Source organism: Phocoena sinus, chromosome 3 (assembly GCF_008692025.1).
Source record: "Phocoena sinus isolate mPhoSin1 chromosome 3, mPhoSin1.pri, whole genome shotgun sequence".
NCBI lineage: Eukaryota > Metazoa > Chordata > Mammalia > Artiodactyla > Phocoenidae > Phocoena > Phocoena sinus.
Window position 1 is genome coordinate 104,561,176 of NC_045765.1, and position 72,089 is coordinate 104,633,264.

A 72,089-nucleotide genomic window follows, 5' to 3' on the forward strand; every position below is an offset into this window, starting at 1 on the left:
TTACTGTCCTTCAGAAGATCAGGGTCTTTGGGTTAAGGCAGACTGAAATTAAAGTGAAGGTGACTGTATTTGAGTTGTCATTTTTCTCTTTTGCTGAATATGTAACAATTATCCTGGAAAACTTCAGGAATAACAAAGGAAAAGGTAAAAGTAAGAAAGGTAAAGTGAGAGAGACACTTTCTTTTTATTTGTTTACCTCTCATCTCTAGTTAATTATTTAGATAAGGTAGGAAGAATTAGTTAAATTTCCTCTCCAGAGAAATACAGCTGAATCTTAGGATTTTAATCAAGTCAGAAGCCCTCCTTTAAATAACCAAGAGAGACACCCAAGAAATTATGCAGCTTCTTTAGTTCACATAATAACCTACTTACTCCTACTCCTCCCATTCTATGTGGATCAGTAAAGAAACAATTGTTACATTTACTATATTATATATAATGAAGCCAATACAGTTGAGGGAATATTTCCTTGCTCAATATGAGTTTTCTGTAATATTCCTGAAAATTATCTATTTTTGTGAGAGTGGCTTACATTTAATGCAATAGGTTTAAAAAATCCACAATCCTATCATTCACAATGGCAGAAACTTCCCCCGGAAATTAGACCAGTGAGAATCTTTTTCCCATATTGACTCTGGGACCATGAACCCTTTTCTCCTTCTGCTAATTTCAAGATGAATTAGGTCCATCTTGTTATTTCAGGCTTATATATTTTCCCAAATATGCCATATTTTATATTAAATGAGGATATGCTTGTGATCCACGTATCTGTGCTCTGTGGTAATGCCTACTTATTTCTTCTCTGTTAAGAAGTCATAATGAGACAGCTGACCCAGCTCTTTGCTAAGATACCTAGAATTGAGAGGAAAGAACCCTTCACAGACATAAGATTTGTCTCTCATTGGTAGAACTAACTTCTCCATGCCTTCTCTTGTCCGAGGCTTATGAGCAGAAAAGCCTTGGTCTGTGTGGTGTATTGTCATTGAAAATTAGAGGGTGCTGCTCTCTGAAGGTGACGGAGTGATCACAGACATTTCAGTTACATCCATTCAGTTCAGGGAACAAAGAAACACCATGGAAAAACTTACATAATTATGTTTTTAAATGTCAAGAGTTGTATTAAATGCATGGGAAAAGATTCAATCTTCCTTTCTTTATTTAAAGGACTCTGTCAAAGCAACTGTATTGTTTAATGTGTTCTGAGATTGTATATCCTGAGGCTACTTTGGTTCCAGGAGGTTAATTTTATTTTTATAGATCCTTTTTCAGTTCACGGTGACTCAAAGTGACTCCCCAGTTGCATTCCTGAGACCTTTTCTTTGTCTTTATTTTCATGTATAAGTCTGCTTTGCATAAATGGTGTAACATTGTATCCAAAATAAATTATACTTTGCTTTAAATTTATTATACAGAAACACCCTTATCTTAAATCTAATAAGGTAGACAAAGGCATGAAGGTATATATTCTTCCTACCATTGTCCTGGTAATTTAATTCCTTTCCAAATATAACAGTAGACTTACTTAAAATGCTTACATGAACTTTTTCTATAAAATAAAGATATTCAATACAATTTCTGTCAAAAGTTCTTATCTCAAATAAATATATTTTTAGCAGGGAGATATTTAAACATTGGTAAGTCAATAATAGCAATGATATCATCTTGCATTATAATCTTGAAACAAACTTTCTAGTTATAATACTCAGTTACTCAATGAAATATAATACACATAAGCTAAATAAATCTGTGATCAAGGCACCTTGAATGTTTGGGCATTCTCTGGGCCTGTCAGTCAGTCTATGATGAGCTGTGAGGAAAAAAAGGGCTTAAGATTGACATTTACATTTCTATTCTCACTGGGTCAGAACCCCTTCCCCATGAAACCATTTAAAATGAAATAATATTTACTTTTCCTAAACTCAGTTGCACTCAGTTGAATGATTCTGTAGCACCTGAGTTAGAGGGAGGTCACAAATGTGTTCACTCAGTTGACAGTAAAAGTTATTAAACAATAAAATTGAACAGTAAAGGTGATAGTGTTCATTCATCTTTTCTCAAAGTAGTCTTTGAAGTAGTAATCCCTTGTTGATCACATCATTTGCAAATATTTTCTCCCATTCTGCAGGTTGTCTTTCCGTTTATGGTTTCCTTTGCTGTGAAAAGCTTTTAAGTTTAATTAGGTCCCATTTGTTTATTTTTATTTCCATTGCTCTAGGAGATGGATCCAAAAAAGATATTGCTGCGATTTATGTCAGAGTGTTCTGCCTATGTTTTCCTCTAGGAGTTTTATAGTATCTGGTCTTACATTTAAGTCTTTAATCCATTTTGAGTTTATTTTTGTGTACGGTGTTAGAGAATGTTCTAATTTCATTCTTTTACATGTAGCTGTCCAATTTTCCCAGAACCATTTACTTGGAGAGACTGTCTTTTCTCTATTGTATATTCTTGCCTTCTTTGTCATAGATTAATTGACCATATATGTGTGCTTTTATTTCTGGGCTTTCTATCCTGTTCCACTGATCTATATTTCTGTTTTTGTGCCAGTACCATACTGTTTGATTACTGTAGCTTTGTACTATCACCTGAAGTCAGGGAGCTTGATTCTCCCAGCTTTGTTTTTCTTCATCAAGATTTCTTTGGCTATTCAGGATCTTTTGTGTTTCCATACAAATTTTAATATTTTTTTGTTCTGGTTCTGTGAAAATTGCCATTGGTAATTTGATAGGGATTGCATTGAATCTGTAGATTTCCTTGTGTAGTATAATCGTTTTGACACTACTGATTCTTCCAATCCAAGAATATTTTTCCATCTGTTTGTGTCATCATTGATTTCTTTCATCTGCATCTTATAGTTTTCAGAGCACAGGTCTTTTGCCTTCTTAACATAACTAAAACATTATTGACTGTTAGGATAGACCTTAGTTTAAAGCTAGAAATTACTTATAGTTCATTGTAGTACACAAAAGTAACTAATTTTCTACTAGCTTAAAATTGTCTCATAAACTAGGTTTAAAAAAAGAAGACAGGGCTTCCCTGGTGGTGCAGTGGTTGAGAGTCCGCCTGCCGATGCAGGGGACACGGGTTCGTGCCGGGACACGGGTTCATCCGGGAAGATCCCACATGCCGCGGAGCGGCTAGGCCCGTGAGCCATGGCTGCTGAGCCTGCGCGTCCGGAGCCTGTGCTCCGCAACGGGAGAGGCCACAACAGTGAGAGGCCTGCATACCGCAAAAAAAAAAAAAAAAAAAGAAGACAATGTACAGCAGTATTTATATAAATGATAAAATTCTCATGAGCATCAGAATCATCATTAAAGTCAAGTTTCCTACAAGCTAGGTATTTTGATTTTTTTCATAACTCTTTTGACTTCATATTCTAAGAATATGAAGTTGGATATAAGTGCTGGGGAATTTTTAATTATATTAAATTTTTATGGAATAATTTTTAAAAATATTTTTCTTTTCCCCATCTGTCTCTCCTTCCCTTATTTTGTCTTCTCTTTCCCACTTTTATCATTAAATTAAAAATTTTTCTTCTCTTACCGTCTATTTTTGTCTGCACACTTTTCTGTATATAGTATACTGTATGTTTTGTATTGTGTAAGTTCCTAAGGAATTTATAAATCTTAGTCTATATCATCTATTCTGGAAACATATTTCTTATTTGGCTTTCTGGTAACTTCTGAAAATATTTTAGCTATGAAACATTCAGCAGTAAACCATTTAATCTGAGATGTGGTAAAATTCCAAGTTAAGCCCTAGATTTCCATTCAAATTGTTCCAGTCTGTGAATATTCTCCATTCACAGCTGTGACCTTCAGCTGCTGAATGATTTCAGTGAATCCGACACTTTCACAAGGAGATTTTTATCTAGCATACACATTATAGGTCAGATCTCACAGTAAAGGAAAGTATTTCCTTGTAAATTGATATCTGCATTATTTCTCTGTCAGTACCTACAGGTTATAGTTTATTTAGGTTGGGCTTTAAGAAGTTAAATATTAAGGTTTATTTTAAAGCATTTTCAAATCAGTTCTCTAAATACTTGTTATATGACAATAAATTACTTCATTTAAATCAGCTCTTTTAAAAGAAAGGTTTAGTTATAATACATAATATTATTCACTTTTGTACTTACTAAACATGTATAATGCTCATAATATAAAAAGTGAACTGGCAATGATTTTTAAATGCTCATGGTGATAACAGTCTGAAATGCCTTCCAGATAAGCTAATGGTCTAGGCTGCCTTTTGGGAAAATGGCCAATGCTTATTTCTATGGTCTGAAGTGAACCCTCAAATTTCATGTGGGACTTGGAACAAAGATTCCTGAAAAAACATTTGTGTATTGTTTGATCTCTCTCCATATGCAGGCCTCCAACTATCCATTTATTTATTTCTTGCTTTATCTATTATTGTCTAATTTTAAATTTCTTGTCCAATTGCCCTAGCTATGAACTCCAGTACAATGTTGAGTAGTGGTAGCAAGAACAGAAAACCTAGTTATGTTCTTGATCTTAGGAGAAAAGCTATCAGCTTTTAACCATTAAGTATATAAAGTTAGCTGTGCTCATTTTATATATGTTCTTTATCAGGATGAGGATGTAGTCTTGTATTTCTAGTTTGTTGAGTATTTCCCCTATGAAGGGGTATGGGATTATGTCACATGCTTTTTATGTTATATTGTGATAACCATGTGACTTTGTAGTTTATATTATAAATACACTCAGGTTCAGTAACCATTGTCTGGATATTTCTAAAGATCCCTCAAATCATCTTCCCAAATCTAGAAATACAGACCCTGACATCTGATCCCTTTGGGCTTACTGATGCCTTCTTTGTTCAGTTTCCACAATAACTCAGACCAAGCTGGACAGGTTATTTTTGTATTTTCCCTTTCTGACCAGTGTGATGGTTAATTTATTTGCTAACTTAGCTGGACAGAACATGTCCAGATATTTGGTCGATTATTACTTTGGGTGTTTTTGTGAGAGAGTTTTTGTATAACATGAACATTTTAATCAGTAGAGTAAAGCAAATTGCCCTCCTTAATGTAAGTGTTCCTTATCCAATCATTTGAAACCTGAATTGAACAGAATGACCAATCCTTCCCCAAGTAGGAGGTAATTCTCCAGAAGACTACCTTTGGACTTCATCTGAAATATCAGATCTTCTTGTCTGCTTGGCCTTCTAACTAGAACGTCGGCTCTTTCTGGGTCTTCACCTTGCTGGCTGGTTGGACTTGTCAGCCTCCATAATTGTGTGAGCCAATTTCTTACAATAAATCTCTTTCTAGATGCATGTTTTATTGGTTCTGTTTCTCTGGAGAACCCTGACTAATACAACTAACAAGGACTCCCTTGAATTATACCTTCCTCCTTCCCATATAAGCCTCAAATGTTAATGGACTACAGAAGATAAGCTTCAGAAATTTCCAAATGATTATAACCATTACACAATGCCCCACACATTATAGAAGTTCAGTACAATAATGTCACCTTATTAGTTGAGATGAATGCAGTGTGCTGACAAATAAAACCTTTGTATCCATAAAATGTTTTGTACTCAGCAGAATTTTATTTTTCATCTTTTGATTCATTGACATCTAAAAGTCAATCATGTCAATACTAGAATTCATGAATGCGAAAAAGTGTGTTTGTAAGGGTAATTTTTATATGCAGATTTCTTACAAGTAGTCATCACTGCTTTATAAAGTCTTTCATGGAGATATTTAATACACAAACTTTCTCTTCAGCAATCTCTAGTAATCACATACAATATATTAAAAGTTACCTAGGCTGCTTACTTCATAATTATATACATTGTTTTACTTGGTAGATTTTCTTATAAGTGTGAGAAATTATTGCTTTATTTGGTAGATTTACTTCTGTGTCAGAAACTGTAAAGTAATGTAAATATTGTTCTTCGGCGATTTGCTCTTTGAAGTCAAGACTACCTACGTTTAGCTTTCCATTTGTTAATTCAATAAATCATTAATGAGCAACATGTATGAGGCCTATGATATGGCTTGGAGACTTGGTGATGAGAAAGACAGGCTCCATTCTGCCCATATAAGGAGTAAACAGAAGAAGTTTTGTTAATTGAAGAATAATTTGTGATTAAATGATGGGTAGAAATAACATATACAAGTAAGTGTAGATTTTTTAAAGTTTTGGAATGAAACTACTTAAAATCAAGATGAGTGAAATTTTAATCTTTTTTAATTGATACTTTAAATTTAATGCAAAAATGATTTTGAATTATACTTATTAAAAATAAATGAGTACAAACTTAAAAAAATTTACAGTATTAAAGTTTCCAGTTGAATATATAACACAGTCATCTTTTTATAAGTCAAACATACATATTTTTTAAAAGAGGATTTTATTCCTTATGTATCTATTCTTTCACCCTTTCTAATATAATTGGAAAATTATTTGTTATGTCTCCTCTATCATATGTATACAAATGTATCCAAACATATATGTCCGTACAGATTTGATCACACACACACAGACACAAACATATATCGACTCACAATTCTTTGAGTGAGGTCAACCTTCAGGATATTCATGAGTATTTGAAAGTTCCTAAAAGTTACATTTGTGATTACTGAATCTGCTGAAATGTAAGTGACAAAACAAATGTTTTAAAAAATTTTATAAATTTCTAAGCTTTACATTGATTTTTTTCCATTGGAGAAAAATATAGAATCAAATTCAACATGTGAATGTCAGATAATATGTTTGGGCTCAAAATACACCATGAATCAAAGATAGTTTGTATATAATGAACATGATACTTTACATGAGTAATATTATTTACTAGATTTGTCTTACTAAGAGACATAGTTTGTTGAAGCAGAAAAAATTAGACACTGCACAACTATAGGCATACCTCATATTATTGCACTTTGCTTTACTGTGCTTCACAGATACTGTGTTTTTTACAAATTGAAGGTTTGTGGCGACCCTGAATCAAGCAGTCTGTTGGTGCCATTTTTCCAACAGCACATGCTCATTTCATGTCTCTGTGTCACATTTTGGTAATTCTGAAAATATTTCAAAGTTTTTCATTATTACTATATTTACTATGGCAATCTGTGATCAGTGATCTTTGATGTTACTATTGTACTTGTTTTGAGGTGGCATGAACCACACCCTTATAAGATGGTGAACTTAATAAGTTTGTGTGTTCTGACTACTTCACTGACCAGCCATTCCTCTATCTCTCTCCATCTCCTGGGACCTCCCTGTTCCCTGAGACATAACAATATTAAATTAGGCCAATTAATGACTCTACAATGACCTCTAAGTTTTCAAGTGAAAGGAAGAGTCTCATGTATTGCACTTTTAATCAAAAGCTAGAAATGATTAAGCATAGTGAGGAAGGCGTGTTGAAAAACCGAGATAAGCCGTAAGTTGGGCCTCTTGCTCTGGTTAGCCAAGTTGTGAATGCAAAGGAAAAGTTTCTTGAAGGAAATTAAAAGCGCTACTCCAGTGAACCCATGAATGATAAGAAAGTGAAACTTCCTCATTGTTGATATGGAGAAAGTTTTAGTGGTCTGGATAGAAGATCAAACCAGCCACAACATTCCCTTAAATCAAAACCTAATCCAGAGAGGTGAAGAAGCTGTAGAAGAAAAGTTTGAACTAGCAGAGGTTTGTTCATGACATTGAAGGAAAGAAGGCATCTCCATAACTTAAAAGTGCAAGGTGAAGCAACAAGTGCCGATGTAGAAGCTGCAGTAAGTTATCCATAAGCTCTAGGTAAGATAATGGATGAAGATGACTACACTAAACAACAGATTTTTTTTTTTTTCTGTCTCGCTGCGTGGCATGCGGGATCTTAGTTCCCCGACCAGAGATCGAACCCAGTCCCCCTGCAGTGGAAGAGTGGAGTTCTAACCACTGGACCACCCCAGGGAATTCCCAGCAGATTTTTAATATAGGCATAACAGCCTTCTATTGGAAGAAAATGGCATCTAGATCTTTCTTAGCTAGAGAGAAGTCAGTGCCTGGTTTCAACAGTTCAAAGGACAGGCTGACTCTCTTGTTAGGGGCTAATGCAGCTGGTGACTTGAAGTTGAATCCAGTGCCCATTTACCATTCTCAAAATCCTAGGGCCCCTAAGAATTATGCCTGTGTTCTATATATGGAACAACAAAGCTTGGATGACAGCACATCTGTTTATAACACAGTTTACTGAATATTATAAGCCCACTATTGAGACCTATTGCTCAGAAAAAAAGATTCTTTTCAAAATATTACCACTCATTGACAATGTATCCAGTCACCCAAGAGCTCTAATGGAGATGTAAAATAAGATAAATGTGGTTTTCATGTTCACTAAAACATCATCCATTCTGCAGCCCATGGATTAAGGATTAATTTTGAGTTTCCACTCTTATTATTTAAGAAAAATATTTCACAAGGCTAGCTATCATAGATAGTGATTCCTCTGATGGTCCTGGGCAAAGTAAATTGAAAACCTTATGGAAAGGATTCACCATTCTAGATGCCATTGAGAACATTTGTGATTCAGGAAAGAGGTTAAAATATAAACATTAACAAAATTTTGGAAGAAGTTAATTTTAACCCTCATGGATGACATCGAGGGGTTTAAGACTTCAGTGGAGAAAGTACCTGCAGATGTGGTAGAAGTAGCAAGGGAACTAGAATTAGAAGATGTGACTGAATTGCTGTAATCTCATGATCAAATTTTAACAGAAGAGAAGTTGCTTATTATGGGCGAGCAAAGAAAGAAGTTTCTTGAGATGCAGTCTACTCCTGTGAGGATGCTGTGAAGATTGTTGAAATGACAACAAAGAATTTATAATATTACATAAATGTCATTGAAAAGTAAGTAAACCTGTAAGTAAAATGCTATCAAACAGCATTGCATTCTACAGAGAAATAATTCGTAAAAGGAAGTGTCAATCAATGCAGCAAATTTCACTGTTGTCTTATTTTTCAGAAATCGCCACAGCCACCCCAACCTTCAGCAACCACCACCCTGTTGAGTCAGCAGTCATCAACACTGAAGCAAGACCCTCCACTAGCAAAAAGATTAAGTTTGCTGAAAGCTCAGATGATGGTTAGCATTTTTGGCAGTAAAGTATTTTTAATTAAGGTATGCACATTTTTTAGATGTAATGCTATTGGACACTCAATAGACAACAGTACTGTAAACATAAATTGTATATACACTGGGAAATTTAAAAATTTGTGTGAATTAGCTGTATTGCAATATTTGCTTTATTGTAGTGGTCTGGAAGTGAACCTACAATGTCTCCAAGGTATACCTGCCTTCCATAGCCTCAGATTTAGAAATTTATAGAGAGAAGGAGGAGGAGGGAATGGAGGGTATAAAGGAGGGAGGGAAGGAGAGGAAAAAGAAAGGGAAGGATGGAAGGAAGGCGGGAGGGAAGGAAGGAGGGAGGAAGGAAGGAGACAAGGAGATAAACTGACAATCTTTGGATTCTATGTCCCTGATAAGATTCTAGTAGCTCACTATGGTCTTTTTCAATAAAAATAAATCCCTTCAATTACCTATGTGAAACAGCCATTCTATATAATTTTTGTACAAATTTTTACACAGATTCCTTTCTCTTCTATATGCTGTTGTCTTTTTATCCCTCATATAGTATATATCCCAGTTTCATCAAATGTAATTTAAAATAAATCCTCAACAGAAGACTCATATTGGCTTTCAAAACATCTTGATTTTTTCCTATATTTAGTGGCCTTTAGAATGAAGCCAGCTTAAATTTTGTAATCCTAGGTAACTTTATTTTTATTTCTGTAACTGATATAATTTAATATGGTATTTAATATCCATCTTGTTTTCAAATGAAAATTATTCAGTACATAGAATTAACCATGCATCAATTCATTTTAGCAACGTGTATTTTAGTGATATTATTGTGTTAGAAAATGAAGAAGTACTGATAGGCAAAATAAGCCTAGCCAAGTATGTTTCCAAACTTTTGAGGTGATACTTAGTTTTAAATTTATCTAATTGAAAAACAATATTGATGCACTAAAATTTAAATTTTAAAAATTTATTGTGGTAAGAACACTTAGCATGAGATCTTCCTTCTCAACAGATTTGTAAGCATTCAATACAGTGTTTTGATCTATGGGCACAATGTTGTATAGCAGATCTCAAGAACCTTTTCATCTTGCATAACTGAAATTTCATACCCACATATTAGCAATCCCCCATTTCCCTCTCCCTCAGCCCTGGCAACTATGCTTCTATTCTTTGCTTCTTTGAGTTTGACTGTTTTAGATACCTCATATAAATTTGAGTTATGTAGCATTTTTTCTTCTGTGATTGATTTATTTCATTTAGCATAATGTACTCAAGGCTTATCTATGTTGTTGCCTATTGCAGGATTTCTTTTTTAAGGCTGCATAATATTCTGTCACATTATATACCATAGTTTTAAAATCTGTACATCTGTCAATGGATATTTAGGTTGCTCCCAAATTTTGGTTATATTGAATAATGCTAAAATGCACAAATTTTACATGTCAGTTCAATGAATATTTACATTTGCAAACATTTGAGTAACCACCAAACAGATCAAGATTTAGAACAGTTCCAGCATTCAAAAGCTTATTTTTGCTTCTTCCCAGTAAATTCTTTCTTCCACACATAGTAACCACTGTTCTGACTTATGTTAATATAAATTAGTTTTGCCAGTTTATGATCTTCCTGTAAATGGAATCATAAATATATACTCTCATATTTATTACATCTTTTTCTTACAGTCATTCTATTCATCCATATTTTTTGCATGTTGTTATAGACTGACTCTTATTTCTTCTTTATTAAACAAGGTTGTGATAAATATTTTGTTTGTACATTTTTGCTACAAATCTGATTTTGAATAGTCTCATATTGGTATAATTTATAGGTCATATGATATAAAAGGGTTCAAGTATCATGACAAGTATTTTCAGAATGATTTATATCAATTTATAGCCCATGAACAACATATTTTGTGACAAGGTATGTATATTTTTATTTAGAATCCTTAAGGTACTTCCATGGCTTTAGGTTGTACATTACTCATAAGATATAAACTCACTGAAGTTTGTAACTATGTCTTCCTTTCTTTTTTATTCTCCTATCTCACCTTCTGAAATATTCAGTACTAAGCACACATTGATTATGTGTTTTTGAATGTCTGAAGAAATCAATAATGGAATATAGTATGATTTTTAAGGTTGAGTGCCCCTTTGAAAGTGAAATCTGAAATAAGAGTGGATATAACTAAGCTAGACTAAGAAGGATGACTGAACCACAATCATTTACTGGATTCATATTATGTTTTTATCATTTGTGGCTCCAGGTTTTACTCTACAGGCAATATTATCTTGTGTTCAAATTGTTTTGTTATTATGAGGAAGTGATTAAAAATTCTGCTGAGCTGTGAAGCAGTTATCTGGGGATAGAAAAAACAAGAGATTAGAAAATTACTGAGGGATTATAAATATCTAATAATACTAAACTTGTCTGTAATTATCTCTATAGGAGTTATAGAATAAAATTACAACATTTGAATAAACAAAAGACCACACACTACACCAACATGTTCCTTTGAAATATAAGCATTTCCTAAGGACAAATTCAAAGTCACCTTTTTCTCATAAGACGTTTCTGTTTGTAATACATTGTTTTCCTCACTGATTTTCTAGTTTAACTATGGTTGAATTACCTTGCTCTTAGAACCTAATGAATTATAAGACCATTTGCTATATTGATAAATTTGATTTAACCTCTTTATGTTGATGTTCTTTGGTTTCATTTTTCCTATATTTACAATTATATATTAGGAAGCTAATGTAATATTGTATGATTTTTGATAATGTAATTTTTAAGTGATCAAAAAATAAATAATCAAATATATTATTAGAACACTGCTCATTGATAATAACTCTTATGGATTGGATAGCTCTAATTTATAGAACACAAGGAATAATAATAGATGAAAATTTAGAATCAATAATTTGCTACATGTCAGTTTGAGCTGATAACTTTATATCAACAGTAATTTTCAAGCTATATGTTGATCATAGTTAACTTTTTACCTTATATTTCATTTGGATGGATTACTTAAATAAATTACATATTTACTAGATAGAAATATATCTTGTATGTGACATTAAAATTGGTAATAATTAATTTGGTTTGTACTATTACCATTTAATTTTTTTGTGTTCTGTAATTTTGTATCAACTGATTAAATTTAGATACTAGCTTAGAGAGCATTTAATCCAATATCATGCCTCATATTTATTTACTATATTCCTTTTCACATATTAATTCTCCATCAAATGAATAACTCCTTTCACTATTTATTGGTGATCTTTAGCAACACATGGCATTACAAATCTATAGCACAGAGAGTTAAAGTATAAATATTTAGTGTTTTGGGTATTTGAAAAGCAATGTCTAGATATAGGTCAAATGTAGGATGCTCCCAGTATAATAAATGGACAAAAAATATATTCCAAATTACTCCAAATTCAAAATTTAGCCTTAAGGTTGTCCCAAATATTCAAACATGGTGAATTAAATTAAACAAATGAAATGTTTTACCTTTATACCTAGAGCCAAACAGTTAATAAAGTGAAAGTCTATAGCTAATTAACTTCTTGTATTTTACAAATATTTTTGCTTTGGAGCTTCTGTTCGGGAGTGGAAAAAAAAGTCTAGATAGATGAGAATGTATTTTAAATATATTTTTCTATTTAACTACAAGCAGAAGCATGTTTTAAAATTAAATTAAGATAGTACCCAGAAGCATATTCAATCAAGGTTCCACTCTCAACTTATAAGGTCTATATGAGTTTGTGTCATTGTATAGAAATTACTGTTTTCCTTTTTACTTCACACTACAAAACAAAAAATTTGATTATTAAGTTGACAGAAATTTATTTCTTAACTTAAGAAGATAAATATATGCAAAGATAACTTATCTGTGACCAATAGGGCATTTCTTCCAAATCTGGTAAAATAGATCCTGAATTTTACTTAAATATGTATTATTATTATATAATGTAGCTGGATATTATATAATTCAGTGCATTCCCTTCTATCACCTGATAATGATGATCAGTAATCATATTCATTGTAAAATGACCGAAAACAATTTCGTTGAACAAAGCCATTAGATTTTTCTGGTTGATAAGATTGACACAAATGTTTAGATGAAGGTAAAGATTACTGCTTTCCACAATCTTGCTTCCAGATTTACAAGAGCAATTTTCTAATTAAATTTTGCAACATATACAGACTGTGTGTGTGTGCACGCATGTGTGTGTGCATGTGTGCAGGTGCAGTCATAAACTTGCTGCTTGGTAGAACTTCATGAAGTCCCAGGTCTCTGTTATTTCAGGTTTCCTGATGAAAATTTGCATTAAATATCCAAACATTCAATTAAAAAAAAAAGTAAAACAAGTTGCTTGCCCATTAGATCGTATTCTGTCATGCAAAGATAAAGGGCATATTAATTTTCTATAGAATTCATGTATGTTGAATATCATTAATGTCAACCATAACAACCTTGATGCTGAGTAACAAGCTATTCAGCTCACCAGTGATATTTATTTAGCATTTCCACATTTATAAAACAAAAACCCAGGACATCCAATTAATTTTGACTTTCAAATATATAATTTTAAAAAATACAAATATGTCCTGTGCAATAATTGGGACATATTTATACTAAAAATGTATTATCTGCTTTAGCTGAAATTTGAACTTAACTGGTTGTCCTGTATTTTATCTGGCAACTCTATGCCCATTCCTCACTTTCATTATGACATTTAGCAAAATCCATATTGTGGATCATTTATTCAGGCAGTAAATATTAAGTAAGCATTTATTATGCATCAGTCTCTGTTACAGGCATTAGAAATATAGTTATCAGTAAAACAGAAAAAAATGATTTATTCATAGAAATTACATTCTACTAAGGAAGACTAATAATTTAAAAAATACTAAATGCATATGTGAAATAGATTAAAGGTGATTCTTCTATGAAGAACAAAAAGCAATAAAATAATTGGAAACTATGCTGAATTTATTAAAGTAGCACATATTGTTATGGTAGACTCTTCATGGGAATGACAGAAAACAACATATAAAAGATATCTGGATCTTGAGAGATGGTTATGAAGTCAATAGATAAATATGGCAGGGAGGTGGAGGATGGGGGAGAAGGAACATTGAAAAAAGAAGTAAAGCATGAAATATAGAAAATATAATGAACATTCACAAAACAGTGACAGTTTTATTTTCATGGCTAAATTATTTTACAATTTTAAGTATACCACTTGATAAGTATTTTCATTTATAGAGATCCATGTAAAATAGTAAATGAATATGTAAAACATTTCTATTACCACAGACAATTCCCTTGTGCCCATTTCCAATCTTCCTACCAAAGTTTTTTACTTTTTTTGGCATAGACCTTTCACAATAGATCTTTCACCATAGATGCATTCTATCTATTCTTGAATTTGTATATATTTATACATATACATACATACATACACAGTGTGTTCTCTTTTATGTCTGGCTTCTTTTGAAGAACACACTGTAGTTAAGATTTATGTATGTTGCTCAGTGCATCAGTGGTTTGGTCATTTTTATTGCTAAGTGATGTTCCATTTTATACATTCCACTGTTAATGGACATTTGCATTTGGGTTATATCTAAATCGTGATTCAAGATGAACATTCTTGTGTTCATTTTTGTTCACTTGTCTTGTAAATCCATGCATTTATTTCTCTTGGTTATATAACAAGCAATAAATTTCTTATGTCATACTGTATGTATAAGTTTAAAATTATTAGAGCATATCACACAGTTCTCTAAATTTATTGTACAACTTTATAAATTGAAAAGCAATGTGTAAACATTCCATTTGTACTGTATCCATGTTAGCATTTGATTTTATAATTCTTTTTATTTTTAGCCATTCTGATATATAAAAAGTTTATCATTTCTAATTATTTTATTAAAGTATTTCTTTTGTGAAGTATTTGTTCAGGTCTTATGCATATTTTTTATTGTTTTTTCTTTGTCTTGTTCTATGCCATGGTTTTAAAAATATCTTACTAATATAGTTGTGCTTAGGTCCACCATCCCATAATTGGTTTTCTATTTGCCTCACATTTTCTCCCTTTATTGGTTTTTGTTTGTTTCTCCTTTCATTCTTCTTTTGAGTTAATCAAGTAACCTCTTTTGGCTTTTTAAATTTAGTTTTGACTCTAAATTATGAACTCTAAAATATGGTGTTATTTGGTGTTTTTAACAGTCAATAGCTTTACAGTTGATCCTTCATGTCTGTGGATTCTGCATTCCAGAATTCAACTGACCTCAAATGGAAAATATTCAAAAAAATTGTCAGAAAGTTCCATAAAGCAAAACTTGAATATTCTGGGAGAAGGCAACTATTTACATAGCATTTACATTGCATTAAAAACTATTCACATTGTATTAGGTAAGTAATCTAAAGATTATTTAAAACATACCAGAGTAAGTGCCTAGGTTATATGCAAATATTATACCATTTTATATAAGGAATTTAAGCACCATCAGATTTTGGTATCCATGGAGGATCCTGGAACCAATCCCTTGTGGATATCAAGGGACTGTACAATATATTTTCAAATACACTTTAATTTAGTCCACACTTTGGCCCTCTTTGTTATTCTTTTTTTAAATAGAGGTGTAAATTTATTCTTCACCTGGCATTATTTTTCTTTAACCTGAAGAACTTCATTTAAAATTTCTTGTGGTACAAGTCTGAAACTTTTAAACAAACAGACAAAAACTCTCCCTATCATTATTCAGTCTTTCAGAGTTTTACTTTACTCTAGGTGGAGAATCTAGGTTATTATTTTATAGTGTTGTATATCAATTATACTTCAAAAGCAAACAAATGAACAGACTCAGGAAAATAGGGATCAGGTTTGTGGTTGCAAGAAGCAAGAGGCAGGGGGAGGGGGAAAATGGAAGGAGGCAGTCAGAGGGTACAAACTTCCAGTTATAAGATGAATAAGTACTGGGAATGTAATGTGCAGTATGGTCAATATAGTTAACACTGCTGTATGTATGTATGTTGTATGTATGTTGTATGGAAGTTGTTGAGAGAGTAAATCCTAAGAGTTTTCATCACAAGGAAAAATAAATTTTTCTATTTTTAAATTTTGTGTCTATATGAGATAGTGCATGCTCACTAAACTTATTGTGATAATCATTTCATGATGTATATAAGTCAAATCCATAAGTCAAATCCTTAGCAGTACACTTTATCTTACATAGTACTGCATGTAAGTTATATCTCAATAAGACTGGAAGAAAGAAAAAATATGTCCTTCCATTATCTTATCATTTCCAGTGTTTCTTGTAAAAAGCTGATCATCATATTTATTATTATATCTGATTGTAATGTGTCTTTTTTTGTTTCTAGCTGTTTTTAAGATATTCTTATTATCTTTGGTTCAAAACAGACTTACTCTGTGGTTATGTTTTTGCTTAGGTTTTGCTGCTCTTAGAACTGTGGGTAAATATCATTCATTAATTTCAGAAGGTCCTCAGACATTATGGCTTTAAATACTTTTTTCTCTGTTCTCTTTTCTTTTCCTGGAAATCCACCCCATGTATATTGGATATTTTCACATCTTCCCATATATCTTTGATTCTCCATTCTTTTTTATTTTAATATTTGTTCTTCAAAATTTAGTCAATTTCTATTAATCTGCACACAAGTAACTCGTCTTTTCTTTTTTGCCTTATATACTAATATGCCAAAATGAATTTTAATATGAAATATTACAGATTTTTAATTCTAGAATTTTCAGTTGGTTCATTAATTCCCTACATACTTCAATCACTGTGTTAAGTTTTTCCTTTAACTTCCACCATTCCCTGGGTAATGTGTGTGTCATATTTTGCTGTCTGTTTTTTTTTTTCTTGAATAGTGTCCATATTTTCCTTCTAATCCATAATTCTGAACTAGGTCAGAGCTGTGATGGGACTTTAGTTTCAGTCCTGTACTGAGTTCTTATGTTTCAGGGTGAAATTAGGACACTTACTCCAGCAGGGCATGAGCTCTAAGCACCTTAATAGTATGAGATCACTTTTAATTTTTCTGCTCTGAACCTACGCACAATTAGAAAAATCCCATGATGGAATTTGAGAGCTAGCTTCTTATTAATTGCCAAGGACACAAGCTCTAATAGAAGTTCATTTTTTCCTTGCCCATACAAAATTCCATCTTATCTTGCTTCCCCTCTCCTTCCTGTGGTAAGTTTGCTACTATGTTCATTAGTTCCTCAGGAATGAAAGAGGCTCTGCTCTGCTCACCTAAAAGGAGCTCAGTCTACACTTTTAGAATTCACATTTTGTCTTCAGCTCTTTGATGTTTTCTTTTTTTAATGGAAGTGTAGTTGTTTACAATATTATATTAATTCCAGGTGTACAACATAGTGACTAAATATTTTTATAGCTTATACTCCACTTAAAGTTATTATAAAATAATCTCTATATTTCTCTGTACTGTACAATATATTCTTGTTGCTTCTTTATTTTATAAATAGTAATTTGTATCTCTTAATCCCCCTATCTTGCTCCCTTCCCTCTTCCCACTGGTAATCACTTGTTTGTTCTCTCTATATATGGCTGTTCCTGTTTTGTTACATACATTTGTTTTATTTTTTAGATTCCACATATAAATGATAACAAAGAGTGTTTATCTTTCTCTGTCCACATTATTTCACTAACCATAATACCCTCCAGGTCCATCCGTGTTGTGGCAAATGTCAAAATTATAGTCCTTTTTATGGGTGAGTAATATTTCATTATAAAGATATAAAATACATATAGATGTAGATATAGATATAGACATACATATATACCATCTTTATCCCTTCTACTCTTAATCGACATGTATATTGCTTCCATACCTTGGCTGTTGCAAATAATGCTGCTGTGAACATTACGGTGCATGTATCTTTTCAAATTAGTGCTTTTGTTTGGTTGAATATATACCTAGCAGTGCAAACCCTGGCTCATATGGTAGTTCTATTTTTAGTTTCTTGAGAAACCTCTATACAGTTTTCCAGAGTGGCTGCACCAATTTACGATCAGTCCAACAGTGTACTAGAGTTCTCTTTTCTTCAAATCCTCCCCAACATTTGATATGTGTAGACATTTTGATGTTAGCCATTCTAACAGGTGTGAGGTGTTATCTCATTCTAGTTTGAGTTTGCATTAGTGATGTTAATCAATGACTAACAATTCTGAGCATCATTTCATGTGCCTGTTGGTCATCTGTATGTCTGCTTTGAAAAAATGCCTATTCAGGTCTCTGGCCCATTTTTTCATCAGGTTGTTTGTTTTTTTTCTGATATTGAGTTATGAGCTGTTTATATATTTGAATGTTAACCCCTTCTTGGTCATTTCATTTGCAAATGTTTTTTTTTCCATTCAGTAGGTTGTCTTTTTGTTTTGTCGATGGTTCCCTTTGTTTCCTTAAACTTAAAAGCTTTTAAGTTTAATTAGGTCTCATTGTTTATACGGATCTCTCAGGAGACAGATCCAAAAACAATATTGCTACAATATATGTCAAAGAGTGTTTTGCCTATGTACTCTTCTAGGAATTTTGTGATTTCAGGTCTTACATTTAGGTCCATAATCAATTTTGAGTTTATTTTTGTATATGGTGTGAGGAAATGTTCTAGTTTCATTCTTTTACATGTAGCTGTCCAGTCTTCCCAGCACCACTTGTTGAAGAGAATTTCTTTTCTCCACTGTATACTCTTAACTCCTTTATCATAGACTGACCATGGTGCATGGGTTTATTTTGGGGGTCTCTATTTTGTTCCATTGGTATATGTGTCTGTTTTTGTGTCAGTATCATACTGTTTTGATTCCTGTAGCTGTAGCTTTGTAGTATAATCTGAAGTAGGGGGTGTGATACCTCCAGATTCGTTCTTCTCAAAATTCCTTTGGCAATCCAGGATTTTTCATGGTTCCATATAAATTTTAGGATTATCTGCTCTAGTTCTATGAAAAATGTCATGAGTATTTTGGTGAGGATTGCATTAAATCTGTAGATTGCTTTGGGTATTATGGATATTTTAACAGTATGAATTCTGCCAATCCAGAAACACAGGATACCTTTCCATTTATTTATATCATCTTTAATTTCTTTCATTAATGTTTCATAGGTTTCAGAGTGTAGGTCTTTCACTGTTTTCATTAAGTTTATTCCTAGGTTTTTATTTTTCACACAATTTTAAACAGAATTATTTTCCTGCTTTCTCTTTCTGATAGTTCATTATTAGTGTATAGAAAAGCAACAGGTTTCAGTATATTAATCTTACATCCTGCAACTTTACTAAATTCATTTATTAGTGCTAATAATTTTTTGGTGAAGACTTTAGGGTTTTCTGTATATAGTAACATGTCATCTGGAAATAGTGACAGTTTTACTTCTTCCCTTCCAATTTGGAAGCCTTTTATTTCCTGTTCTTGACTGATTGATGTGGCTAAGACTTCCAATACTATGTTAAATAGAAGTGGCGAGAGTTGGCACCCATGTCTTTTTACTGATTTTAGAGGAAAGGCTTTCAGCTTTTTACCATTGAATATAATGTAACCCATGGGTTTGTCATAAATGGCATTTATTATATTGAGATATATTTCCTTATACCAACTTTGATGAGAATTTTTGACATGAATGGATGTTGAATATTGTCAGATTCTTTTTCTGTGTCTATTGAGATGATCAAGTGATTTTTATATTTCCTTATGTTAATGTGGTGTATCACACTGATCGATTTGTGAACAATAAATGATACTTGTATCCTTGGTGTAAACTTCACTTGATCATGATGAACGATCCTTCTTATATACTGTTGAATTCATTTTGCTAATATTTTGTGGAGGATTCTTACAATTCTATTCATCAGAGATAGTGGACCATAATTTTCCTCTTTTGTAGTGTGCTTTTGTGGTTGTATCAAGGTAATGGTGGTCTCGTAGAATAAATCTGAGAGTGTTCTACCCTCTTCAGTTTGGGGAAGTACTTTGAGAAGGGTAGTTATTAGCTCTTTTTTGTATGTTTGGTAGAATTCTCTCGTGAAGCCTTCGGTACTGGACTTTTGCTTTCTGGGAGTTTTTTGTTTTTGTTTGTGTTTTTTTTTTATTATAAATTCAATTTCACCACTAGTGATCCATCTGTTCAGATTGTCTGTTTCTTCCTGATTCAGTCTGGAAGGTTGTATGTTTCTAGAAATTTGTCCATTTCTTCTGGGTTGTCCAGTCTTTCTGGCTTATAACTGTTTGTAGTTATTCTCTTAGGTTTGTATATCTCTGTGATATTGGTACTTATTTCTTCTCTTGCATTTCTTATTCTTTTCGTTTGAATCTTCTTTCTTTTCTTCTTGATGAGCTGGCTACAGGTTTATAAATTTTGTTTATCTTTTCAAAACTAACTCTCTGTTTCATTGATCTTTAATATATATTTTTGTGTCTATTTTATTCATTTCCTCTGTAATCTTTATTATTTCCTTCCTCCTGCTGACATTAGGCTTCATTTGTCCTTCTCTTTCTAATTGTGTATTTGAGATTTTTCACACAATTTGAGATTATGTATTTGAGATTTTTCTTTCTCTTGAGGTAAGCCTATACCACTATAAACTTCCCCCTTAGAACTGCTTTTGCTATACCGCTTAGATTTTGAAAAGTTTTTTTTCCATTTTCATTTATCTTGAGGTATTCTCTGATATCCTCTCTGATTTCTTCACTGACCCATTGGTTTTCTAGTGGTGTATTGTTTAGTCTCAACATGTTTGTGCTTTACCCATTTTAATTCCTGTAATTGATTTCTAGTTTCATACTGTTGTGGTCAGAGAAAATGTTTAATATAATTTCTATAATGTTAAATTTGTTGAGTCTTGTTTTATGGCCTAACATGTGATCTATCCTGGAGAAAGTTCCATGTGAGAACTTTAAAAGAATGTGTATTCTGCTCTTTTTGGATGCAGTGTCCTGTAGGTATCTATTAAGTCCAACAGGTCTACTGTGTCACTTAAGGCAACTCCTTCCTTACTGATTTTCTGCCTGAATGATTTCTCCATTGATGACAGTGAGGCATAAAAGTCCTTTACTATTGCTGTATTATTTTCAATTTCTCCCTTAATATCTGTTAATATTTGCTTTATATCTTTAGGTGCTCCTCCATTAGGTGCATATATGTTAAGAAGTGTAATATCCTCTTCATGTATTGATCCCTTTATCATTATATAATGCCCTTCTTTGACTTTTGTTATTTGTTTTAAAGTCTAATTTGTCTGACATGAGAATTGTTACCCCTGCTTCTTGTCTTTTCCATTTGCATGAAACATCTATTTCTATCTCTTCATTTTCAGTCTGTGTGTGTCTTTAGCTCTGACGTGAGTCTCTTGTAAGCAACATATATGTATATGGGTCTTGTTTTTTATCCAGTCAGCCACACTGTGTCTTTTGATTGGAGCTTTTAGTCCATTGACATTTAAAGTAATTATTGATAGGTATGTATTTATTGCCATTTGTTACCTGTTTTCCAGTCATTTAATAGTTCTTATTTGTTCTTTTCTTCTTCCTTTCATTTCTTCCCTTGTGCTTTGATGATTTTTTAGTGATCTGTTTGTGTTCCTTTCTCTACAGTTTTTGTGTATCTCTTGTGGTTTTTTGATTTGCGGTTAACATGGGGTTCATATGTGATGACCTATAAGTATATCTATTTACTTTAAACAAGTTTTCATTTAAGTTGAAACACATTCTAAAAGAGCTACATTTTTTACTCCATCCCCCACATTTTGTTTTTGATGTCCTACTTTACATATTCACGTTTATCCCTCTACTGATTATTGTAGTTATGGTTGATTTTATGACTTTTTGTCTTTTAATTACGATTTTTTTTGTCTCTTAATCTTTGTGCTAGCTTATTTCAGTAGTTGATCCTCAGCCTTTACTAGTGGAATTTTCCCTTTTCTATAGTTTCTTACTTCTTGATGTAACCTTTCATTTTCCATTTAGAGAAGATGCTGTAACATTACTTTTAGGGTAGGGTTAGTATTGATGAACCTTTTAATTTTTGCTTGTTTGCTTGCTCCTTCCATTCTAAATGATTATCTTGCTGGGTAGAGTATCATAGATTGCAGGAATTTCTACTTTCAGCACTTTGAATTCATCATCCCCTCTGACTTGCAAAGATTTTGCAGAAAAATCAGCTGGTGGCCTTATGGGGACTTCCTTGTATGTGGCTCTTTGTTTTTCTTTTCCTGCCTTTAGAATTCTCTCTTTGTCTTTAATTTTGCTGTTTTTCGTATGATATGTCTTAGTGTGAGTCTGTTTGGGTTCATCTTATTTGGGACCATTTGTGTTTCCTGTACCCAGGTATCTGTTTCCTTCTTCAAGTCTGAGAAGTTTTCAGCCATAATTTCATCAAATACATTTTCAACCTCCTCTCTTTCTTCTTCTTCTGGAACCCCTATTATGCAAATATTAATATGCTTGATTTTGTTCCAGAGATCCCTTAAAGTCTTCTCATTTTTTTTTCTTTGTTTTTTCTTCTTTTGCTGTTATGATTTGGTGATTTTCATTTTCTATCTTCCAGGTCACTTATGTGTTCTTCTGTATTATCTAGTCTGTTATTAATCTCTTCTAGTGTGTTTTTCATTTCAGTTATAGTATTCAGTTCTGTCTGGTTCTTTTTTATACTTTCTAGTACCTTGTTAAAATTCTCACTGTGCTCACCTATTTTTCCTAACTTAGTTAGCATTCTTATTACTAATGCTATGAATTCTTTATCTGATATATTATTTATTTCTCTTTCATTAGTTGTTTATTCAGGGGTTTTCTCTTGCTCTTTCAATTGACATAATTTCCTCTGTCTTCTCATTTTGTTTAATTTTCTTTGTCCCTGTGAAATTCAGTGAAACAGTTACCTTTTGCCATCTAAAGGTCTGTCCTTGTATAGGAGTGTACCTATGAAGTCTATGTGTTCCCAGTGGCTTTAGTGGGAGAGCTGGATCTGATGTGAACACAAGTCATGTCTTTCCCCAGGGCTTGCTGGCAACTATCAACTTACTAGGATGTGGCTCTGGAGATGGAGAAGTTAGGGCCAGACCTAGATGCTCCAGGGTTTCTCCTCTGCTCAGTGGCTGTCTCCTATTGGGGACACGTACCAAGTTTCTAGAGCAGAAGCCCTGAGTGCTGTGCCCAAGATGGCTCTGTTCCCTTTAATGTGTGCTTGCCTGCATCCCAGCACCAGCATCCTCACCCCTGGGTGGAGCAATTCTGGGTCAAGAGAGTCTGTCATGGTTTGGGGCATGGGGAGTACTGGTCAGAGTCTGAAGACCAGACTGCTTCTGATATGCTGTCTAAGTAAGTACCAGTGATGGCTTCCTCTGCCCTACTCAGATACTTCTACAGGTCTGAGCTTCCTTTGTCTCTCACAGCTGAGCTCTCCCCTCAGCCTCTGTTGACCTTGTCCTGGTGTGGAGCTGCACACCAGGCAGGCACAGCCAGTGCAGGCACTTGCCATGGGTTGTGGTGCAGGCTGTGGTGGTTCGGCTACAGACAGAGATCAAGACTGCTGCCTGTGTAAGTGCCAGTAGTGACTGCCCCAACCCTACTAAGCTGCCATTTTGGGTCTGATCTGTAATTCTATCTCACAGCTGAGCTCTCTCCTCAGCCATGGCAGCCTTTGCCCCAATGTGGAGCTGTGTTGTGAAGCAAGCAGAGATCAAGAGGTCACTCAGCTCAGGCTGGGATGTGCACACGGGTGGTGGCAGGAAACCAGCCAGCCATTCATGCAGTCACAATCTCCTCTATCTTCCCTACTTTAGGGACAGGCATGTATGTATGCCCTCCTCCTGACTGGAGTTTAGGCTTCCCACAACCCTCCTGTTAGTTCCACCAGCTATTCAATCAGCCAAGGAAACTCATCTTCCTGGTGTGAGACCTCAAGGCAGGAGTGCCATATTATGTGGCTCCAACTGCTCACTCCTTGGGGAGGATCTCCACCCGCCCATGTAATCTCCCTTCTCTTGTCCCAGCTTAATCCTTTCTCTTCTTTTCCTACCCAATTCCACATGGTTCCCTCTCTAAATCCTTGGTTGTACCTGTGTCTCTCTGCCAGTCTCCAATTAGTTTTTGGTGAGAACTTCTCTAAATGTAGATGTATTTTTGATGTGTCTGTGGGGGGAGGTGAGTTACAGTCCTGCTACTCTACCATCTTGATATGTCTTTGATGTTTTCTTAAAAAAAATAATTCTGGTTGCATAAATAATATGGTATTTTTTCATTATGTTAGTGGGATCACTGTTTTCTCAAAAGCATCTTCATTCTAACTAGAAGCAGAACTGAGCATTTTCTTATATATGTATATATATATGGACAGTGTGAGATAAGGAACAAAAAGAGTTGGAAATGATGGATGACTTTAAAAACTTTTAAGTTCTCTAGGTTTTATATAATAGACAATAGAAATAGTCCAAATATTTTTTAAGTAACTCTTGTAGAAATATATATTAAGACCAGATACAGAAATAGTTAAATGAAAGGGCAATGAAGATGAGAAAGCTTTTCAAGGCAATATTAAAAAAAAAAAAAGATTGTTTGCCTTATCTATTTCTTGTATATAATTCTACCTTGATTGAGTCTGTTGTGCCCAATATTAATATGTTTATGCTCATTAGCTTATTTCCCTTATAGATATTCTACATATAATGATATATAAATTGTTTTACATATAATTACATAGTAGTAGAGAGGTTTCTCAGAGTTTAGGAAAGAGCAAATATTACTTAAAATATTTATTTATTTTTTCTATTTCACCCCCCCCCATTGTGCATAATATTTTCTGAATAAATTCTAGTTGTTAAAAATTGAAGTTAAAGTATTTTATGGATAATGTGGGTTTCTTGCCACTCCTCAGATCAATGTCTTTAGTGATTCATCAATATACAAGGAAAGTCTAAAAGTAATTAAAAATCAGCAACTACTTTTCAACTTACCCAACTTTACCTACTATTTTTTCTTCCATTTCAGAAACCTGCATGTTCTTGCTTTGCATGCCTGGTGAATGTACATTATAAAGGAAAAAAGCATGCTCTTCAGAAAGAAATTCATATCAGTCTTTGAGACTATTCTGAATATTTAAGTCCATATATGGTTTTAGGAATGTTTACACTTTATATCTATCTAAAAGAAGAGCTCAAAGTTATTGCTTTCTTTTAAAAGAAAATCACTAGATAATATGACAGTTCAGCTCTCAGAACTAACCAAGCATGAACTAGTGTGTAGATTAAGCCATTGCTCTTGCCTAACATTTTTATGATGTTGATATAAGGTTAAAATGAATCCCAAGGAAAGTCTATGTGAATATTTGTGAAAACACTGTGCCTTTTGTTCATGGCAAAAATCAGGAATCCTATATATTTTTCTTAAATTTATGTGTGGAACTACATATTTTGCAGCAGCAATGAATATCACATTCCCAGCACCGATATTCAAGAAATATGTAATTTTGTTTTCACAAGACTAGTGGGGAATTTAATCTCAGCGACTGGTATTTCCTCAATTTTTCCTGTAATCACCTGAGGTGAAATGAAGGTTGCAGTCCTAACAAAAAGGCAAACTTTTGGGGCAAGGACAAGCCACACCGATAAATTAGTGCTCATTTTTTAAGCATGTGTGGTCCCTTGAAGAGAGTTCCTGTCAAATCAAGATTGAGTACATTTTTCATGAACTTTTTAACTCTAGTGTTTAGGGTTTCACTTATGTGAGTGTAGCAGGTAGCTGTGTAGCTAAAGCATTTTCACTACTTATAGACCTTTAAAGCTTGCTTTTTCATTTTCTTAACTGAGTGTTTTTATTAGCAATGTTTTTAATTTATGACAAAGCATAGTTTTTCATTTCCTTTTGTGTTTAGTAATTTATGTCTTTCCTAAAATATCTTGGCATACCAACAAATGGCAAAGATAGTCTCATTATTTTCTGGAAGCTTCAAAATTATAGATTTTACATTTAGATTTGTTATTCTGCACAAATTAATTTTTACATCCTGAGTGAGGTCCTTGTTCATTTTTTTCTTATGGATACTTAGATTTCTGATTTGCCATTTAATTTAATTCAGTCTTTCTAAAAAAAAAATTGACTCTGTATGAGTGTTTCTAATTTATGAATCGTCTAGTCTGTTCTGTTTATCTATTTGCTTGTCTTTATAGCCACATTATGCTACCTTAATAAATTTTATTTTGATAGTAAGTCTTGCAACCAGGTATTATGAGTATTTTGTATATTTTTTAAAGTTTATTATTATGGATCATTTGCATTTTTTAATAAACTACAATAAGTTTGATAATTGCAAGGAAATGCTTGATTGGATATTAAACCATATTATTTTGAATATATTTGGGAATAGTTGACATAATAATATTGAATCATTCAATCTATATCATTCCATTCTTTAATTTCTCTAAGTTTTTTGTAATTTAAGTTATAGTGGTATAAAACTTTTGATTATTTTATTAGATACGGTACGGCATGGCTTCTGATGCTACTGGAAATAGTATTTTTATTTTTAAACTTCATTTTCATTTTTTACCTGTGCATGAAAATACAACTGATTTTTGTATATGGTCCTTGTGCCATGTTACCTTGATGAATTTACTTACTTTTCCCTTGAGATTTTTTAGTCTATGCCATTATATTGTATGCAAATTATTGTATGGAAGTTATAATTCTTTCTTATGCCTTTATTTTCATTATCTTACTATATTATGGCATTATGTACATTATCTTACTTTACTATTTAATGATTAATTTTTGTCAATTTTGTCAAATGCTTTCACTGCTTCTACTGGTATCTTTATACACATTCCCACATTAATTATGGTAATACAATGAATTTTAGCAAATGATTATTGGATGCTAAACCAGCCTTCTTGGGATAAACTCTTCTTTAATATGGAGTATTATTTTTTACTTATTGTTAAATTCAACTTGCTAATATTTTGTGAAGAAATTACATGCAAAACTTGTACTTTTCTTTGCCAATGGTACTTTCCTCAGGTGTTGGGATAGGTTTGTGCTGATTTCATAAAACATTTGGTAGAAGTATATTTCTCCTCCAAATTTTGAATGATTTTATATAAAATTCTTGTTATTTCTTCCTTAAATGTTGATATAATTCACCAATGAAGCCAAATGAGCCTGGAGTTTTATTTTTGAAAGAGTTTTAATTATAAATTCTTTTTCATAATCTCTTTTTTTTCTTTTCTTTCCTTTTCTTTTCTTTCTGTACAGTTTACTTCCCATTGTACCCAGTCTGACAAATTCTAGTTCCACTAACCTCAGCAATTTCTTCCTGTGTTGCCACCCATGACACTAAAGTAAGTGCCATTTTTTCCCACTTTATTATACAAAAGAAGCCAGTAGTACTCAATATATGCTACCAAACTCTATTGCACAGATATAATGTATGTGTATGTGTGTATATGTGTGTGTGTGTGTGTGTGTGTGTGTGTGTGTGTGTGTATGATTATCATAGCCCATAGAGTTACTCATTCATGGAGCATAATGAACCATCTGTAGAGAAGAACTATTGTTTTAAAGAACATTTTTTATTTCTAGTATAAACTGAAACTTAGAGCAAGATGGGCAACAACCAAGACTATAAAATTAAATCTGGAGGAACTTCAAGATGGCTGAAGAGTAAGACGCAGAGATCACCTTCTTCCCCACAAATACATCAGAAATACATCTACATTTGGACAACTCCTACAGAACACCTACTGAACGCTGGCAGAAGACCTCAGACCTCCCGAAAGGCAAGGAACTCCCCACGTACCTGGGTAGGGCAACAGAAAAAAGAAAACACAGAGACAAAAGAATAGGGACGGGACCTGCACCAGCGGGAGGGAGCTGTGAAGGAGGAAGGGTTTCCACACACTAGGAAACCCATTCACTGGTGGAGACGTGGGGTGGCGGTGGGGGCGGAAGCTTTGGAGCCATGGAGGAGAGCGCAGCAACAGGGTTGCGGAGGACAAAGCAGTGAGTTTCCCGCACAGAGGATTGATGCAAACAGACAATCACCAGCCCGAGAGGCTTGTCTTCTCACCCGCCAGGATGGGTGGGGTCTGGGAGCTGAGGCTCGGGCTACGGTCGGATGCCAGGGAGAGGACTGGAGTTGGCTGCATGAACACAGCCTGAAGGGGGCTAGTGTGCCACAGCTAGCTGGGAGGGAGCCCAGGAAAAAGCCTGGAGCTGCCAAAGATACAAGAGACTTTTTCTTGACTCCTTGTTTCCTGGTGCGCGAGGAGAGGGGATTAAAAGTGCTGCTTAAAGGAGCTCCAGAGACGGGTGCGAGCCGCGGCTAACAGCGCAGACCCCAGAGACAGGCATAAGATGCTAAGGCTGCTGCTGCAGCCACCAAGAAGCCTGTGTGCAAGCACAGGTCACTATCTCCACCTCCCCTCCCGGGAGCCTGTGCAGCCCATCACTGCAGGGTCCCATGATCCAGGAGCAAATTCCGCAGGAGAACACACGGCACGCCTCAGGCTGCTGCAACGACGTGCCGGCCTCTGCTGCCACAGGCTCTCCTGGCATTCTGTACCCCTCCCTGCCCCCAGCCTGAGTGAGCCAGAGCCCCCGAATCAGCTGCTTCTTTAAGCCCATCCTGACTGAGCAAAGAACAGATGCCCTCAGGCGACCTACACGCAGAGGCAGGTCCAAATCCAAAGCTGAACACCGGGAGCTGTGCAAACAAAGAAGAGAAAGGGAAATTCCTCCCAGCAGCCTCAGGAGCAGCAGATTAAATCTCCAAAATCAACTTGATGTACCCTGCATCTGTGGAATACCTGAATAGACAATGAATTATCCCAAATTGAGGAAGGGGACTTTAAGAACAACGATATATATACATTTTTTCCCCCTTTTCCTCTTTTTGTTAGTGTGTATGCGTATGCTTCTGTGTGATTTTGTCTGTGTAGCTTTGCTTTTACCATTTCTCCTAGGGGTCTGTCTGTCCTTTTTTTTTTTTATTATTAAAAAAATGTTTTTTCTTAATAATTATTCTTTATTCTAATAACTTTATTTTATTTTACTTTATTTTATCTTTCTTTTAATTCTCCCTTTTATTCTGAGCTGTGTGGAGGAAAGGCTCTTGGTGCTCCACCCAGGCATCAAGGCTGTGCCATTGAGGTGGGAGAGCCAAGTTCAGGACACTGGTCCACAATAGATCTTCCAGCTCAACATAATATCAAATGGTGAGAATCTCCCAGAGATCTCCATCTCAATGCCAAGACCCAGCTCCACTCAGCGACCAGCAAGCAGTGGTCACCCTATGCTAAACAATTAGCAGGACAGGAACACAACCACATCCATTAGTACAGAGGTTGCCTAAAATCAAAATAAGGCCACAAACACAAACCCAAAACACTCCACCAGACGCGGTGGAGGCCTAAATAACCCACTGAACCAACCTTAGCCACTGGGGACAGACACCAAAAACAAAAGAAAAGACAAACATGCAGCCTGTGAAAAGGAGACCCTAAACACAGTAAGTTAAGCAAAATGAGAAGACAGAGAAACACACAGCAGATGAAGGAACAAGGCAAAAACCCACCAGGGCCAACAAATGAAGAGGCAATATGCAGTCTACCTGAGAAAGAATTCAGAATAATGATAGTAAAGATGATCCAAAATTTTGGAAATAGCATGGGGAAAATACAAGAAATGTTTAACAAGGACCTAGAAGAACTAAAGAGCAAACAAACAGAGATGAACAACACAATAAATGAAATTAAAAATTCTCTAGAAAGGATCAATAGCAGAATAACTGAGGCAGAAGAACAGATAAGTGACCTGGAAGATAAAATAGTGGAAATAATTACTGCAGAACAGAATAAAGAATAAAAAGAACTGAGGACAGTCTCAGAGACCTCTGGGATAACATTAGATGCACTAACATTGAAGTAATGGGGTCCCAGAAGAAGAAGAGAAAAGGAAAGGGACTGAGAAAATATTTGAAGAGATTATAGTTGAAAACTTCCCTAACATGGGAAAGGAAATAGTTAATCAAGTCCAGGAAGCACAGAGAGTCCCATACAGGATAAATCCAAGGAGAAACATGCCAAGACACACACAAATCAAACTATCAAAAATTAAATAAAAAGAACAAATATTAAAAACAACAAGGGAAAACAACAAGTAACACATAAGGGAATCCCCATAAGGTTGACAGCTGATCTTTCAGCAGAAACTCTGCAAGCCAGAAGGGAGTGGCAGGACATATTTATAGTGATGAAAGAGAAAAACCTACAACAAAGATTACTCTACCCAGCAAAGATCTCATTCAGATTTGATGGAGAAATTAAAAGCTTTTCAGACAAGCAAAAGCTAAGAGAATTCAGCACCATCAAACCAGCTTTACAACAAATGCTAAAGGAACTTCTCTACACAGGAAACACAAGAGAAGGAAAAGGTCTACAATAATACACTGAAAACAATTAAGAAAATGGTAATAGGAACATACATATGGATAATTACCTTAAATGTAAATGGATTAAATGCTCCAACGAAAAGACATAGACTGGCTGAACAGATGCCAAAACAAAACCCATATATATGCTGTCTACAAGAGATGCACTTCAGACTAGGGAAACATACAGACTGAAAGTGTGGGGATGGAAAAAAGATATTCCATGCAAATGGAAATCAAAAGAAAGCTGGAGTAGCAATTCTCATATCAGACAAAATAGACTTTAAAACAAAGACTATTACAAGAGACAAAGAAGGACACTACATAATGATCAAGGGATCAATCTAAGAAGAAGATATAACAATTGTAAATATTTATGCACCCAACATAGGAGCACCTCAATACATAAGGCAAATACTAACAGCCATAAAAGGGAAATTGACAGTAACACAATCATAGTAGGGGACTTTAACACCCCACTTTCACCAAAGGACAGTTCATCCAAAATGCAAATAAATAAGGAAATACATGCTTTAAATGATACATTAAACAAGATGGACTTAATTGATCTTTATAGGACATTCCATCCAAAAACAACAGAATACATATTCTTCTCAAGTGCTCATAGAACATTTTCCAGGATAGATCATATGTTGGGTCACAAATCAAGCCCTGGTAAATTTAAGAAAATCAAAATCATATCAAATATCTTTTCTGACCAAAATGCTATGAGACTAGATACCAATCACACGGAAAAAATCTGTAAGAAATGTAAACACATGGAGGCTAAGCAACACACTACTTATTAACCAAGAGATCAATTAAGAAATCAAAGAGGAAATAAAAAAATACCTAGAAACAAATGACAATGAAAACACAACGACCCCAAACCTATGAAATGCAGCAAAAGCAGTTTTAAAGGGAAGTTTATAGCTATACAAGCCTACATTAAGGATCAAGAAACATCTCAAATAAACAACCTAACCTTACACCTAAAGCAATTAGAGAAAGAAGAAAAAAAAAAAAACCCAAAGTTAGCAGAAGGAAAGAAATCATAAAGATCAGATCAGAAATAACTGAAAAAGAAATGAAGGAAACGATAGCAAACAGTAATAAAACTAAAAGCTGGTTCTTTGAGAAGATAAACAAAATTGATAAACCACTAGCCAGACTCATCAAGAAAAAAAGGGATGAGACTCAAATCAATAGAATTAGAAATGAAAAAGGAGAAGTAACAACTGACACTGCAGAAATACAAAGGATCATGAGAGATTACTACAAGCAACTCTATGCCAATAAAATGGACAACCTGGAAGAAATGACAAATTCTTAGAAATGCACAACCTTCTGAGACTGAACCAAGAAGAAATAGAATACATGAACAGGTCAATCACAAGCACTGAAATTGAAACTGTGATTAAAAATCTTCCAAAAACCAAGAGCCCAGGACTAGAGGGCTTCACAGGCGAATTCTATCCAACATTTAGAGAAGAGCTAACACCTATCCTTCTCAAACTCTTCCAAAATATAGCAGGGAGAGGAACACTCCCGAACTCATTCTAGTAAGCCACCATCACTCTGATACCAACACCAGATAAAGATGTCACAAAGAAAGAAAACTACAGGCCAATATCACTGATGAACATAAAAGCAAAAATCCTCAACAAAATACTAGCAAACAGAATCCAACAGTACATTACAAGGATCATACACTATGATCAAGTGGGGTTTATCCCAAGAATGCAAGGATTCTTCAATTATGCAAATCAATCAACGTGATACAACATATTAACAAATTAAAAGAGAAAAACCATATGATCCTCTCAATAGATGCAGAGAAAACTTTTGACAAAATTCAACACTAATGTATGATAAAAACCCTCCAGAAAATAGGCATAGAGGGAACTGTCTTCAACATAATAAAGGCCATATATGAAAAACCCACAGGCAACATTGTCCTCAATGGTGAAAAACTGAACCCATTTCCGCTAAGATCAGGAACAAGACAAGGTTGCCCACACTCACCACGATTATTCAACGTAGTTTTGGAATTTTTAGCCATAGCAATCAGAGAAGAAAAAGAAATAAAAGGAAGCCAAATTGGAAAAGAAGTAAAGCTGTCACTGTTTGCAGAAGAAATGATACTATACATAGAGAATCCTAAAGATGCCACCTGAAAAGTTTTAGAGCTAATCAATGAATTGGTAGAGTAGCAGGGTACAAAATTAATGCACAGAAATCTCTTGCATTCCTATACACTAATAATGAAAAATCTGAGAGTGAAATTAAGAAAACATTCCCATTTACCATTGCAACAAATAGAATAAAATATCTAGGAATAAACCTACCTAAGGAGACAAAAGACCTGTATGCAGAAAATTATAAGACACTGATGAAAGAAATTAAAGATGATACAAATAGATGGAGAGATATACCATGTTCTTGGATTGGAAGAATCAACATTGTGAAAATGACTCTACTACCCAAAGCAATCTACAGATGCAATGCAATCCCTATCAAACTACCACTGGCATTTTTCACAGAACTAGAACAAAAAATTTCACAATTTGTATGGAAACACAAAAGGCCCCGAATAGCCAAAGCAATCTTGAGAAAGAAAAACAAAGCTGGAGGAATCAGGTTCCCTAACTTCAGACTATATTACAAAGCTACAGTAATCAGGACACAAAACAAAAACAAAACATAGAAGAAAAATATAGATGAATGGAACAAGATGGAAAGCCCAGAGACAATCCCATGCACATATGGTCACCTTATCTTTGATAAAGGAGGCAAGAATATACAGTGGAGAAAAGACAGCCTCTTCAATAAGTGTTGCTGGGAAACTGAACAGCTACATGTAGAAGAATGAAATTAGAACACTCCCTAACACCATACACAAAAATAAACTCAAAATCGATTAAAGACCTAAATGTAAGGCCAGACACCATCAAACTCTTAGAGGAAAACATAGGCAGAACACTCTATGATAGAAATCACAGCAAGATCCTTTTTGACCCACCTCCTAGAGAAATGGAAATAAAAATAAACAAATGGGACCTAATGAAACTTAAAGTTTTTGCACAGCAAAGGAAACCATAAACAAGAAGAGAAGACAACCCTGAGAATGGGAGAAAATATTTGCAAATGAAGCAACTGATAAAGGATTAATCTCCAAAGCATACATGCAACTCATGCAGCTCAATATCATGAAAACAAACAACCCAATCCAAAAGTGGGCAGAAGAACTAAACAGACATTTCTCCAAAGAAGATATACAGATTGCCAACAAACACATGAAAGAATGCTCAACATCATTAATCATTAGAGAAATGGAAATCAAAACTACAATGAGATATCATCTCACACCAGTCAGAATGGCCAGCATCAAAAAATCTACAAACAATAAATGCTGGAGAGGGTGTGGAGAAAAGGGAACACTCTTGCACTGTTGGTGGGAATGTTAATTGATATAACCACTACGGAGAACAGTATGGAGGCTCCTTAAAACACCAAAAATAGAACTACCATGTGACCCAGTAATCCCACTACTGTGCATATGCTCTGAGAAAACCATAATTCAAAAATAGTCATGTACCAAAATGTTCATTGCAGCTCTATTTACAGTAGCCAGGACATGGTAGCAACCTAAGTGTCCATCAACAGATGCATGGATAAAGAAAATGTGGCACATATATACAATGGAATATTACTCAGCCATAAAAAGGAATGAAACTGAGTTATTTGTAGTGAGGTTTATGGACCTACAGACTGTCATACAGAGTGAAGTCAGAAAGAGAAAAACAAATACGTATGCTAACACATATATATGGAATCCAAAAAGAAAAAGAAAAAGAAAAAAAAATGGTCAGAAGAACCTAGGGGCAAGATGGGAATAAAGATGAATACCTAGTAGAGAATGGACTTGAGGATATGGGGAGTGGGTAGGGTAAGCTGAGAAAAAGTGAGAGAGTGGCATGGACATATATACATTACCAAATGTAAAATATATAGCTAGTGAGAAGCAGCCGCATAGCACAGCGAGATCAGCGCGGTGATTTTTGACCACCTAGAGGGGTGGGATAGGGACAGTGGCAGGGAGGGAGATGCAAGAGGGAAGAGATATGGGAGCATATGTATATGTATAACTGATTCACTTTGTTATAAAGCAGAAACTAACACACCATTGTAAAACAATTATACTCCAATAAAGATGTTAGAAAAAAAATTAAATCTGAATATTAAAAATAAAAGAAAATTATTACCTCTTACTATATTTTACAATGTTGTCCACATTTTTATGAGTTAGGAATGTACAATATTTCTAATGCATGGACATGTGCTTTTAAAATGAGTTAGCTATTATTACTTTAAAACATCATTCATAAATTATTTGTAATATTTTGAAATTCTAAAGGAATAACCTAATTTTTTTTTTTTTTTTTTTTGCGGTACATGGGCCTCTCACTGTTGTGGCCTCTCCCGTTGTGGAGCATAGGCTCCGGATGCTCAGGCTCAGCAGCCATGGCTCACGGGCCTAGCTGCTCCATGGCATGTGGGATCTTCCCGGACCAGGGCACGAACCCGTGTCCCTTGCATCGCCAGGCAGACTCTCAACCACTGCGCCACCAGGGAAACCCCTAAATTATTTTTGATTCTATGAAATTAAAAGTAAAATAATTGACCCATCAGAGTTTCTCCTGAACTTGGAATACACTTAATAATATAACATTATCTCCATGTTTAGCATTTTTACTTTCTCAGATTACCCCATTTTCTTCCAAATATTTGCACAAATAAATAGAACAGTTTAAATTCCCTTCATAGCATCTCTTTTGTTAAAAAGAAATTTTCTTTTTTGGATATCTTCAATCATACTACCGTCTTTAGTACTTCCTGGGTATAAATGATCTCCCTCTCCCCAAGCCAGCCCTCATGTAGTCTATAACTAGGAAATCCATTACTGATCACTCTATCTTCATCATTAAAACTGATGCATTGTTGACAGGACAGACCTTAAGGACTACAGATTCTCCTCATTTGTTTTAATTCAATATCATAGAGATCCTAATTTTGGTAGTTACCACTTGCATAAACTGAGCTAAAGAATGAAATCAGTCTGCAAAAATTTCTTATTCAACAAAAATCATTTTGTATTTCTTTAAAAACTGTGTTTCTATAGTTGTCGACTATATGTTCTAAATAGGGGAGAGCTTCAGGCTATATAACTAAGTGAGCAATTTTCAAGATTACCTCTTTTTCAGTGAAGATAGTAGCCATTCTGCAAACTATTGTTCTGTTATCAAACCACAATAATATTGCATAAAGAAATCAATGATTTTGTTTTGCAGTGATATTTTACAGTTCAGAGAGATTTCAATATTCTAAGAAAATATTGTGTAACATTCACAATATGGATGCATAAGTTTACTGAGCAACATTTTGATTTTGGAATTCTCAGGTATTAATTTTTATTATTTAGAAATACTTAATAGTATTAAAATTTTAAATGAAGAAGAAAAGGATACTATTCTCAGTAAGAATATAAAATAAAGATTTAGAAAACTGCATAAACTTAATAAAGTTTAAGTCAAATAAGCCAAGTATACCTCCAAGTATTTAAAAATGTGTTCTCCCAAGAGAATGAAAATATAAGCCACAGACTGGGAGACGATATTTGCAAAAGACATAGCTGATAAAGGCAGTTATCCAAAATATATGAAGAACTCTTAAAACTCACATGAGAAAATGAAGAACTTGATTTAAAAAGTAGACTAAAGAGCCTAAAAGACATATATAAATGACAAATAAGCATAAGAAAAGCTGTTCTACATCATATGTCATCAGGGAGATGTAAATTAAAACAGTGAGATACCACTACGCAGCTAATAGAATGGCTAGAACACAACAACATCAAATACTGGCAAGCATGTGCAGCAACAGGAACTATCATTCATGGCTGGTGGAAGAGAGTTTGGCAGTTTCTTACAATACTAAACATATTATTACCATAAAATCTAGCAATTGTTCTCCTTGGTATTTACCTGGAGAAATTGAAAATATATATCCACACAAAACCTTGCATGTGGTTTATACATTTTACAGTAGCTTTATTCCTACTTGCCCAAATCTGGAAGCAATCAGATGTCCTTCAGTAGGTAAATGGATAAATAAAGAGTGGTACATACAGAAAATGGAATATCATTCAGTGCTAAAAATAAATGAGCACTCCCCTAGTGGAACAGTCGTTAAGAATCTGCCTGTCAATGCAGGGGACATGGGTTCAACCCTTGGTCCAGGAAGACCCCATATATCGTGGAGCAACGAACTACTAGTAGCAACAACTACTGAGCCTGTGCTCTAGAACCCCCAAGTCACAACTACTGAGCCCATGTACGACAACTACTGAGGCTTGCGTACCTAGAGCCCGTGCTCCGCAACAAGAGAAGCCACTGCAATGAGAAGCCCGTACCCCGCAACGAAGAGTAGTAGTTGCTCACTGCAACTAGAGATAGCCTACACGCAGCAATGAAGACCCAATGCAGCCAAAACTAAATAATAAATAAATAAATAAAATTATATAAATAAATAAATAAACATATCTTTAAAAAAATACATAGATAAAATAAAAGTAAATGAGCCACCAAGCCATGCAAATACATAGAGGAATCTTAAATGCATATTACAAAGTGAAATAAGCCAATATGAAAGGTTGTGAAACTATGTAACGTTCCGCAAAAGGCAAAACTATTGAGACAGTAAAAATATCAGTGGTTTGCCAGGTGTTGCTGGGAGAAAGGAATGAATAGGTGAAGAACAGAAGATTTTTAGGGCTGTGAGATTACACTGTATGATTCTATAATGGTGGATACAATGTCACTATACATTTGCCCAAACCCATAAAATGTGCAAGCACCAAGAGTGAATTATAAACTTTGGATTTTGGGTAATAATGATATGTCAATGTAGATTTATCAGTCATAACTAATGAATCACTCTGGTGGGGAATGTTGATAATGGCGGAACCTGTGCACGTGTGGGGCAGGGTTTTATGTGAAATCTCTGTACCTTCCCTTCAATTTTTCTAACTAAAACTGCTCTAAAAAACAAAGTCTATACCAAATGAAAAGAAATACATCCTCCATCTAGAATATACCAAACACACAACCTGTATACCTGAATCAATGACTTGATTAAATCACCCCATTTATATAATTTTATTTTTTTCTGAAAATATTGGTTGTTTCTTGATTAATTGAATCAACTAATTGGTCATTAAGTGGGCAAAGCTTTATTACCGTTGTTAACATTAACAAATTAATTTGTACATTTCCTACTGAAGTCTTCATTTCAGTGTTGTCCTAACTAAAGTCAGCATAAATCTTTGAACATTGACAAAAATAAAGGAAGGATTATCTTAAAATAATATTTTTTGTACAAAATTTTTTCACCTTATTTGATTTCCTATTGCCTTTGTGAAGAACAGTTCTTTACATGTAAAGTGTATATGTTTATTTTTTTATGTCATTTTCTCCAAAACAGACAATATATTTAAAGTCCTAATAGCACTACCTTCACTTTCTCCTCAAATGATTTGTTCTGCTTAGAATTTTATCATTGGTATAATTGGTGAAGGTCTAATATACATAGGAAAATGTTTATAACTATTCTCTCTTAGGCTTCAAGTAGACACCACTCATCGAAATTATTGTACTAGGCAGACTATTTTGTAAAGCCTTCAAATATAAAGTGAAAAGCAAATTAATGAGGGCAATATGATAACTGAGATAAATATAATAATAATGAAACCTGTGCTTAATAAAGGCTGGAAACAAACATAAACTTTGCTGGAAACATTCAAAAGGAGAGGTATGTGATTTATCAGGGAGGGAGAAATGAAAACCAAAAGTGAGAATTCAAAAAATAAAAGAACAAACAGAGTGGTCATATCCTGCAAGGAAAAAATATATATACCAGGCTCTTAGATTATTTTAAATTAAAATTCTACTGCAACTAATGTACACTGGTATCTTCACATTCAATAGTTAAGTCATAGGGCTTCCCTGGTGGTGCAGTGGTTGAGAGTCCGCCTGCCGATGCAGAGGACACGGGTTCGTGCCCCGGTCAGGGAAGATCCCACATGCAGCGGAGCAACTGGGCCCGTAGGCCATGGCTGCTAAGCCTGCATGTCCGGAGCCTGTGCTCCGCAACGGGAGAGGCCACAGCAGTGAGAGGCCCGTGTACTGCAAAAAAAAAATTTAAGGCATAAGTGAATACGATAATAGTTTTCATGCCAAAATAATAGGACAACCTAGGCAGTTTTTGTTTGTCCGTTTAATTACTCAGGAATAATTTTAGTTATTTCTAAAGTATATTACTATTTTAATATTTAAAAATTTTATTTAAGGTAGATAGTACTCTATCAGATGAAATTCATATTTGGATATTTGTAGAAAATAAATTATATATTATATGTATCTGCATACACATACAAATATGTGTATTGATATACATATACACAGGTATATTTAGTCACTAATGCAATCTGTAGAATCTTCTTCTCTTTGAAGAATTTATTTTCAGAATTTCCATCATGAAGTGCAAAATGCAACACATACAATTGGTGTATCTCAAACACAAAAGTATTTCATTTTCCTGAAAGTAATTTTCCATTCTTACATTGGTATTTTTAATAATGGTAAGTTGCTTCACTTTGAATTTGAACAGATTTATTTTAATGTATACAGATTATTGGAATTTTTTGTTTTGTAAAGAGTAGGTAATCCATATATTACTTTCCAGTCATATTTAAGCTAGTGTTGTGTTTGTGTTTATATTTAATGTGCTAAAATATATATTCATGTGTAATCTGAAAAATAGCAATGTTCACTGATACTTTCTTGATATTGCTATCATTTTAGAATTGTAAAGAATTGAAAAACCTACTAGCAAATGATATAAAATTAAATACTTTTATTTTCTTTATTCTTTTATTATATCTCTATTTTAGCAACAATGCATTTATTTGTACACCAGCTCATCATTTGAGCCAGATGATGGCTCACGTTATCTTCTGAAGAATAATAGGTTGTTGTGATGTTGGAGGGTGGATAATGAACTTTAAGGCCTTAACACTTCTTGAATTTATTACTAAGTACTAACATGGGAATGGCTGAAGCCTAACCAAGATATCTATTTCTATTTGTCATTTTTAGGAATCCAAATGACTTTTAAAATCTTCAGAAGACAAGTTTGCTATCAAATATTTTGGAAATTCTATTCAGACTTTTAAAACCTAAGCTCCCATTCCCCCCCATTATTAAATTCATATATACTCATGGTAAAACACAGAGTAGTATAAATCAGAAAATAGTAAATGAATTCCCATAGTATCACCCAGCAAATGTAACCACAATTAATAATTTACTTTGATGTTATTACTTACAATACTCCATAGAACTTCTGTTTATTTAATTACTCCATACTCACTCTATATGAAAATCTTGTGGCCTCTACTATCCAGAAAGTGACCTTTTCTCTCTACTTAACTGCTATCCTAATCTCTTAAAGGAGTCTATTTTCAATAGCTAACCAATGTGACACTTCTAAAATGGAAACTAAATCATGTCACTGATATGTACACTGGTATCTTCATATTGTACATGTACACTTCAGTATCTCCCTATTTTTCCCAGAGTATATGCAAATTTTTCATATTGTTTGGGGAAGAAAAAAACACATGATTACAAAAGTACCTGAAATAATTGTTATATAGAGTCATAAGAAACTTTCATGTGGATAAAGAATCATTAAGTGGTAAATGGTAGAATCCTTTATTCATCAACAAATATTTTATTGTGTGTTTGTATGCCAGGTGCTTAGTGAGATGAAAAATATAAGAAATTTAATGAAAAATTTAATTGTCTCTGCTTTTTATGTAATGATATTGTAGTGTGGAAAAGGAGCAGGGAATCACATCAGTAAAGTATAGTTTCCAGGAGTGGACTAATGGACTAAAGGACACTGTGACCTGGGAGAATTTGTGTAATTAAAACTTCATATGAGAGAAGGGAATCAAAATAGCTAATGCGATTGGGAAAGGAAATATTGTATGTAATGTATTAGTCCTAGAAGAGGAATCCTGATATAGATCTCACAAAAAGAAAGCTGTGTGGTGATCCCTTCTGAGATGTGACAGTATTTGGCAGTTCAGTAGGAATCAGATGGAGGGATATAGACAGCTTGAGAGGTAAGCATTATGAGTTTGACATTGCTGTGTGAGAACAAAAGATGGAAAAGGCATGTTCGTTTTGTGGTTCATATAAATTTAGTAAGAAAGGTAGGATTTGGGGTTAATATTAATTTAATAGGAATTTAGGTTTTAACCAACATATTGGAACTATCTCAGTCCATGAGATTGTATGTCTATCTTGTTTTTTCCATGACAATCATGTATGTATCTTGCTTTTTATGTGAGTGGACAACTATGATATAAGAGAAATGTTGAATTTAAATATCATACTTTAATGTTGAGTTAAACATCCATTAAACTGAGTTTTACTCATCTTTAAGTCTCTTAAGTCCATTAGTTTATTGTTAAATAAACAAATATCTCATGGGAATTTAGTGAAGGGAAGCTCAAATAAGAAAAATGAAGATGAAAATACATATGTGACATTTCAAAAGACAGATGTGGCACAAGTATAAAGCAAATTTTGCTCTTTGGAATACTTATATAGTTTTTGTAAAACAAAATACCTGATATGGATGGCTTTACCTTTATTGGCAAAAATCTTTTTCCAGAACATTATACCTACTGATCAGATCTAACTCTCCACAAATATCCTCAATAGAATTCTCATGCAGCTCCCTGTCACAAATATTCAGAACATGTCCTCATCTGTGAAAAGTATAGATCATTTAATTCATTGTAGACTCATCATTTTATTGACTGTATTTTTATTGGTTGAATAGTTCTGAAAAATACAATTTCTTCTGTGAATGGAGACAAAAATTCTTTTTTTATCAAGTTTGGAGAGGCATCTGGCAATGTCAAACCATAGCATAAGACCAGCAACTGTGTGCTGAGGGTACAGTGAGGGTGAGAGTGATGAGGGTAGGGGACAAGGCATCAATGAGTGCCTGCCTCTTTACTAAATAAGTAAATGAAGAGGGTCTCAGGACTATATAATTTAACAGCTTTCTACTGGGAGGCTGGGGTCCATTTGTGGTGGGGGCAAATAGGCTGGGCTGGAAAAAGAGATGGGTCAGAAAAATTTGAAACTTCTATTTCCCATGATCTATGCATAGCTTTCCCCAGCAGTATATGCTCCCAGAGACCTCATTTAGTGGGAAGAGAAAATTAATGTCAGTATAATCTTATGAAGAAGTGTTGCTAGCAGCACTTTGTTACAAAGGCCAGTTTCTTTTAAAGTTCACCATGTATATATTGTGCCAGTACCCATGAGGAAACTCTTAATTCCAACATGCGTCCCTAGTGCAAATTAATATCTTCATTCTTGCCATTGCCTGTCTATTTCTGGAAGCAAGTTATTCATTGTCCACATCTTTGAGGATTCTCTGTCTAATCATGTACAGTTAAGATGTATGAAACCTTTCAATTTGTTCCCTCTTTGCCATGGTGAAAGGTACTGAAAATCCTGACACTAACCACTTAGCCAGAGGCTACACAGCAAGCACCTTCAAGTAAAACTTAGATGAACGAAGGAACTGACATAACATTGTCATTGCAATTCTGCTGCTGTGCCAACTGTACTTCAAAACAGACATGTCATCTGTTATCCTTTGATGGTGTTTTTTTTTTTCAGTTTTATTCCTGCAGGTTGGAATAAAGACAAAAATCTAAGACAAAAAACAATAGGGCATATTAATAGTTCAATGGCCATTGTCAGTCATAGTGAATACCTATTATTGCTCTGCAAGGCGGTGATTAAATCTGAAAAGTTACCAGACTCTCTGTTCCAATTTAAAAGTATAAATCAACAGCTCTATTTTAAAATTTTAGGGGAGGAAATTAAGGTGTCATTATCTCAGGTATAGAAAGTAGATTCATTTAAATCAAGCTGATGAGTAATATTAATACTTATGATTTCTCTAATGTTGCCAGGAATATTATATAAAAATAGAAAATAGAGTAAAAGGAGACACATTATAATTAAAATTTACTAACTTAAAATAATCCTAATAATATAGGCAATATATTAATTACAGAAAACAGTGTAAATCCTGGAGACAAACTGCCTGTCCTCAAGTACATGTGATAATATTTAATAGCAATGAAATCTTTGGCAGGTAATTTCAACTTTCTATGCCTCAGTTTCCTCATATATTTATTAAGTAATACCAAACTCATAGGGTTTTTTAATATCTGAGTTAATACATGTAAAGTGTACCTCATACTACCTAACATTTCTAGGGATTCATCATTACAGGTATACTATCATGAAGTTAAAGCAATCAGTCAATCACCATCACTTCCATCATGTATTTTTCTTAATTGGCATAATTCTTATGAACTTTATAAAACAGAAGAAAGTATATTCTTGATCTGAAAATAATGTTATTGTGGATTAATAAATAAAATTAAATCCAAATTAGACTGAGGCAGCTTCCATAAAAAATGTGCTAACATTAAAAAACAAATTATCATAAAAATCTCATTGTAAATGCTGCTTTTCAAAAATTAGAATCATTCATAATGAAATGACAATCTAGGTGGATATTAATTAATATTCTTGTTACATATACTGAAGGTAATTACTGGGGGTACGTTAAATGAAATACTGAAATAAAGAAGATGAATTTGACAACTGGAATTCAAAAAGTACAGGCTCCAACAATTTATAATTATGATAATTTTGTACGTCAAAAACTGTAGTTACGGTTCTTATAGTAACTAAGATAGACCCTACTGGATTACACTCCTGCAGACACTCTGGTAATAAGGCCTGGAACTAATATAAAAACAACTACTTGAATGCACTGGAGAGTAGAAAGAAGCAGATAGACTCTTGTGGGGACTGCATACTCAAAGGAGGAAAGAAGGAAGCTGAATGAAGCAATTTCTAATACTTGTGATTTTAAACTTGGGACTAAAGCGTTGAGTATGTGCCATCAGCAGGGCACCAGAGGGGAAAAAAATGGTGAACCAGGCATTTTAAGCTAGGTACTGTAGCCAATGAACAGAGTAGAGAATGCTGGAAGGGAAAGAGCCAGAGAAGAAAGTACATTCTACTTATCCATTCCCTGAATCTTCAAACAAGCATATGGAAAACAGACACAAAAAAACTCAGCTGAAAAAAAAAGATCTGAACTAAGACTGGAGTTGCTGCCCAAGAAACAGAGTTTGAAATTAAATCCTAGCCAAGATACTTAATTGACTACTAAAACAAAGGAAACACCTATCAGAGAAAAATAATGGAATCTAAAATCCCACAAGTTTACAGTAAGAATGGCCAGAATGTAATTCAAAATTACCAGAGAGATGAAAAACTAAGAAAACGGTACATATTCTTAAGAAAAAAAATAATCAACCAAATCTGACCCAAGGATGATCTCTTATTGTAAATAGAATGAGGTTAAAGTAGCTATTGTAAATGCCTTCAATAAAGTAAAACGAATGCTTTCACAGAATGAAAAAGCAAGAATTCTTAGCAGAAAAAGAAGTTTCAATAGAACGATAAGAAGGTTTGAGGTGTGATCAGCATGGCAGAGGAGGAATACCCTGAGCTCACCTCCTCACATGGGCACACCAAAATTACAACTATTTATACAGCAATTGCTTATGAGAATGACCTTAAGACTGCCAGAGGACTTCCCTGGTAGTCCAGTGGTTAAGACTCCATGCATCCAATGCAGGGGGTGTGGTTCAGTCCATGGTCAGGGAACTAAGATCCCACATGCCATGTGGTGCTGCCAAAAACCAAACCAAAACAAAAACAAAGACTGCCAGAAAATAGTTTACACAACTAAAGATATATAAAGAAGAAAAAAAACAAGAGGATTAGGAGGGCTAAATGTACAGTATAGTCAGGACCTGACTTGTTGAAAAGACAAGGTCCTATATAACACCAATGAACAAGTGGAATTTGAAATAAAAAACACAATACCATTTAAATTAGCACACCCCCAAAATGAAAATGAAATAGTTATAAATATAACAACTACTGTGTGAGTGTCTGTGTGTATATGTGTGTGCATGAGAGAGATTTATATGAGGAAAACTAAAAAACATTCATGAATGAAATCAAAGAACTGTATAAATGAAGAGTCACTCCAAGTTCGTGAATAGGAAAACTCAATACAGTCAAGATGTCAGTTCTTCACAACTTGATCTACAGATTCAGAGCAATCCCAGTCAAAATCTCAGCAGTTTGTTTTGTGGATATCAACAAACTGATTCTAAAGATTATAAGGAGAGACAAAAGACCCATAATGGCCAATAGGGTAATGAAGGAGAAGAATGAAGTTGGAGAACTAACAATTAGTGATGTCAAGACTTGTATAAATCTACAGTTATATAAATTTACAATGATCAAGACAGTGTGTTATTGATGAGGGAATAGACAAACAGATCAGTGGAAAAGAATCAAGAGCCTAGAAATAGATCCATATAAAATTAGTCAATTGATCATTGATAAAGGAGGAAATTCAACATTATGGAGCAAAAATTGTCTTCAGCAAGTCATGCTGGAACACCATATATCCACATGCAAAAAAGTGAGTCTAGACACAGACCCTATATGCAGAACAAATATTAACTCAAAATGGATCACACACCTAAATGTAAAATGCAAAAGCAAAAATGTCTAGATGACCTCGGATTTGGCAATGATGTCTAAGAAAAAACACCAAAGGCATGATCCATGAATTAAATAATTGATAAGCTGGACTTCACTAAAATTAAAAATTCATGAGAGGTGGAGAGTAGAGATGCAGAATATTTGAAATGAATTTGAAACTAGGAGATCAGCAACTTAAAACAATCATGTATATATATATAGACTGCTATATCAAATCCTCATGGTAATTGCAAACCAAAAATCTAAAATAGATATACACACAAAAAAGAACCCAAGCACAAGACTAAAGTCATCAAATCACAAGAAAAAAGAACAAAAGAAGAAAGGAAGAAAAATAACCTACAAAAACAAAACCAAAACAATTAACAAAATGGCAACAGAAACATGCATATTGATAATTACTTTAAATGTAGATGGATTAAATGCTCCAACCAAAAGACACAGACTAGCACTGGCTGAATGGATACAAAAACAAGACTCATGTATATGTTGTCTACAAGAGACCCATTTCAAGCCTAGGGACACATACATACTGTAAGTGAGGAGATGGAAAAAGGTATTCCACGTAAATGGAATTCAAAAGAAATCTGGAGTAGCAATACTCACACCTGACAAAATAGACTTTAAAATAAAGACTATTACAAGAGACAAAGAAGGATACTACAAACTGATCAAGGGATCAATCCAAGAAGAAAATATAACAATTGTAAATATATGCACTGAACATAGGAGCATCTCAATATATAAGGCAAATGTTAACAGATATAAATGGAGAAATTGACAGTAACAAAATAATTGTTGGGGGACTTTAACACCCCACTTACATCAATGGACAGATCATCCAGACAGAAAATCAATAAGGAAACACAGGCCTTAAATGACACATTAGACCAGATGGTCTTAATTGATACTTAAACATCATTAATTCCTAAATCAGCAAAATATATATTCTTTTCCAATACACTTGGAACATTCTCTGGGATATATCAAATTCTGTGCCACAAAGCAAGCCTTGGTAAATTTAAGAAAATTGAAATCATATCAAGCATCTTTTCTGACCACAATAATATGAGATTAGAAATGGACTATAAGAAAAAAACTGTAAAAACATAAACACATGGAGGGTAAACAATGTGCTACAATGGATTATTGAAGGAATCAAAGAGGAAATCAATCAATACATAGATATGAATGAAAATGAAAACACAATGACCCAAAATCTATGGGACACAGCAAAAGCAGTTCTAAGAGGGAAGGTTATAGCAATACAGTAAGTCCCCTACATACGAACCTTCAGGTTGCAAAACTTTTAAAGATGAGAACACGCATTCCATCAACATCAGGCATAAGTGAGATTGCAGCTTGCCCTCCATTTCCTATGGCTGATGATCCTTCAGCTCTACTATCTCCCACCTCCTACAAACAGTAACCCTTCTTGCCTGTTCATTCAATGCCAACCCCTGTATGCCAGCTGTTGTACTGTACTACTGTACTTTTGAAGGTATTATGCTGTAAATATATATATATATATATTTGGCCATGCTGTGCAGCATGTGGCATCTTAGTTCCCTGACCAGGGATCAAACCTATTATCCCTGCATTTGGAATGCGGAGTCTTAACCACTGTATCGCCAGGGAAGTCCCCAAAATATTTTCTTTATTTTTTGTGTTTGTTTATTTTTTTATGCATTATTTGTGTGAAAAGTATTATAAACCCAGTACGGTACTATATAGTCAATTGTGTTAGTTGGGTACCTAGGCTAAATTTATTGAACTTAATGAACATGCTCTTGGAACAGAACTTGTTCATATGTAGGGGACTTACTGTACAAGCTTACCTCAGGAAACAAGAAAAATAAAAACTAACATTACAGCTAAAGAGAAAGAAGAACAAACAAAATCCAAAGTTACTAGAAGGAAAGAAATCTTAAAGATCAGAGCAAAAATCAATGAAATAGAGATGAAAAAAACTTAGGAAAGATCATCAAAACTAAAAGCTAGTTCTTTGAAAAGATAAACAAAATAAATAAACATTTAGCCAGACTCATCAGGAAAAAAAGGGAGAGGACCCAAATCAATATAATTAGAAATGAAAACAGAGAAGTTACAACTGATACCACAGAAATACAAAAGCCTATAAGAGACTACTACAAGCACCTATATATGCCAATAAAATGGACAACCTAGAAGAAATGGACAAATTATTAGAAAGGCACAATCACTCAAGACTGAACAAGGAAGAAATAGAAAATATGATCAGATGAATTACAAGTACTAAAATTGAATCTGTGATTTAAAAACTCCCAACGAACAAAAATCCAGGACCAGATGGCTTCACAGGAGAATTCTATCAAACATTTAGGGAAGAGTTAACACCTATCCTTCTGAAACTATTCCAAAAAATTGCAGAGGAAGGAATACTTCCAAACTCATTCTATGAGGCCATCAACAACCTGATACCAAAACCATACAAAAATACCACCAAGAAAAAAAAAAGAAAGAAAGGAAAGAAAATTTACAGGCCAACATCACTGATGAACATAGATGCAAAAATCTTCAACAGAATACTAACAACCAAATCCAACAGTACATTAAAAGGATCATACACCATGATCAAGTGGGATTTATCCCAGGGATACAAGGATTTTCAATATCTGCAAATCAATCAGTGAGATACACACATTAACAGATTGAAGAATAAAATCCATATGATCATCTCAATAAATGCAGAAAAATCTTTTGATAAAATTCAACATCCATTTATGATAAAAACTCTCTATAAAGTGAGCATAGAGGGAACCTACCTCAATGTAATAAAGGCCATATATGACACACCCAGAGCTAATATCATACTCAATGGTGAAAAGCTGAAAGCATTTCTTCTAAGATCATGAATAAGGCAAGGATGTCCATTCTCGCCACTTTTATTTCACATAGTTTTGGAAGTCCTAGCCACAGTAATCTGAAAATAAAAAGAAACAAAAGGAATCCAAATAGGGAAAGAAGAAGTAAAACTGTCACTGTTTGCAGATGACATGATACTATACATAGAAAATCCTAAAGAAGTTACCTGAAACTACTAGAGCTCATTGAATTCAGTAAAGTTGCAGGATACAAAATTAATACACAGAAATCTGTTGCATTTCTATGCACTAACAACAAAAGATCAGAAGGACAAATTAAGGAAATAATTCCATTTGTCATTGCATCAAAAAGAATAAAATACCTAGGAATAAACCTACCTAAGGAAACAAAAGACCTGTACTCTGAAGGCTATAAGACACTGATGAAAGAAATAAAAGATGACACAACTGATGGAAAGATATACCATGTTCTTGGATTGGAAAAATCAGTAGTGTCAAAATGATGATACTACCCAAGGAAAACTACAGATTCAATGAAAATCCTATCAAATTACTAATGACATTTTTCACAGAACTAGAACAAAAATTTTTTAAATTTGTATGGAAATAGAAAAGACCCAGAATAACCAAAGCAGTCTTGACAAAGAAAAAAGGAGCTGGAGAAATCGGGCTCCCTGACTTCAGACTATACTACAAAGCCACAGTAATCAGAACAGTATGGTACTTGCACAAAAACAGAAATATAGGTCAATAGAACAGGATAGAAAGTCTAGAAATACACCCATGCATCTATGGTCAAGTAATCTACCACAAAGTAGGCAAAAATATACAATGGAGAAAAGACAGTCTCTTCAATAAGTGGTGCTGGGAAAACTGGACAGCTACATTAAAAGAATGAAATTAGAACATTATCTAACACCTATACAAAAATAAATAAAATGAAAATCTTCAAAATGGATTAAAGACCTAAATGTAAGACTGGATACTATAAAACTCCTTGAGGAAAATGTAGGCAGGACACTCTTTGACATAAATTGCAGCAATAACATTTTGCATCTCTCCTATCATAATTGAAATAAAAACAAAAGTAAACTAATAAGGTGTAATTAAACTTAAATTTTTTTACACAGCAAAGGAAGCCATTAAAAAAAAAAAAGACAACCCAGAATGGGAGAAAATATTTGCAAAGAAATCAACTGACAAGGGATTAATCTACAAAATATGCAAACAGCTTATATGGCTCAATAGAAAAAAAACCAACCTAATCAAAAAAGATTGATTATAAAGAAGATGTAAATACACATTTCTCTAAAGAAGACATACAGATGGCCAAAGAGCACATGAAAAGATGCTCAACATTGCTAATTATTAGAGAAATGTAAATCAAAACTACAATGAGGTATCACCACACACCAGTCAGAATGGCCATTATTAAAAAGTGTACACATAAGTGTTGGAGAGGATGTGAAGAAAAAGGAACCCTTCTACACTGTTGGTGGGAATGTAAATTGGGACAGACAATAAGGAGAATAGTACAGAAGTTCTTTAAAAAACTAAAAATAGAGCTACCATACGATCCTGCAATCCCACTCCTGGACATATATCTGGAGGAAACCATAATTCAAAAAGATGCCTTCACCCCAATGTTCATAGCAGCACTATTTACAATAGCCAAGACATGGAAGCAACCAAAGTGTCCATCGACAGATGAATGAATAAAGAAGATGTGGTATATATTCAGAATGGGATATTCCTCAGTCATAAAAAAGAATGAAATAGTTCCATTAGCAGCAACATGGGTGGACCTAGAGATTATCATACTAAGCAAAGTAAGTCAGAAAGAGAAAGACAAATGTTATATGATATTGCTTATATGTGGAATCTAAAAAATTATACAAATAAACTTATTTTCAAAACAGAAATAGACTCACAGACATAGAACACAAATTTATCATTACCTAAGGGGAAATGGGGGGAAGGATAAATTAGGAGTGTGAGATATATATAAAATAGATATATACAAAATAGATAACCAACAAGAATATACTGTATAGCACAGGAAATTATACTCAATATCTTGTAACAACCTATAATGGAAGAGAATGTAAAAAAAGAATATATATATATATATATATATATATAATATATAAATATACACAACTGCATGACTGTTGTACTCCTGAAACTAACACAACATTGTAAATCAACTATATTTCAATAAATATTTTATAAATACTAATAGAAAAAAGAAAGTAAAAAAAAACTTTGCTCTGCAAAAGTCAGTGACAATGAGACTTGACAATGTCAAGAGAACAAGAAGACAGGCCACTAACTGGGAGAAAATATTTGTAAATCATATCTGATGAAGGACTCTTATTCAAAATATTCAGTAATAGGAAAACAAACAACATGGTTGAGAAATAAGTCAAAAACCTTAACAGCCATCTCATCAAAAAAGATAAGCAGATGCCAAATAAGTATAAGAAAAAATGCTCCACATCATGTGTCACCAGGGAAATGCAAATCAAAACAATGAGATACTAGTACAAAACTATTATAATGCCCCAAATTCAAGTACTGATGACACTAAATGCTGGCAAGAAAGTGAGCAACAGAAACTTATTCATTGCTGGTGGGATTGCAAAATAGTACAGCCACTTTGGAAGACTATTTGGCAGTTTCATAAAAAAACTGAACACATTCTTACCATATGATTCAGCAATCTTACTCCCTGGTATTTACTCAAAGGAGTTGAAAACTTACATCTACACAAAAGCCTGCACATGAATATTTATGGTAGCTTTATTCATAGCTGCAAAAACTTGGAAGCACCAAAGATGTCCTTCAGTAAATGAATATATAAATAAACTGTGTATATTCAGAAAATGTGATAATATTCTGGAATGAAAGGAAATGAGCAACCAAGCCATGAAAAGACATGGAAGAACCTTAAATTCATATAACTAAGTAAAAGAAGCCAACCTGGAAAGACTACATACTATATTTTTCCAATTATATGACATTCTAGAGAAATATAGTATGTAGTCTTTCCAGGTTGGCTTCTTTTACTTAGTAATATGAATTACTAAGACAAAACTATGGAGACTGTAAAATGATCAGTGGTTGTCAGGTGTTGGGGGAAAGAGATGAAAATGTGGAGCACAGAGGATTTTTAGGGCAGTGAAAATATTCTGTATGATACTACAATTATAGTTACCTGTCATTATACATTTATCCACACCTATAGAACATACAACACCTATAGAATTATATGATACTACAATTATAATTACATGTCATTATATCCAAACCTATAGAATGTACAACCTATAGAATGTACAACACTGAGAGTGAACCTTAGTGTAATCTATGGACTTTGGGTGATGATGATGTGTCAATGTAGATTCATCAGTTCTAACACACATACCATTCTGGTGGGACATGCTGATAATGAGGAAAGCTATACCTTTGTAAAGGCAGAGGGTATATGGGAAATCTATATATCATCCCCTCAATTATGCTGTGAAATTTAAAATGTTCTGAAAACAAGTAGTCTTTAAAAAACTTACAGGAAACATAATTAATGTGAAATACAGAATGCCAACATTTGTATCTGTGTACAACCAATTACAATTTTAAGAAACACTTTTATGTAAATAGTGTCATGGGGGAAAAATGAATAGGGGTCAAAGTAGAGGGATGGATAGCCAGTTTACTTCTGATGAGGTATCACCACAATTTTGTTTCTATTTTTTGAATTTATTATTAAATGTTTCAGTAAGAAAATTTTCAAAGAATAAAAAGCTAATATCTATGTAAATATCACCCAGTTTAAGACATGAAACTTGTATATCTCCTTCATTAACCAACATTATCAATTTGATATTTATTTCTATTTATTAGATATATATTTTTACTAGGCAATATAAAATATTTTTGTATGTGTTTAAACTATTTTTTATCTGAGAAATTTACTGATGTTGATATGTGTGGTCCTAAATCATTCATTTTCATTTTCATATAATATTCTACCATATGAATGTAGCACCACTAAGTTAGTAATTATGAGTAATTATGTAATATATGGTTTTATAGTATAAACCATGTTGGTATAAACAAGATTCTTAATCTTGTCCCTTTGAGACAAGCATTTATGTGATGTTTCTCTATAAGTAAATTTGTTTAATGTAGGATAGGCACATCTTCAAATTACCTGCTCTTCAAAGTGTTTACACTAATTTAATTACTATCATTATGTATAAGAGTTATTGTTTAACCTTCTTAACATTCTTCAGGTAAATGCAAATCAAAACCACAATGAAGTATCGCCTCACAACTGTCAGAATGGCTGTCATCAAGAAGACCACAAATAACAAATATTGGCAAGGATGTGAAGAAAAGGTAACCTTCGTATACTGTTGGTGGGAATGTAAATTTGTGCAGGTACTGTGGAAAACAGTATGGAAGTTTCTCAAAAAACTGAAAATAGAACTACAATATGACCCAGCAATTCCAATCCTGGGTATATATCCAAAAAAACCCAAAACCCAACAAAACAGTAATTCTAAAAGATACATGCACTTCAATGTTCATGGCAGCATTATTTACAATTGTCAAGATATGGAAGCAACCTAAATGTGTGTATGTGTGTGTGTGTGTGTGTGTATATATATATATATATATATATATATATATATATAGAGAGAGAGAGAGAGAGAGAGAGAGAGAGAGAGAGAGAGAGAGGGGCAAGCTGTGTTAGATAACTATGAATTACTTACACAAATGAAATCAACTTTTGAAAAGATGCAAAGGCAACATGAACTTAACGAGAGCTGTGGTACGAGTGCCCTATAGGCAAGACTGAAAGTAGCTGCACATGAAACTGAGGAAGAATCTGATAATATTGAAGAAGATTTCTTGGAGGGAAAAACTGATATAGATGATTTTCTCAGTAGCTTCATGGAAAAGAGAACATTTTGCCACTGTAGAAGAGCCAAGGAAGAGAAATTTCAACAAGTGATAGCAATGCACAGCCAACTTCATGCTCCACTATAGATTTTCCTGAAATCATGAACTGTCAAGAGAGGAATGGGACACAAAACTAAGCACATTTGTATATATGATTTGCAAATTGACGTTTCATTACAGTGGCTGAATACATAGATATACTATATAGATTGCATACAGAAATGAGACTGATTTGTACAGATTAGAATCATTGCTCTGATCTTTGAGAAATTTTTCTGCACTATTTGCACTAAAAATGTTTATTTATTGTTGATAAATCCTATCATATTTAGTTCCACTGCTGTTCCTCTCTTACTATTGATTAAATACCTATGCATGTAGTTTTAGCTAGTTTCAATATTTTATAAAATTACTCCATTTAAATTTGTAATTTTAATTTGAAACCACCACATTGCTTTAACAAGAATGGTTTAGATTTTTTCCTCTCAACCTTTTTTTGAAAAATTACCATTTCAACTGCAGAAAAAGTCTTATTCCTCCTGTTTCTTTCTAGATGATAAAACTTTCAAAAATAATTTGTTTTTAAATATTCAGTGTATATACATATACATATATACATATACACACACATATATATACAATGGAATATTACTCAGCCATAAAAAACACAAAATTTTGCCATTTGCAGCAACGTGGATGGACGTGGAGGGCATTATGCTAAGTGAAATACATCAGACAGAGAAGGCAAATATTGTATGATATCACGCACATGTCAAATCTAAAAAATACAGCAAACTAGTGAATGTAACAAAAAAAGAAGCCGACTCATAGATATAGAGAGCAAATTAGTAGTTACCAGTGGAGGGGGGGCAATATAGTGGTAGGGGAATGGGAGGTAGAAACTACTGGGTGTAAGATAGGCTACAAGAGGTAATGTACTATGCAGGGAATAGAGCCAATATATTATGATAACTAACTGGAGTGTAACCTTTAAAAAACTGTATAAAAATTTTAAAAATAAATTTTAAAAAGTTATTTTTTTAACATTCTTATTAATACAATGTAATGTCAGATTTTATATTCATTCAGATAAAATGGATGAAATATCTCATTAATGTTTTACTTTGTAATTTAAAATACTAGGTAGGTTAACATTTTAAAATATATAGTCAGCCCTCCATATCCATGGATGTGAAACACATGGATAAGGAGGACCAACTGCTGTACTTCACCATTTTATATAAGGGACTTGAGCATCTGTGGGTTTTGGTATCCATGGGGACTCCTGGAACCAATCCCCAAGGATAACTAGGGAAGTGTGTATATATTTATTTATCATTTTGTCATCCTGTTGTGTAATGTTTTTGTTTATATCTATTCCACTTTTTCTTTGCCATTTTTAAAAGATTTGTAAGATTTTCTGATTTTTTTGGTTGGTATTCTTTATTGCATACACATACTTCAAATATTTTTCCGTGTTTATGGCTTGTATTTCCTGATATACTTAATTAAATCTACAAATGAGATTTTTTTAATGCAGCTGAATTAATCTTTCCCCTTATTTCTTGTTTAAGAACTCCCTCCCTATCTTGACGTTTAATATATTTTTAGGGCAGTCAAGAGAGCACAATGAGGCACACAGTCACACCTTTTCCTTATCCCTTGATAGGCAATAATTAATGCATGTTGGGCTTGGATGTAATCACTAGGATCAACACACTGCTTTCATTGATTTTCCAATAAGGCTTAAAGCTATGAAGAAGAAACTTATTCCGCACCCCCCCCACAGTGGTTAATTTAATTTTCTCCCCTACTGAACCAAATTATTTATTTGCTAGCACAGTCTTTACTTATCACCTCTTCATGGCTCCATCTACTGCCAATGCAATCACAGATCATAACAATTAACAGCTGTTTCATGGTATTTCTAGTTATTGTTTTTGCCTAGGAACAAATTTCTTTTAAATTTCAAAAATAATGTTTTTGTTTTTAATAAAGCCACCTCTTATAATGCCATTTTTAAGAGTTAAGCCTGAAATTGTGACAAATTCATAGAAACTTGCAGTATATATTTATATACTTTTTAATCAATATTAAATATTTCCAAATGTCTTATAACTCAAAATGCAAATATGCATTTGTTATTTGCTGTTATGCCTATAATATTGACCCACATTTCTGAAACTCCACTATACAAATTGTTTCTTTTTGTTGTTTCTTATGTTATTCTCAACTACTGAGTACCTTAAGTAACATATATTCTTGTCCTTCATTGTTCTGCATTAGTTCTCTGTTGATCGATCTTTAATAGCATGGCATTCTAACATGATGTTCAGATCTTGACCTAGAAAAATCTACCTTAATGCTTTCACTGAACAAACTTTTAATTTATTTGTGGAATTCTCCTTCACATTAAGTAAAAAATATTTTATCTATAAGACAGGAGATTCTTGAAAAAGTTCACAGAAGTACAGATCCACACTCTCTTAATTTCCTTTATATTTAACTTCTTGTTAAGGTTATATAGCTTAACATTGATGAAAATAGGGAATTCTTTCCTTATATAAAGGCAGTTCAATAAAACACCTAAAGGACTATTAGTGTAAATCCAGATGAAATTAAGGTTCATAATTTAAATAATGATATAATAATTCATTCAAATAACTGATTAATGCATATCAGACAAAATTCTGGCCATTCAGGCTCAGCCCTTTGTGATTAGTGTTAAATATGATTGCATTTACGTGATTAAAATATTGTGTTGTTTGAAAGAACTGCATAAGTCTTAAAACATCTCACAGATGGATTTAATGTTTAGCATAGCACAGAAATACTTGGGTCATGTGGCATATATGTATACAACAGTAGGTGTACACCCTACTATAGATTCAGGGTTATACAGAAAAAAGAAAAAGAGTAACATGTAAGATTATTTTGTAGCCTTAAAAGACACTGATGTTGAATCTGGAAATTTTTTTCAAGAGAATATAGCAAAGAAATATAGTGTTTTTTCTGCCCTTTTCTCCCTTGTTTGTCATTCACTCAACGTTTATTGAATAGCAAAGGTTAAAGGTTAAAATAAATATGCTAATATTCATGAGAGACATTAGCATCCATTTGGAAGGAATCATACTGAATCAACCAAATAAATGTCATCATTGACGGAGTGTTAATTTGTCATTCAAAGGGTGGAATAGAATGTATTAACACAATTTACTTTGTGTCATTACCTATGCTATTGTTGACTGCAAGACTTAAGAAAAGAGAACTTTGTTATGATTCTTGGATTATAGGCTAAGTCACCTGATGGTGGATGATATGACATTAATGAGGCAGAGAACACTGTAACTATAACAGAATTGGGTGGTTCAATCCATTTCTTAAAAGTGTGTGTGTGTGTGTGTGTGTGTGTGTGTGTGTGTGTGTGTGTAATTAGAAATGTTAAGCAAGACACTGAAAATATGAGCCTCAAATTCAATGGAGACTCTGGGCTGGATATATACATTAGGAGGTCCATTTGCATATGCATAATAGTTAAAGCCACTTGAAATTATATAGGAGAAAATAGAAGTAGCAGACTTGGTAGCACTCCAGCATTTTATAGTTGGATAGAGGATAAAGACACAACAAAAAGTCTGAATGAGTGCTTCCAGCGCTATTGTAGATGCCAGTAGAGGAGAGTATTTCCAAAAGGAAAAATTATTTAGATGTTAATTAAATTGAGAACAGAGAAGTGATCATGCATTTTTGAAACAGTAAATTTTGGAAGACATTGGCAGATACCGTTTTATTGGAATGGTGTGAATGTAAGTCAGACTTTTGTTAAGGGTGAAGATAACAAGGACAACAACAAAAAGGGGGGGGAATAGAGGAAAATGGTATTTTTAAGATAGAAAAACAACAAGGCATTTGTTTGCACATAGATATGAAAACATGAAGAGGAGGGATTGATACAAACCAATGAAAACCTATTATGTAGAAATAATTTAAATATAGTACACATACAGAAAAGTGGACATAGCATGACCATGCAGATATATCACTGAATTTTTACCAACTGAGCAGAACTATGTGACTAACATTTAGATCAATAAAAGAACATTACAAGCATGCCAAAAGATACTTTCATTTTCCCATTTCTTTATCCCTTTTACCCAGGTTAACCAAATATTCTGATGTACAATGGCATACTTTAATTTTTTGTTATGCTATATAATATTCCATCATTTGAATATACCATGACTTATACATCCATTTAACTCTTGATATGATTTTGTTTGTATCCAGTTTGTGGTTATTATGAATAGTATAGTCATATGACAAAAATATATAATTTCTAAAATTAAAAACAGTTTAAAATAATTTACATTACAACCAAAATTACGAAGTAGAGTCAAATATAGAAAAATATTTGCAAAACTTCCCAGAAAACTCCTAAAACATTGTTCAGAAAATTTGTAGGATGAAAGTCTCAATATTATTAAGATACCATTTCTTCCCCAAATTGACCTATATGTCTAATGCAATACTAATCAAATCTCAGCATTCTTTTTTCTAAAGAAATTCACAAGCTTATTTAAACATTTATTTTTACTACAAATTGTGCTTGATTATTTCCTTTTAGGAGATGAGAAAGAAGAGCACTATTGATTAGTTTGTGAATTACAAATACTGTGATAAAGGAGAAAAAATACTCTTAGGTTTTATAGGAAGACCTGGCTACAAGGGTATTTCAATTCCTCATTTTAGTTAGGACTTGATCCTCCTTCAGTTTGGATATTTCTATATTTTAAATTATAGTTTGCCCCTAAAGTAAGTCTTAGATATTAATGAGTCAGTGATAATTATATTCCACTTCTGATGCAATAATCTTGGAGGAAATGAAACAATACAAATCATTCAATTCAAAAACAATAAGAAGACATAACACTTGTCATGTTCTGGCACTGTTGTAATTAGTGAAGTCCTTCCAATTCTATAAAACACACTGAAATTCAAAATGATATCTTTGACCTTCCCTGGTGTAAGAACTTAGTTGGTTAACAACTACAGGAAATTTACAACCCATGAGTATACTAACAGAACTTTTGTTGTCAGTTACATATATTCCAAAGGAGAATGCCCTTATGTCCTAGGAATACACATATCATGCCAAGAGTGGGATGATTGAGGGATGTTATCGTTGGTGCTGCTTCTTCCTTTGTCCTTAACTGTCCAATATTTTTATTAAATTTTCCTATTTTGTATGTTGTTGAATACTGAGTTTGGCTGGGTCATGTAAGTAGTTTAGAGGAAATTGGGATATGACATTCTTTCCATCCTAACAATTCCTCTGATTTAAGAGAGGTCATATAAAACATTCAGTAATTAATGTAGTGTAGATAATGTATATTGCAAACCGAATTGGAGAGATTTGAGAGTAAAATAAGTAACTAAAGCTAACATAACATAAAGATAACATTTAAAATTTGGATAAAATAATTAAGTCTAAACTAAGCATACTATTGGCTTCATTTTACAATATTTATTTGATCTTTGTTAGAAATATTTGAAGTTACTTAATTTGTAATACACAGTGGATCAGCAAAAAACACATGTGCCATTCTTTTATACCTATATATAAGAGGTTTATATTTCATTGATTCATTACAAATCATTAGTTTTCACAACTTATTCCCACAATAATAATGTTGACATGGTTCCTGATTTTAAAAAATGCTTAATAAAGTTTTAACATTAGACACTTTGAAGTTATGAAAGATACTTATCTATAAATAAACACAAGGGACACTAAATTTCCCTTTTGCAATATTAACAAAAAGATTGGAAGAAACAGGGGTATTTTATCATTGTCATTACCAAGAAAAGGGTTAATTGCCGTCATGTTCTCTCTGTACTACCTTGTGGGGTACAAGTTATATTTTCTAACCTCAGGACCTTAATGAAAAACCAAGATTTGAGCTGGTATTAATCTGCAGTTGCCAGTGGCAGCCCTTCCATGGCAAAAGACTGCAAAGTCAGCAATGAATTTCTGCAAAGAAGGGAACATACTTATCAGGAGACTACACCTGGTAAAGCGAAAATGCAAAGACAGTGTGCAAATCAAGACTGTGCTCAGAGAAAAGGCACACTGAAGGCCATTGCCTTTTTGTGTTTAAAAGTGAATCATAAGAGCCATATATTAACCACACATATACAGAGCCCTCAGAGACTACATTTAACCAGAAAAGCTCCTGGAAACTTCCTTGAAGTTCTATTAAACCTAAAAATATAATTAAAAATAGTACTATGAATACTGGACTTTTCAAATATTTTTTATTTTCTTAGATGTGAGTGGCAATATAATGATTTACTGGATGAAACCCTAAGTTTAATGTTTAGCTAGTGTGCATTACCTACCCCTTAATAGTCATGAATCTCTTCTCCTTAGAAGCTTTCTTTATCCAACCCCATTCTTTCTCTTGATTGTTCAGTTTCACAAAACCTTCACCATTCCCCTGAATCTGGACTCTATAAAGCTCCATCTTTCTGCATTCATAGCTGGGATATCACACATATATTTTTCTCTGCTTACTGTGTGTCTGGACCTCATAGTTGACTGAGACTGCTGGACAGAACAATATCTCAGGATCACTGTAATCCCATGGAGCCATGCTCTCTGGTGTAACCACATATTTTAGTGTTTTTTTTTTTTTTTTTATTGGAGTATAGTTGATTTACAATGCTGTGTTAGTTTCAGGTGTATAGCAAGGTAAATCAGTTATATACATATATCCACTGTTTTTTATATTATTTTCCCATATAGGCCATTACAGAGTACTGTGTAGAGTTCCCTGTGCTATACAGTAGGTCCTTATTAGTTATCTATTTTATATACAGTATTGTGTATATGTGCAATTTAGTTTCTTCCTTTGTTTTTTCTCAAATATATCTAAGTCCAATCCTGATCACAATCTATTATTTCTGCACATAGGAGAATATTTTTTCTTTTGATATGCTATGGCAATTTTATTTAGATTTTGCTCTACTGTTTTCCATGAAAATGATTTTCAGTGTTATTATGACTTTAGATCATCACTTATTAGTAAACTTTTTCTATATAAAATTAACTCTTAATTGTTCACTTACACTAGTCTTGATATTTCCACATGTATTTAAGAAGTATTCCCAGAATTTAATTTTCTCTAACATATATTTCCTATAAAGCACTACTTAATTTTAGCTCCTCTTTGTGCATTTTGATTGATATTCATGGTAAAAGAGATCTAAATCTGTATAAACCTCATTTTAAGATAGTATATAATTTGAGAGAATTCTTTAAAAAAAGGCTTTCCAGTAACCATATTTATGTCTTTTTTTAATTTTTAAAGGAAGTACAAACTTGATTTATTAGATTGAATAGGCCAAACAGGTAAATTTAATATTTTGCTAAATCAATTAATAATATTTTGCACAATTTCAGACTTCTTCAAATACCCCACCTTTTAAAAACTTCTCCCATCTTTAACTTTCTCTAGTTTTTCTAAACACCATGTGGTATAGTGATTGTTCCCATTATTGTCTTAATTTTTCTTATACCCTTTGAGGTACTTTCATACAGAAATCATGGTGTTTCCTTTATTTATTGCTCTATTTGATTTTCCCTTCTAGGAACATTTTCTATGCTTCTGTTTATTCAGGTTATCTTTCACAATCTCTCAAAATGCTAACTTTTTTTGTTAATAGGATCATTACACTTTTCATGGTAAATGCATTTCAAAGGATTTTGTAGTTTATTATTACAAATGGATGTTTTATTTCAAAACACCTAATTGGATGTGTGTGTGTGAGAGAGAGAGACAGACAGACAGAGACAGAGAGCCAGAGAGAGAGAGAGAGGGAGAGAGAAAGAGAGTTTTCTGATTCTTGTATCTCTAGTTTGTAAATTTATATTTCCTAGTCCTCTTAATTTAAAATTTTTTTATTGTTGTTTCCTAATCTCCCAATTGTTTGTTGAACAATTTTCTTCAAATATTTCTTAACCTCCATTTGTTCCTTTATTGCCTCTGGAAATATTTTCTTTAAAATTTGTGATCTCTTAAGGCTATCTTCCAGATTCTCATTTTTCATTTCTTAATATTTTTCTTAAATAGATCTCTGTGTCCAAGCATTGGGATTAAGTTGGAATCTGAATTGCTCTCAACTTTACCATTTATATGCTGTGGTATCTTAGTAAAATCACTATAATTTAGGTAATGTATTCCTTCTTTTAAAAAAATCAAATATCAATACACACACAGAGGCTGTGAGAGTTAAAAGAGAAATATAAACAGGGGTTTGTAAGTTATCAATGAATTTGAAGTATTGTTTAACCAATACTGCAAAACTGAGAACATCAACACTAAATAGCTTTAAGGTTTATCTAGTATCAAAGGCCTAATAATGAAATCTATGAAGTATTACCTCAATATAATTTATATTGCTATATTGGGATTGAAATTCATGATAGCAATCAATGTGGAAAAAGATATTATACCCGCTTTTTTCCAAAGTTGTAATTTACCTTTTGCAAGTTTTGCAGTGAATAGTTTTATCTTTTTCTTCTAAATTATGAGAGGCTTGTGTACAAATTTACTCTATGAAGAATCAGTAGCTTGAAGATTACATGATTGAAAGATTATTTTTATTTTTAATAATAGTATATGAATCTTGAATATATTTTTCAAAAATATATATGTATATAGATTAGTTCCTCAGGCTAAGGTTGGGATATTTCCTGCTGAAGGGTGTTGAGAGGTGGAGGGTTGGCTGGCATTTTTAAACAGCAGAAACCACTGTTATCTGGTCTGTCCAGGAGTGTTAAATGTTACACACTCTTCAGTCCATCTCCCTCTCACCACAGGAATTTCTGTATTCTCTAAAATTTATATTTGAAATCCAACAGAAAGTCCAAAATATTTATAGAAAAATATAGAATCATGAGCAAACAAAATAAATGATATCACTGATAGGAAGTCTTAAACAGTCTTGCCATGACTTACATATTTCTTAGATAGCCTGATATGTTGGGCAAATTGAAGGGCCAAAAATAGATCATGTGTGGGTTAGATCTAAATTATGTCAAACATGTAATAAGGAAAGTGACTGAATCGCATTGAGAAATCCTGGTTGGAGGGCAGATAAGGTAAAAATAGAATTTGCGTAAAATGTGGAACACTGTTTGATGCTGTAAAGATGAGATAAAGACTCAAGCCGCTGCTTCATATTCATGGTCAGGGAGCTTTGTAAATTGTTTTGCTCCTTACCTTTTTGGCTCCCTCTAAATCTATGTTTCTGGAAGGTTAGCGGATGAGAGTGACTGTGTGACATTCTAGAGGAACTAAAGCATTTTGAGAATGATGTTAACAAAGTGGACTTTATACTGGGATTCACAATTAAAGAAGGTATGATCCTGTTTATAGGGAAATGAGCCATAGAAACATCACAGAAGCAGTGGCTTTTCAGAGATATATCTTGTCTGTATACCTTAGAATCTCACATGTCTTAATTTGAAAAGAAAACTTGGTGAGCTGCATGGCAGCTCCTGCTGGGCTGGGCTTCTGGCTTGGTACAATCACCCAGTCTTCCTCATTGGTTAAAATTCAGCCACTTCTCTAGAACCAGTTAAAGTTCTAACTGTTTAAGATTTTTTCTTAAATACTTTAACATATATTGATCATTTTATTCAGGACACTTAAAGCAGTTATTATTCTATTACCAGAATAATTTATTTCTGATTGAGTTATATGACATATACTGATGATTTACATTCTTGGCATTCATAAATAACATGAATTTAACATGAGTTTACCAGTCCACTTAAGCATCAAGAATGCTATACCCAAATTTTTTCACTAACAGTATAAAGCTCCAGAAACCAGACTCTAACTTGCTTCTATAGATCTACACAAAATAATCTTTGTTGAATGAATAAATTTATTGATTACTATTAAATATAAGCACATGTAAATACACACACCTTGCATTAACCACTTTGATTATGGAATAGGAGAATTTGTCTCTTTGAATTATTAAGTAATATTCTAAGCCTCTGTACCTCTGGTAGTAATTTGTATACCTTGCTTTGATTTTTTTATTTTTTTTTTGGAGTCAACGTATTCTTTTTTATTTTTTTTTCTTTACATCTTTATTGGAGTATAATTGCTTTACAATGGTGTGTTAGTTTCTGCCTTATAACAAAGTGAATCAGTTATACATACACATATGTTCCCATATCTCTTCCCTCTTGTGTCTCCCTCCCTCCCACCCTCCCTATCCCACCCCTCTAGGTGGTCACAAATCACCGAGCTGATCTCCCTGTGCTATGTGGCTGCTTCCCACTAGCTATCTGTTTTACGTTTGGTAGTGTATATATGTCCATGCCACTCTCTCACTTTGTCCCAGCTTACCCTTCCCCCTCCCCATATGCTCACGTCCACGCTCTAGTAGGTCTGTGTCTTTATCCTTGTCTTTCCCCTAGATTCTTCATGACCTTTTTTTTTTCTTTCTTAGATTCCATATACATGTGTTAGCATACGGTATTTGTTTTTCTCCTTCTGACTTACTTCACTCTGTATGACAGACTCTAGGTCCATCCACCTCACTACAAATAACTCAGTTTCGTTTCTTTTTATGAGTAATATTCCATTGTATATATGTGCCACATCTTTATCCATTCATCTGGTATAGTGGTGAGCATTTCTTCCAGCTCATTTTTAACTGTCTGGCCTCAGTTTCTCCAACTTCAATGAGGATAATGCTACAAGGATTGATATACGTAAAGGGCTACTGACAGTGTATGGCATTTAGATAAATATTACTTCTATCAGTAACACTGAACTCCAAGGAAGTTAAATGCCATCTCCAATTTCACAAAACTGAGGTTCAAATCCAAGTATTATAATGGTAGTGCAGTATGTTTGGAACCACTTTCTCAAACACATATTTAAATAATATGCTTTCTACTTTAGAAGTCTAATATCACTGCTTAATGTTGTCTAATTCAAGGTCTTAAAAATCAATTTAATTCAATACAGTAATTATTAACTGAAGATACATTTCTTTAGGAGATGGCTCTTCTCCTAAAAAAGCTTTCCAGTTAATCTAACAAAAATATTTTATAATACATCCTAACTTTTGACACTTTGACACTGCAAGTATAGTTGGTGTAAATTTGTTAAAAATGTTAAATGATATTATCTATCTTTGAAACCTCTTTCCTCCCTCATTTATATTGTAGTATACATTGTAATAACTTTGACTTTCTTTTTTCCTACTGAGGTTTTAGTTCCAGATATCTGAGAAGCCCGAGAGGGATTAGCAAGTAAAATTTTTATAGTGTTACTTAGACTGTAAGCTTCTAGACTGATTATAGCTGCCTTAATTGTTAGTACATTGCCCAGCAAATTTAACAGTGCTGACTCATTGCTGCTGTTCAAAAACAATGTGGATAAATGAATGCATTAAAAATGACTATGTTATCAATTGTGAGATTTTATTTTTTGGATCATAAATTAAAATCCAAAAACTTGGTTCATAACTAAGGAAGAGAGGATTTCATCAAAAGAAATACGCTCAGCAGGAGAATGCTATTCAAGAGAGATTTTATTTTATTTTATTTTTTATTTTATTTTATTTTATTTTTTTTGCGGTACGCGGGCCTCTCACTGCTGTGGCTTCTTCCAGGACGCGCAGGCTCAGTGGCCATGGCTCACAGGCCCAGCCGCTCCGTGGCATGTGGGATCTTCCTGGACCGGGGCATGAACCTGTGTCCCCTGCATCGGCAGACAGACTCTCAACCACTGCGCCACCAGGGAAGCCCCAAGAGAGATTTTAATTTATAATTCTGAGAGGAGTAAAGGAAAACTGTGTACATTGAATGGCATTAAGTGTTAGTTCCATCATGGTGGAGGAGGTATCACTATGTCTAAGGAAATGAATTAAAGAGATATGCTGAAAAATAAACATGCAGTCTTACCATAGGAATGAATTCATTGAGTAATAAGATGAATGTAAGATTTGAACACAACATGAAATATCATCTCAAGATCATGCTTCTGGCATTATGAGATCACGTATAGCTAAAAAATCAACAAGAATAAAAACTGTTTTTAAAGTAAATTCCCAAAGAGATTTTACTAAACTTTAGTGGGATCTAATGTTAAAATTATGAAAATACTACTCTATATGAAAAAAATTTTAATGGGGCAGAATTATTTTTAAATGCACAAAGGAAAACTAAATTGATGTAAATACACAGTTAAATTTACAGGCTACTCAGTCAGGTCAAGAACAAGAATGATAATTTTCCTACATAAACCCTAACAGAGATGAGACTTAATAATGTGGAAATGTTAAACTAGGAAAATGTTAAAGAGAAAATATCTGACAAAAAGTTAACTGAATTTGTTAATAGTCTATCTCTCTGAAGATAGTGAAAGCAATTACCATTTCTCTAGATAGAATTATGTCTCTACTTGTTCCCCTATTTAGCTATCATTGTGCTCCTTTCCCAGTCTCAGGAGTGAATCATGATAGGTCCAAGACAATCTTTGCTGTTTCTCTCTCCTTGTCAGTGACTTTAAGTGTGGCCACATAGCACATTTCTGGATAATGAGATATGAGGTGAAGTCAGTACTTACGCTTCTCTAAAGGTCTTTTTTGACTTTAGGAAAAATAGTACTTGATAAAGAAAACTTAGGCATGGCTACAATGAATTCTTTGTATCTTCAATCAAATGAAAATACATCCGGAAAGAATTAAAACATGAGAATGTGGTACCTAGAGCTCCTAAAGCAACCATTTGAAAATAACGGCAGCTTAACTGAGAATGAGACCAATGACCTGAAAAAGATAGTACAGAAATATATAAAGGATTTATGTCTTTGATAACATATTTTTGAATAACCAATTGGTAATCATCCTCCCTTTGATTTGCTTGTTTTATGAGGTAAAATAGACGCACACACATACACCCTTCTTTCAAGCTAACTGGATCAGTGACAGAGTTTTATTTGGAACACGTAACATTTGAAAAGATCAACCAATGAAAATGATCTTTGAAGATGTAAAGGATATAGAAGTGTAGTTTAACAAAAAATTCATTTCAACACAAATTTCATGATATTTGACTATCGCAAGTACTATGTCAAATGACAGAATATAAATATTATATATATTTCATATATATGAATAAACACATATACATCATATGTACAAAGCTCTGTCTATGTCTAGATAGATAAGCACCTACTACCATGTGAAAAGCATATGTATGCAGGATACAAAACTGTAATAAATTTTCAGAGGGTGTCTGATACAAGGACCAAATAAGAGCTCAAACTGAAGAAATTCATCCCAGGAGTATCCACTTTGGATTCCTAGGCATATATCACTGAAATACATACTTTTAGTTTTTCATTTGTTTAATAACATGGTTGTATAAAATGAGTAAAAGAAAAAGCCAGGATAAATACACACACACACAATGACATTCTACTTAAACCATAAATCTATTTTAATATATTAATATAATATTTTGATTAATAGCCAGAGAACATAATGAAAACTGAACTTTGCAAAATAATTTTAACATTTGATTTACAAAATCTTTAAAAATACGATTTTAAAGTAGTGTACATGTGTGTACATATGTATTTTCATCTTAGAAGTGAATACATTTGAAAATAGATTTCAAGTTCGTTTAGAGTATATCTCCTGGTGTCTTAATCTTAACTAATGATCCATCTACTAGATCATATCCCTATAATTATAGAAATAACTTTCACATATTACCATAAAATTTTATTTTGGAAACTTAATTATGGTAAGTTGATTGTTTAACAAATGTTATGAATAAAATAAGACAGAAATCAAATATTTAAAAGCCTGGTGAAGAACTCCACACTGATGATTTTCATAGCAGTATAAATTAAATAAAAGGGAAAAAACAGCATATTTTAAATAATTAAGTAATCAAAATTAGGTCATGCATTCTCTTGGATTTAATAACTATTGTGGAGAAATCAGGTAAGATACCGAAGTTCTCTTAACTAGGAAATACTTATGGCATAATTTGAACTAATTGTTCAATACGGTTGGCATTAGCCACAAGTGACTATTAAACACTTGAAATGTGTTTAATAAACACCTGTAATTGTTTATTAAATTGAGTGTAAATTGAGACATGCTGTAAGTGAAAATATGCACTAGATTCCAAAGATTTAGTGTGAACAAAAATAATATAAAATACATCATTAGTATTTCTATGTTTATATTTTATATATTCGTATATAATACAAATATAAATATATTTATTTTATATGTGTATTTTACATACATGTTGAAATAATATTTAAACATCGTGTTATGTAAACTATTATTAAAATTAATATCATTGGCTTTTTTTTTTTTTCTTTTGCGGTACACGGGCCTCTCACTGTTGTGGCCTCTCCGGTTGCGGAGCACAGGCTCCGGATGCGCAGGCTCAGCAGCCATGGCTCACGGGCCCAGCCGCTCCACAGCATGTGGGATCTTCCCGGACCGGGGCACGAACCCGCGTCCCCTGCATCGGCAGGAGGACTCTCAACCACTGCGCCACCAGGGAAGCCCTCATTGGCTTTTTAAAATGTGGTTTCATACGTAAATATGATTTTGACATATTACAAATATGTAAAATTACACATGTGGCTCAAATCGGTGTATCACATTATATTTCTGTTGAATAGCAGTGTTCTAGATTAGAGAGCAGAGGTATGATAGGCAGAATAATGAATACCCCAAAGCTGTCCACATTCTAAACCCCAGAACTAGTGACTATGGCAAAGGGACTTTGCAGATGTTATTAAGGTTAAGGATCTTGATAATTCTTGATTATCTGTGAAATCACAATCTAATAATATGGGTCCATAGAAGGAAGAAGACAGAAGTAGAGTGTGTCAGAGAGACTATTTTTTAATCATTTTTTATTGGAGTATAGTTGATTTTCAATGTTGTGTTAGTTTTTGCTGTACAGCTAAGTGAATCAGTCATACATATACATATATCCACTCTTTTTTAGATTCTATTCTCACATAGGTAATTAGAGTGTTGAGTAGAGTTCCCCGTGCTATACAGTAGGTTCTTATTAGTTATCTATTTTATATATAGTAGTGTGTGTATGTCAATCCCAATCTCCCAATTTATCTCCCACCCCCTTTTCCCCCTTGGTAACCATAAGTTTGTTTTCTACATCTGTGACTCTATTTCTATAATGTAAATAGGTTCAGCTATACCATTTTTTTAGATTCCATATATAAGCAGTATCATATGATATTTGTCTTTCTCTGACTTACTTCACTCAGTATGACAATCTCTATGTCCATCCATGTTGCTGCAAATGGCATTATTTCATTCTTTTTTATGGCTGAGTAATATTCCATTGTATATATGTACCACATCTTCTTTATCCATTCCTCTGTCGATGGATATTTAGGTTGCTTCCATGTCCTAGTTATTGTAAATAGTGCTGCAATGAACATTGGGGTACATGTACCTTTTCGAATTATGGTTTTCTCTGGATATATGCCCAGGAGTAGGTTTGCTGGAGCATATGGTAGCTCTATTTTTAGTGTTTTAAGGAACTTCCATACTGTTCTCCATAGTGACTATACCAATTTACATCCCTACCAACAGTGCAGGAGGGTTCCCTTTTCTCCACATCCTCTCCAGCATTTATCTTTTGTAGATGCTTTTTAATGATGGCCATTCTGACCAGGGTGAGGTGATACCTCATTGTACCTGATATGAGAAGGATTCAACCTGCAATGCTGTCTTTGAAGAGAGGAGGAAGTCTAAGAGGCCAAGAAATATGGCAGCCTCTAGTAGCTGGAAATGGCTCTAAAGTTATAGCTGGTAAGGAACCAGGAAATTCAGTCTTACAAGCACAAGAAAATGAATGTTGCCGACAAATGAATAAGCAGGAAACAGTTTTTTTCACTCTATGCTCCAAAAAGGGACATAGCTTACCAACACCTTGATTTAAGCCTTATGCAAACTGTGCCAGACCGTTGACCTGCTGAACTATAATACTTTTGTGTTGTTTTAAGCTGCTTGGTGTGTGGTAATTAGTTACAGTAGCTATACAAATCTAATATAAGAGAAACAGTTGCCCTTTTTTGTTTTAATGATATTCAGATATTCAATGGCAGCCTCTTAAAATACTAGACCTTTAGTTACTTCTTATTCAACATCTTTTGTATAAAAACCTCAAATTTACAGTGCTGGTTATTTAACAAAAAGAAGAAGGAATAGGAGAAGAAAGAAAAGGTAAAGGGGTAGGAAAGAAAAAGGAAGGAGAGGGAGGACAAGAAGGAGAAGAAGAAGGAAAATGTTAGGAAAGAAAGAAGATAAGAATAAAAGAAGGAAGGAGGGAAGAGAGGAGGGAAGGAAGAAGAGAGGAAGGAGAGAAAAAATTTAAGCCTTACACTGGAACAAGAATACAATACTATCCAGAAATAAATATCAATATTATATGAGGTTTAACCTAGACTCAGTTTTTTTTTAAACCTCAGACTTTAGTCAAGTAAATTACTTTTGTCTATACAATTGCATTATTACCATGATATATAATATCTCTCTGTCTTAGCTTTAAGAATGTATATACTATACCTGACTAGAGATCTTTAAAAACGTCTATGCGTGACACATGATTTTTATACATTTTTAAGGTTGTTGCCTTATCTCTTCAATTAGATTGTCTCTATCATATAGGCAAGACCTATATTCAGTTGCTCTTTGGATCCTCCACAGCACTCATTGGGAAAAAAATGAAGAAAATTTGTAGCCAACTCTAAATACAAATGCAGTTATATTTAATTAGGCTGTGAAGAATATATTATGTCTAAAATAATGTGTGCAACTACCTCCTTAAAAGACAATATACCCCATTCATTAATCAATATCTCTCTTAACATATAGAGATATATATAGCTAACTTGTATTGCTTTGCTCAGGATTCTCCTGGTTTTAGCACTATAATTTACTCATCCCAGGAATCCCCTCAATCTCAGGTATACTGGGATCATGTTTCCCGCATACAAACACACACACACATGCATGCAAACACACATACACACATTCCTATTCAGATAGTTCATGACTACCATGACAATTCATATTATCGGTTTTGATATTGGCTTATGGTTAAAATGTGACACTCCCACAAATCTGTGTAATAGGGTTTAACAGGCAATCTCTCCCCATCTCAGACCTTTCTGCTTACCCTGTATCTTCTTGATACACTGGTAAACTGTGTGATTGATGATTGGCAAGACTGAGACTTCTTGGATCCCAGAATGTGTCCTTTAATAAAAATATCACTGGGCTACTTGGACTTAGGTAAGTTAATTCTATGTTTGACTGCTTTGAAACAGGCAGTGTATATATCAATTGCTTTTACCTGCCTAGTTTCCTTTTGTCCTTCGTTTGATAATTGTCCAAGGGGCAAGCCTGTGACTCATTCAAGGACAATCTGATCTGTTCTTCCTGAAATTTGTTGATTGTGCTTGAGAGGAATAGGGGCAGAAAACAAAGCTGATACATTCTAGAGTAGGTGACTGGGGACTTTTCTATTCATTGGTATTACCTGGACACCCAGAAGCATCCCAGTTATTCTTCTTACCAATGCCTAGCAATCAATCATTTATTTCAATTAGATGAGTTTTCCTTTCAACTACTGGAGTCTTTTTAGAAAAAAAATTACCTTGGGTTAGCTTCAGTTGATGAATGGACACTAAATAATAGACTCAGGAACTGGGATAACAAGTCACTTCTGGTTCTATTCAGGTAAATCACAGTTTTTCTATAGTTTGGAAAGTGATAAACAGGCCACTTATTCTTCAGTCAAATTGTTTTCAGGTAAACAAATCCAAAACGAAGTTTATAAGCAATCTTTGCAAATCTTTCATTTCTTTTGATTGCTTACTTAATGATGTTAATTTAATTATGATTTATTTTTGCACAATTGATATTCAATCATCAATATTTGATATTGTGTTTTATCAATAACACTGAGAACATTGAATTTTCTTAGACCAGGATTTTTAAATTTACTTTAATTTACTTTTACATTAGTGACCATTACATTTGACTCACTGAGATTATCAATGTTCTAATCTTTACATTCCTATCTACTATCATTTGATTTTCTGTATTGAATTAGATTTATATTTCCAGTCTGAGTTTCCTCCCTGTACACCATACATTTATATTTTACTTCCTACTCTATATCTCTGATTTAATTCCTAACAGGTACCTCAAAATTTGTGTCCCGAACTGAACTCTTGATCTTGATGCCCAATCTGATTTCTCTTACAGTACTCTCCATCTCAATAAATGAAAATCCCATTTTTCTAGGTGCTTATGAAAAAAGAAAACCATGTGAGAATAATTCTTGATTCATACATTTTTTTTCCACATTTAAGCCAACATTATATTCAGTGACCTTTAACTACAAAACATGTTAAGAATTTGACCATTTCTCAAGATCTTCACCACTACCATCTTGGTAAATAAACCATCATTTCTTACCTGAATAATTGTCAAAACCTCCTTACTGGTCTCTGCACTTCTGCCCTTCCCCCACTTAGTCTATTTCCCAGAAAACAGAGAGAGTCATCCCTGAATTTTTTAAACATAATTTATTACATACTACCTCTATTAAAAATCTTCAACTATTTCAATCTTACTGAGATTAAAACTTAAATTTCTTACAAGTTATGTATCTCTAAATGACCTGACATTTCACAAATCTAGAATTCATTTCATTCCAGTGCTCCATCTTTTTTCTCCAAAGTCACCAGGGTTCCTTGCTGACCATCT